Source organism: Bactrocera neohumeralis, chromosome 6, assembly GCF_024586455.1.
Source record: "Bactrocera neohumeralis isolate Rockhampton chromosome 6, APGP_CSIRO_Bneo_wtdbg2-racon-allhic-juicebox.fasta_v2, whole genome shotgun sequence".
In the NCBI taxonomy this organism is placed as follows: Eukaryota; Metazoa; Arthropoda; class Insecta; order Diptera; family Tephritidae; genus Bactrocera; species Bactrocera neohumeralis.
In genome coordinates this window covers 49,324,870-49,396,958 of record NC_065923.1, presented here as the reverse complement: position 1 = coordinate 49,396,958, position 72,089 = coordinate 49,324,870, and the positions used below count along the sequence as shown (strand labels likewise).

Sequence of the window (72,089 nt, the reverse complement as noted above, 5' to 3'; positions counted from 1 at the left end):
ATTATGACCACCATTTTCAACACAGTCAGAATCGGGCATCGCAAGCGGGTTTGGGGATGAGTCTGGAGAAAATGGATCTGCTAGTCTTCACTAGAAAAAGCAAAACTCCTCCACAGATGTTTCCTTCGATAAATGGGACACAATTTTTTCTCCAGGATCGCAGCAAATATTTTGGGCTAGTCTCGAACTGCAAATTGCTGTGGAATGCCTTAAAGGGAAATCATCGGCAGGACCTGGGGGCAGAAGAATTTACAAATATTGAGAACCTTCGGGCATAGCTTGGTGGGTAATGGACGGAAAATTACTATTATTGGTGGGTAATGGCGGCATACCGTGCAACACATTAAAAAATATATGGGATGAAATTGGAGTGTGAATATATTGTTCAGAGCTGCTGAACCAATGCTATGTGCTCTTAAGCAAAGTCTTTGCTATTGGAAAAACCGTAGAGCTATCATCCGACGCAGCTACAGGGTTAATATCGACGTGGAAAGTCAAGCATCAAACAAGGTTATAATCCTTTTTCACATCTCGGCTAAGTGTCATGGGAAGCATGGCTGTTTTGGAGAGTGTCGCCAAAATAAGGCGACTTCAGTTGTACTAGGGGCCAGGTCACAAATGCAATGAGGGCAAGGTGATAGAGGACGAGATACGGCCGAAAACGTGATCGACATTGGTAAACCTATGCATTATCGATACGACGATGTGAACAGGAGCATTTCAAGGAAGATGCGAACGCGATGGAACAATCTACTTTCATATGTATATAGGGCGGTAGGCAGCCGATTAAAGGGACCGTGGGGACATGATGGGAATACTTTGTGGTGAGAATCTGGTGGCGACACACGCCTGCAGAATTGGGCAGATAGATCAAGAAAACTTCAGGGAATGTCAAAAGCAAGACAACAGGGAAAGAATGAGGCATCTCTTGTGCACTTGTCCAGCATTGGCAAGGAAACGAATTAAGGATTTGGTGGACCATGGTACGAGACGATGAAAGAGCTACAGAACCTGTTGAAATTCAGATCAAGCTTAGACATCTTAATAGATAACTACTCCTCATAAACTACGTAATGGGACTCCATCTGGTAACGCTAAGGACTAAATTTGATCTATGCGTGGCTCATCAGTCTACCAGAATAACCTAACTCAACCTATTGCATGTGTCGATTGTTGATGGACTTTTAACACAGGCGTTTGCTCCGAAACTCTTAGAAGTGATATGAAATTTATCTCACCGACTGTATTGTGGTGTTCACTAATTGCCTTTGAAGCTGGAGCCGTTAATCTTATCACTATCATTATCATTAATTGTGCTTCGTTGCTGCTACTGTAAAATTATCACGTTGTATTTTTGGTAAAAGTCATTAAATTAGGACTTAGCAAAAAAAAATATATTAAGACTGTGTTAACTGTTATGAACTATGGAAATATTTAGTAAAGAAAATAACAGAGACGTGGAGCAACAGTTGACATGTGGAACCTACTTGAGAAACGAAACGTTGAGAAATCAAAACGTGCCAGTTTGAATCACAACGGAACTGTGAATAGTGAGCGGAGCGGAGCCGCCGAGTGGACAGTTGAAATTGAGCATACTATATACTAACAGATTCTGATCACGTTGCGCAGTTTATTAAAATAACTTTGGAGCATTGCGCGTCCATCCGCCTGTCTGTCCGCCCAGCGCATTGTGTACGTATATATGTATGTATGTATGTATGTACAGAAATACATAAGTGTGTATGTGCCAAAACACTTATGTCTGTCCGCGCAGCACTTGTCCGTTCACCGGTACGCTTAGCGCGGCTCGGCTCGTCGTCCATTCAACATTTCTGCTGGCGTACGCACCAACAGTAGCTTGGTGGCGGCGGCGACAAAATCATTCGTTAATTCCTCAATGCTTTTGTAATTTTTATGAGGTTTTCTTGTTGTTCGTTAGATATTTCTGTTTTATGGTTTAATTTTTTTTGCATTTTATGTTCACCACAAAAATTAGTTTAATCACTAAAAGTATCCATGGGGGTGATCCATGCAATGGGCAAAAAAATATTTTCAAAAACAACAACAATAAAAAACGAATTAGCCTTCACACCATTTGGACTATGGTACTGTGTGTTTGTATTTGTGGTCATGTCCATGAATATGCGCGCTGACATTGTGTGTTGGCAGGTTGTTGCTATTATTATATGAGCGTTGTTGTTGTTAATATTTTGACTGTCCACAGCTACCTGTTTTGCGCATTCCTCAGGGCGAAACGCGCCAGTTATATCTGCCTCACAGCCATTTGCCTTCTGCGTCACCGTCCGTCATTGCAGCAATCAATTTTTTTTGTCTTCAAACTTGCACGTCTTTGTCCGCATCACACATCCGTGTGCACACGAGTATCCAGGTTTGTCCGCCCCACCGAGCGACTTCAATTAAAACCTTTTAACAATATCACGTACTATGAATCGCATATAAAAAGTTGGCTGCCGTCAGCTAAGATTCCCGATTGGTGAATCCGTTGGCGTACTTGCGGTTCAGTCTACTATTGCGGTTAGCGACTAAATTGTGGACAAATATATACGCACACAGACATATACGTAATTTATATGTATTTATACCAATACATTCATAAGTTTACTGCTAGATAACTATACGCAAGCGCTTTAGCTATAACTACAATACTTTGATATTCGACGTCACACCGGGGTTTTCGGAGATATCAACAAATAATAGTTCGTTCATTTCGTAGCAACTTTGCATTACTGGTTGTTTTGATAGCGATACTCTTTCTACTTGAATTCAACAGCAAATGAACGGATGGAATTTGTGTTTACTTCCACATTTTCTATAATCTATAACATGGACGGATCGAAGCTCAGCTCTGAGGGAAAGTTGGAGTGGGAGTCTTCGGTCGGGAGCTCTCAATCAACCCTTTTATCAGACTGCCAGATCACTGTAGTCTCTATCACGAAAAAGTGGCAGCCATGAGGGAGTGCGGCTTCTATCTGCTAGGCTCCGATAGCGGATCTGCTATACAGGCATTGAGCTCGCTGACAGAGATTGTAGTCATCATCCATGTCTCTGCACCATGAAGCAAAACGGGAACAACCAGTGACTTATAGAGTTTGGTTTTTGTTCAATGAGAGAGGACCTTACTTCTCCAGCAGCAGCAGTACATTCTTATAAAAGATTGCACTTTCTCCAGTTAGTTTTGCAGCTCAAATTATTTTTTCCAAGAGTAGATTGAAGAAGTCGAACGAAATGGAGACGCGTTTACTGAGACCTCGTTTGGTATCGAAGGACTTGTAGATGTGGTTCACGATTCTGACGGAACTTTTGGTATTGCTTCAGTTCACACAGTGGTATTAATTTTTCGTGGATACCAAATTCAGACATCATGGCATAAATGCAGCTCCTTTTCGTGCTGGGTACGGCATATCCCACGGTACTTGGCGCAAATTGTGGGGTCTCCCTTTTTGTGGATTGCGCAGAGCGCACTTACATTCCAATCGTCGAGCATGCCTTCGTCCGACCATATTCTACAAAGAAGCTGATGCATGATCCTTATCAGTTCCTCGCCGCCGTATTTGAATAGCTCTTCCGGCAATTCATCGCCCTCGCTGCTTTGTTGTTCTTCAGACGGGAAATTACTATTCGAACCTATTGCAAGCTACTTCCATGTTAAACTTGTCTGGATACCTGGTCACAGCGAAATCATCGGAAACTGGAGAACCGATGAGCTTGTAACAAAGAAGCAGCCCATCAGTAGGTGTTCTCCCGTTTTCGTGCGATTGTGGGGTTGCGAAAGACTTCTGCCCAATATAGAACTTAAAAGATCCATTGAACTCTATCCCTTAGCAGGGTTCACATCGCCACAATGGTAGGCGTCCTAACTGAACCCTGCGTATTGGTATTCATGTTTTAAGACAAAAGATTTTCGTGGACGCAACTTGTAAATGTTGCTGGGAGGATGATGAGGTGGAAATATCTACGCTACTTTCTCCGCCACTGTCCAGCACGCGAAAAACTAAGGTTGAAGCATATATGTTGTCGTAATTTTTACGAACACGCTGAATTGGCTGGAGCTAATATTATTAGATGGCTCAATAAGTCTGTGGCTGGCTCTAAGCACATTGTAGATATGCGAGGATTTTCGATTCAAATCAAGTAATCCGGATCATCACAATGGACACGTGTAGCTACATACACATTCAAGTAGGATTATACGTGGCCTTACAAAAAATCAGATTATTTATCTAAACTAACCGATTAGTACGTATGTATTTCACAGTTGCTAGTAAGCGAAAAATATTGTTACGAAGAAAGAATTAGGCAAGTATGTGTCTTAAGTCTTTCATTCGCTAAAATATTTCAATATGATTATTGCCACATCGTTGACAGGGCTTACAATAAAAAATTCGTATGAAGAAATCCACTACTTCATACGTTACGATATCGTGTTATCGAGCGTATTGATTCATAGACAGGCACGCCTCCTTTTGTTTTTTAGTAATTTACACCAGCTACGAAGTCTGACACCGAGCGGGTTGCAAATATATTTTCGCGCAGCTAAAAGAATTTCATTTATAAACGTACATATGTACATATCGTACAAAAATATATTGCGAAGTTAAGCGAGCATTTATTAGTACGCCTTTCTGTGAGCAAGAGACTCAGACATGTGTGCACTTGACTTTTGCTTATGACCTTATATGGCGCCCACCCACTGCCGAAGGGTGCCAATAAAGAAGTAACAATTTACTCTTGTAAAAATATCGTTCCTGCTTGTAAGTGGTAACACAGCGAGCCGTAGTGAAAGGCTAGATGAGTTTCTTGGAAGTACTAAAGTATTCAAATGAAAACTCGAACTTCGGATTCTTTCGCTTTAACCGTCTGGGAATGATACACTGAAAGAGGTATCGATAGTGAGGCCACAGAGTATATTAAAATTCGTGTCAAGCAGAGGCTTCAGGATAATTACTCCTCATGGATCAAGTAACTGAACTCCATCTAGTATCGCAAAAGACCAAAATTGGTCTATGCATGGCTCATTGGCCTACACGACTAACCCAACCTAACCTAGATAGTAAGTAATTTTTTCAACTAAGAATTCCTAATAGGAATCTGGAAATAAAACTTATTTAAAGCCTTAATAACGCTCTATACTCTTTCCTATTTTCTGTTATTTATTTACGAACGACACAGCCACCTCGCTTGCTAACTGGGTATACGCACGAGTTGTACCCTTTCATTGTAGGCGTTGCGAGAGGTTTACATTCGATACAGCGAGCATAAGCCATGAGATAATCGTTGAAAATTTCAATTCGCAATTGATATTTATACGAGTTCCAGCTTAATATGTTGTTATTACAATTTCGTCGACTTGAAACTATGGTTTGCGGCATTTTCCGTAACATTTATAGCTAAATATAAATCATTACAGTAAGGAATTTAATTGTAGGCTACAAAACCGAGAGAACTTTGATTAATCGGCAACGAAAAATATATTTAGTTTAGAACTTGAAAAAAAAAATTAAATGAATAGTTGGGCTTAAGTATATGAGTGCCATGGTTTACTTACTTTTGAATTTATAAACGGAAAATTGCAACCAAATAATGTATGTACATATATACCTAAGTATAGAACTTGTGAGTACTATCGGTAAAAGCATTGATTCGGAGCTGATATAATAATTATTGAATATTTTGTGGATAGAAATAATTAAATGCCTTTGCTGCCGCGCTTATAGCTCCATCACTGGTGCTGCATTGGTAGTGCCATGTGGCATATCTCTCAATTGGAATTGACTCCTACACAGGGAGCCCCTTATTTAAATTTTGTTATACGGAGTATATATGTATGTGTTTTATGAAGTCACTAGTAATTAATTACCCACCCGCGGTTGCGCACTTGAGATTGTCGCTGTGATTGTTACCTTTTCGTTTCGGTGACCCGGTGCCTGTTTGGTAAGGAAAGGCTAAGTTCGGGTGTTACCGAAAATTTTATTCCCTTGCAACTTACAAGGATTAAAGTCGGCGACCTTCAGGTACATAGGGCTTGTTAGTTATATAGAGTCCTGGACAAGTTTTCACTCCATTTTATTCATTCACAGTACAAAGCTGCACCGCTGTTAGAAAAATACGCTCTCTTAATTTTATTAAGATAACTCACATACATTTTTTTTCTTAGGTTGGTAAAACCATCCTTAATTACGATGCCAAAAATTAGCGCGATCTGTCAATCAGTGTGTTTATAGCAGCTCTTTTATGTCAGTTGATTTCAGAAGTGTTTGTCGAATTTTACAATGACCGAAAATATTGATCAAAGTATTTGTGTTAAATTTTGTGTTGCGAACGAATTTTCGTGTGCCGATACATTGAAAATGTTGCATAAGGCTTTTGGTGAATCTGCACTATCAAAAAACGAGCAGTTTACGTTGAAAAAATGAAGGAAATTGTTGCCGAAAATAGTGCAAGACTTGTTCCGAATTTCCTTCAAAAAAGGTATCGAGAGTAGTTAGCTGCAGACATGCTGGATCGAGCCAATTCGGATCCCACCTTCATGGTATGCATATTTACTGGTGGCGAGGCATGGGTCAATGAATATGACACACTTACGAACCAGCTATCATCCAAATGGCGGCCCAAAGGCACACCTAAGCCGAAAAACCACGTCAAAGCCGACCGTAAGTGAAGGTAATGCTCATTATTTTATTCCATATTCGTGATGTCGTCCACTATGAATACGTTGCAACTGGTCAAACCGACAACAAAGAGTATTATCTTGACGTTATTCAATTCCTTGATTCTTCATCATGATAACGCACTATCGCACAAAGCCATCATTGTGAATAAATTTTTGGCCAAACACTCAACAAATATCATTGAGCAAGCACCGTATTCATTTGATATGGCTCCCTGTGACTTTTTCTTATTCTCCACACTGAAATATCCACTTCGGAAAACACACTTCGACTCAATTGAAGACATCAAAACCATTCGACGCGAGAGCTGAAGGCCTTCCCGGAAAGTGCCTATAAAATATGTTTTGACACTTGGAAGAAGCGTTGGCACATGCGCATCGCTTCAAATGGATGTTATTTTGAAGGCTATAAAATATATTTGGATGATGATTGAAAAATTTTCGTTTTATTTATAAATTCCCTATACATTTTTAATGGGGTGTATATCTCATAAGAAGGCAACTATAGGCACTAGAGGCCACATAGTCGGTATCTAAGAGCTTAAACAGTTTCGATTCCACTGGGACAAATTTAGGTCATAACGGACGTTCGTGCAGTGTTTAATATAGTTGTATTAATTGCTTCTATACTGGAAAGTGAAAGAAGCAGATGAAAGCTGAAATTGTGTTAAATGGGAAGTGGGCGTGGTTGCAGCTCGATTTCGCTCATTTTCATACTTAGGAATGTCAGAAGAGTGTCATTTACCGAATTTGGTTGAAAGTTCCGAGACAAGTGATTTCACCTAAAGGATGGCGTGGCCCATTGGTCAATTTAAACATCGGTTCATAAACCATTAGATGAACGAAACTATTATAGGCCGAAGCTATATTATCATTCACATTTGAATTTTTTATAGCAAGAAAAGGAGATCTTAATTCTGCTTTTTATCGGTCACTTTGAATGGCAACTATAAGCTATAGTGATCCGATCTGAACTATATGATAGCGTGACAAATAAAATATCTTCTATGCAAGGACTTTAGTTGATCGGCCAGTTATGTAGCAGCTGTATGTCATAGTTGTTCGATATTGACGGTTCCTAGAATGAACAGCTGCTTGAAGAGAAAAGGATGATTCTGCTTGTGTTATTGATAAGTGGAAGACATTACTCTATGAACCAGTCTCCTTAACACCATATTCGCCAAAAAGTGGGTATTGGATGGGATTGGATTCCAATTAAATGAGAAGGTCAAGATGACAAGAGGTTAGTTTGAAGTTTCGCATTATCCAATCGGTATCGAAATATTGCTGAGCTGTTAATATACATATGTGCAGTTAGTATAGAATTTAGAAGTACAAAGAAGTAGTAATGTAGTATAATCCTATTTGTTGCTAGTAGTTTTATAATGCCTGTTTCATAAAACCCCTCCCTCCTCTGTATTGGTAAACTGGGACAACCGATTTTGACAGTCTTCTCTTTAGTCGAATTTTTCTCTGAAACAATTGCTATAGGCAATATAGGTTATAGGAACAGCTGGTAGTTACATGGCCTATGGCGAGCCTCTTTTGATGTGTATGGCCTGTCGTTATCCTATGGAAACACAATTCTCTCCTATTGGCCAAAACTTCTGGACGACTGCTTCCTTCAAACGGTTCAATTATTGAAAGCACTTGTGCATAATAAGAGAGAACGCATAGTAAAACCTCCTTGATGGAAAACCTTGCCTTGGCCACTGTTTGCGCCGAGCCACCGCGATTTCTTCTGGGCTTACATGACAGTCGCACTCGACGATTTCCATTATAAGTATTTTTTGTGAACATCGGAATCGGTGACCATTTCGTTCACCGAGTTTGCGGCTCGCGTGATGGTTGTTTGGCTTCGGTTCTTGAAATGGCAAATCAAACTGGGTATAAATCAAGTAACAGTTGTCAAAAAGACCAACGAAACAAGAGTGCTTCATTGAGAACCTCATGTCTAAAAGGTTAGTTTAGCAAAGGCAAAATGTAACAAATTAACGGGTGATCCAAGTAGAGGTAATTTTCCGATAGCCTTTTTTTGACAGATCACGCGTGATTCACGTTTGTTCAGTAATGTTTGGCATTTCATCATGGAGAAACTTACGCCTGAACAACGTTTACAATTCGGTCATGTTCTGTAAAGAATGTGTTTTGCGCGCTTTGCTCAACTAATGGTCAACATGATTGGCCTAATGAGCGTACTATTCAAAACACCATCACCCATCTTGAGACCCAGCATTCATTATTGAATAATATTCGACCGAATAGACCACATCCAGCTCGCATTGAATAAAATATAGCAGCCGTAGCTGAGAGTGTACACGAAGATCGCGGAGAGTCGATTAGTCGCAGTTCGCAGCAACGCGGACTGACCTATGGAATGCCTTGGTGCATTTTACGTCGAGATCTTAAATTGGAAGCGTACAAAATACAGCTTGTGCAAGAACTGAAGCCGCTCGACTTTCTCAGGCGACATCGCTTCGCAACCCGAAGAGATTCAAGAGATGTTATTTCATCCAGAAAAAACAAGGGTTTGTTGTGTTTTGTGGGCTGGTGGAATCTTCGGTCTATACTTGATGTCGATGAGAACACAACTGTTAAAGAATGTTCTTTCGAGTGATAATAAACATTCCCAATTAAATTTGAAATTTCTGTGTTTTTTCTTCAAAATGAAGGAAATTTCGATATACAGTAGCGGACAGTGAAATCCGGACAACCCGTCGGTTTGTATTTAAAGCACGATTGCAACCGACAAGTGTAACTTTTAGTTTTATTTTTCAATAGTTTAAAAGTTTATTTCGTGCTCGTGCTTGGTTAAAGCTTAAATATGTCAAATTAAAAAAAAAATGTCCGAATTGCAGAAAAGTAATATTTTGATTTTCCGCAAAGAAAATCTGACCATTCGGGAAATTAGTGGTAGAGTTGGCTTCGGCAAGTCTTCCATCGGAGAATTTCTAAAAAATGTCGATAAAACCAGGTCTCTTAAGAGAAAAACAGGCTCTGGAGCAAAGAAGAAGACAAGTTCTAGGGAAGATCGGGTGATACGTTTTATCAGCTTGAGGGATCGTTCGTCGAACGCTTCAAGAGGATGGTTTGAACGCTCGTCGGGCCCCCAAACAACCACTTTTAACCTCAAAAATGCGTCAAAACCGTTTACCATGGGCAAAAGAACATCAAAATTGAACTCAACTAGATTGGCGAAATGTAATCTTTTCAGATGAGTAAAAAATTAACATTTTTTGCAGCGACGGTATGTCCTACGTGGGAAGGAGAACTGGTGAGCGGTTCAAGGACGAATGTGTTCAAAAACTGTTAAGCAGGGAGGCAACCGAATGGTCTAGGGTTGCTTTACCTACTATGGCCATGGGCAACTAGCCCTAATAGAAGGAACCGTCAATAGGAATAAGTATCAGGAGATACTTGAAACCAATTAAATACCTTCAATGAAAAACCACTTTTCGCGAGCGGATGTCCTTATTTTTCAGGATGACTCTGCAGGGCGCCATCGTGCCAAAATAATAAGTATCCATTTTTTGTACAACTAGAGTTCATTGCTATAATTTTAATCACAAATTTTATACTTATCCTTTTTTCTTTCTCTAAGGTAAAGAATTATTTATCAAAAATCGGGGTCTCGACTTTGGAGTGGCCAGATCTCAATCCCATTGAAAACCTTTGGCTTATAATGAAGGTAGCACAGAAGTCACCAAAGAATTTAGCAAAGCTGAATGGAATTCTCGAAAAGGCATGGTATAACGGTATTGGAGCAGTAACAATAAAAAACCTCATAAATTCAATGCCCGAGCATATAAAAGCCGTTATAAAAAGCAAAGGAGGTTTTACAAAATACTAAAAAGAGTGCTTTTGTATAGATTAATATTTCCTTTAACTAAAACTATAAAATCATTTCTCTAATGTAAATAAAAAAAATTGTCACTGCTTATATTGCTAGTTACCAAAATGATATAATTAGGGTTTTCACAAGTCTCATAAAGTTATAAGTTATAACGATTCGAAAACATAGCATTGAGAATTGTAAATGTGTAGTGAACTGATTTTTGTATGTAATCCAACATTAAGAAGAAGAAAAACATGATTTTTTTACGACGGGTTGTGAGTACCCCAAATATCTAAAATGAGTTTAAAAAAAATTTATAAGTGCAATTCACTACACTGACTTTTTTACGCTTAATACTAACGTATCAAATATATATTATTGTTTTAAAATAAAAAATTTAAACATTCCACTAAAATAATAAGGAAAAACTATGATTTTTCAGTTGTCCGGACTTCACTGTCCGCTCCTGTAGATCACGTTTTATAACTACTCCGTTATTCACAACCTAAATTTACTGCTGAAGCTAAGGCGAACCAAAAACTAAAGCACAAGGAAAAAATCTTACACTATAATAAATATACTTGTACTTCTTAAAAAGAATTAATTGATTAACTAAAAATGCGTACGAGTGACATGAAGAATATTTTTAACTCTCCTAAGACTCTCCTCTCCTATATGTTTTGCCAGCCACAATGACTTCAACAATAGAAGTTTCGGAATATATAGATAGAATATGAGCATTGAGAAGAAAACTTTTCATTCCACAGATAACCTGAGCAATTCACAAGATGTCTACCATTGGTGCAGCACATTCGTTTAGACTTCTTCATTATTTTGCTTTATATAAAATGGTGAATGGTGGCTTTCATTACTACGTGACTTTTAATTGTCACATATGGTACTTAAAAATCGGTGAAATTTAATGTCAATGTACCAAGCTTTAATTGAAGGGCTTTATGGTAATAAATTATGCTTCGAAAGAATTTCGTATGCAATATGGACAGTCGCAAAGTCAACAGTAACCAAGGAAAAAATAAAAATGCAAAGGAAAACATATGATATATTAATATTCGTCGTTAATATGAGTTGTTTGTAAGCTAGAAAGGTGCGGCCTTGAGTATCATTCCATTTTTTGTTTGGTTTTTGAGACAAAACACACGCATTTTAAATTTGCTGTTTCGATTGAAACGTGAAACGCATACCACCCATTCATCTCTGCCAAGGCCTTGCCTGGCTTTCCAATCGTGATTAGTACATAAATTGAATTAAACCATGTACTATGTGCTTTTTGGTAATAAACTTGTGTGCAACTTAAATGAAATTTGAGAAAGCCAAAATGAAATGAAATAATTTCGACTATCAAACCCAACCACTCGTTCATTGAAAGTTGTGCGTCGGCCGTTCGTACTGATAGCATCAAAATAGCGCTGAGCTCGTTTTAGTATCATGGCAAGTAGTTGAAAACAGGTGCCTGCATAATTTAGCCGACAACGCGACCACTTGCTGATAAAACGTTACCTTTTGCTGGCTTCAAAAATCTGGGACACATGCGCACGACGCCTTGCGCTAGCTCTTAGCTTTTTTCTGTGTTATTTACTAATTTGTTTACATACATATAATTTATCGTAGCTGTTGGAGGGCGCTTTAATAATTTACATCCAAGCTGTAGTTTTGGAATATCGGCAAGAAAGCACCTAAACATTTAAATGCTTTATATTAAGTTTTATGGTTGTTAGGTTTTACTTCTTTTTATAATCTTTTTTTAATTTCACTAAATCAAGTTTTTCAAATTTACTATGTGGTTTATCAACTTATATTTGGGTACAGTGAACTATTTCATGTATTTATACAATATTTATTTAAAAAAAATGTATAAACCTCACTTTCAGCATTATAATATTTTTACTTTATTTAAAATAAAGTAAACAGTTAAAATTAATTAATCATCCTTAACAACTTAATTTTGCGTGTCTTTTTGTTTTTTATTTATTTTTTTTTATTTGGCGTGTCTTTGTTTTATAAAATATTCAACAATAATTCAAAATCAATTAAATAAAAAAATATTTTTTAAAAATTTTTCAATTTAATGAGACTTTCAAAATTATGTTGCCGTCAACAGTGATTCAGATCACTGTGCAATCAACTGAAATCATAGCTGTCAAATGTTATCATTTTATTACATATATTTTATGGCTCAAATCAATTGAAAAAAAAAACATCGAAATACAAAAATAAAAAAGCAGTGCTCTGTCATTCGAACATGGAGCAGTTAAGACCATTTACTCTTTCAATGTCGAAGATTTTTGGCTCCAACGTTATTGTAATTGCAACAGCTTAGCGCCGCGTCCAGAAATGTTAACAGCGGGCAACTATCATTATCAAGAAATAAGATGGATCAACCAAAGCTCCCAAGCCCTATGTGCCAAAGACGAAAGATGAGCAACGAAATAGAAAAACCATAAAATAGAAAACAAGAAACGGCAGCTCATAAAAAATGTCGCTGATCTGAACTCTATTTTATTATAATTGAATTTTTATACCCGCACAACATGTTGCTATAGAGTTTAATAGTTGTGTGCGTTACTTAGAACTAATCGAGAAAGATGTAACATTTTATACATATAAGTATGTATATAAATGATCAGAGTGAAGAGAAATCAGGTCCATTGACTGTCCTCCCTTTCGTTCGTGTGCTTGTGATTAAAAAAAAAGCGATAACTTAATCGAGTTGAAACTATCTAGAATGTGAAATTGGACTATTTTCACGGTAACAAAAACCCAAAACCCTATAACAAGCTCCAAGCTAAGGTACATAACGGTAATTTGATACAGGCGTTCGTTGTTTTACTATAGTAAGCCCAGGGGTAGGTTCTTTAGTGGTTTTACTTTTAGATGTATTCCGATTTCTTAGGAATTACTTAAAAAAAATTATATAAATTTCGGTACAAAACATTTATTTATTTTACAGTGTGAAAATGGGCGAAATCGGAATACAACTACGCAATTTTAGAGTCCATCTGAGTTTTCACTTTATTGTATACAAATCCAACAAGAATGAAGTTATCGAAGTAAAACTTCGCAAACATAGTACCCTCAAGGAATACGTAAGGCTGACTTTTACCGAAAATAGTTTTCAAACTGTGAGATATGTGTATAACAATGAAACTTACAGAAAAAATTAAAATCGTTATTTTAATGAAAATGCCAAAAACAAATAAAATTGGGTCAAGAATACTCATATAAAGTGTGATCGATTTCGAGAATGTTTACTATCATTCGAAAGAACATTTATTTTTTTGGAATTTTTAAGTGTTGGCCGCGGCTAACTCTCAGATGGTCCATCTGTAAAGTCCAATTTTCAATGAGTTCTTCGAGCAATTGCTCCAAGGCCTGAATAAAAACGGGATTGTCCGCATAAACTTTAGACTTTACATATCCCCACAGGTAAAAGTCTAGTTCAGTGATATCATCTTGGTGGCCAATCGACCGGCCCAGAACGTGAAATTATCTGCTCTCTGAAGTGTTTTCTCAATCAAATTCATTGGTGGATGCGATGATGTGTGAAAAGTGGTATCGTCCTGTTCAAACTTGCCAAGATCACGAGCTTCAATTTTAGGTATCATATATTCGGTTATTATGGCGCAATATTGGTTGCCATTGACGTTTGCGTTCTCACCGGCATCATTTTTGAAGAAATGTGCACCGACGATTCTACCGGCCCACAAACCATACCAAACCGTTGCTTTTTCTGGATGAAATAGCAGCTTTTGAGTCTCTTCAGGTTATTCTTCGTTCCAAATGCGGTTTATATACCCAATGAGCCAGAAATGGACCACATCGCTGGAAGGCGGCTTCAGTTCTTACACAAGCTGTATTTTGTATGCTTTCAATTTAAGATCTCGACGTAAAATGCGCAAATTCGTTCTATACGTCAAGCTGAGTTTCAATCTGACAAAAAAAGGCTAGGGAAAAAAGTACCTCTACTTGGATCACCTGTTATCATTTATTTTTCTTTTCATTTAAGTAAGATTAACCTTATATAAATATTTTGGATACGAAGGAAGAAATTTTGATGAAACAAAAGGGAGTTTATGATACAATATTAGTTAATAAGATGCAAAATATGACTGAAATCCATTCGGTTTCTTCGAATAATGCATGTTGAATGCCCTGAAATTGTATTTATTTTGAAAATTCTTTATTTATTCTTCCAAATCAATTTCATTCCCTTCAAAGTAATCCCCTCCCGATGCAATGTACTTATGCCAACGGATTTTCCAATCTTCGAAACACTGGTTGTAGTCACTTTCCGGGATGGCCTTCAGTTCCGTCTTCGCTGCGACTTGAATCTCCTCTATCGTATAAAAACGGTGTCCCCGGAGCGGTCTTTTGATCTTGGTGAAAAGCCAGAAGTCGCACGGCGCCAGGGTGAATACGGTGGTTGCGGAACGATATGGGTTGAGTTTTTGGCGAAATGATCACGAATTACGAGGGCAGTATGGGATGGTGCATTATCGTGGTGTAAAAACCAAGAATTGTCTTTCCACAATTCCGGCCTTTTTAGGCGGATAGCGTTACGCAAACGACGCATAACGTTCAAATAATATTCCTTGTTGACTGTTTGACCGGTTGGAAGGAATTCATAATGCACAACACCACCATAATCGAAGAAAACAGTCAACCTTGATTTTTGAGCGACTTTGGCGCGATTTTTTTGGTCTCGGCTCTCTTTTGGCTCGATATTCGCTCGATTGATCGGTTGTTTCGGGGTAGTAAGCATAGATCTAAGTCTCTTCGCCAGTTATAATGCGTTTCATGACGCTCTGGTAGTCGGAAAGCATCGTTTCACACATTTCAACGCGACGCCTTTTTTCCAAAAAATTCAATGTTCTCGGTACCAGTCGAGATTTGACGCGCTTGAGGCCCAAAACATCCTTCAAAATGGTATTGGGTGAGCCTTTCATCAGTCAACTTCATCAGCAAGGTCTCTAATTGTTAATCGACGGGTTTTCAACACCAAATCTTTGATTTGTTGAACGTGAGCTTCGTCAGTTGAGGTTGATGGTCGCCCTGGACGCTCTTCGTCTTCGACACGTTCACGGCCGGCTTGGAACTCACTATACCACTTGTAAACATTTTTTTTAGACATAGCCGCAGTATAAAATTGATTCCGTAAACAAAATTAAATGCAAATTCCTTGATCAACAAATTTCGACATCGCAAAAAACGAAAAACTCACTTTTAGCAGCTCACAAAACGACACGTATCTCAAACACTAATGAATATTTTGACATGAAATTTGACAAAAATGTGACTGACAGTACTACCAACCTAAAAAAAAAAAATAATTCTCCAAATCCTTCGACGCGCAGTTTAAATTCAAACGTCACCCTATTTGGGCACAGTAGTATGTAAAGTTTTGTCAATATCTGAAAACATTTCTCGCAAATTGAGAGAGTAAAAAAATGTTCGGTTACATATGAACTTAGTCCTCCCCTACTTGTTTTATAATAGTTTTAACTATTAAATAGGAAATAAAACAAAACTTAAAAGTTGTGTTGCTAGTGACACTTGGATATGACTAAAATGATCAGCAACAGAGTCTGTCTGTCTGCATTTACGAAATCGAAACAACGCTATGTCGCGCCAAGCCCAGGTAGTCGAGCGAGAAGCTTCACTTGTTGAAGTGGAAACACGACCACAGCAGCAGGAGGCTAAAATCAGAAGTGCCGCGGTGAAGGGTTAGTGGGCTGGGCGGAAAAGTATTTTAATTATGTTTGTTAATTTGCCGCTATTGGGTGAATGTTAACAATTTTATAGATATCGGTGCGTGCGGTAGGGTACACATATGCAAAAGCATACATTTAAAAGAGGCATTCGAAATTTAGAAATCAATGGCTTTAATCTTTTGTTTACAATTTGAACTCTTTATCTGTAATTTTGTCTTTCTTACGCTTTCAACTGAGTGGCATGTGAAAGGCGCCTGATTCCAAGGTACCTGTCGCATAGTATCAATTTTTTATTGACTTGGCTCGTTCAAACTACCATATATACATAAATTCACAGACATATATATACATTTACAATGATACTGATAAGTCTTAGCTCAACCGCTTGTTGGCGCCACTATCGTAAAATTTATTTACTCTTATGCAATATACCCGTCTTTGTGGCCGCTAATTTTCCGTAGAAAAGCAGTAATAAGTTCGTTGATTTGATGTCTGTTATCGGAAAAGAAATGGCGTAGTGAAATTCGAAAGTGATTGTTAGCTGTAAATTATTGTTTCTTTAAATCGAATGTTATTGCACGTTTGTTTTTGATAAACCACGCCAAGTGACCCAAAAACGGCTAATACGGTAAATAAGGTGACAAAAGCTTATTGACAGACGACCTCATCTGCCATATCCTGCATGAAATATTGGGCATAAGAAAGCTGTCGTCACGATAGGTACTACTTGTACGTCTTTTCATTCCCGACAATGAGTGCTACATTTCAAAGCAGTATCTGAGTTGTTTCGTTGCCGTCGGGCGTACAGTCCTATCATTCGAAAAAATTATTATCAATACTTTCCAACCGAGTCGACCAAAATTATAGAGAATAAATGTGGAATTACGGAAAATAATAGTACACCGTTGTAGTCCTCTACCTTTGCAAGCTCGATTGGCCGAATTAAGCTAGGAATTGCTCTTCTAGCTACCATATTTTCCACATTTAACCATGTGCGACTTCATATATTCAAGCCTAAAAAAGTTGTTTGCTGTGCAGAACTTTGAGTGAAGAAAATACAACCATCTACTTTGTAAAGAGTTATTCTTTAACCAATACATACAAACATATCTTACATATGTATTTACCCAATTTTGCGCAGACCTGATTTTATCCATTTTTTACCATAAGAACATGTTTCCTTAAGGGGGTATTCTGGTCTAGAAATTTAAAAAAAATCGAAATATTTTTTTTTTTATAAATGAAAATTTTTTTCCCACTTTTCCGTAGAATCCGGCCATTGTGACATTATTCTAGATTAATAATCTTTTTTTTGGTTTCAGATAACTAGGAGGGTGGAAATCATGGGTATGGTCACGTGGAAATTTTTAGAAACCCCCCACTTCGTCAGCTCATAATTTTTGAAAATTTTTGTTTTTTAGTTTTTAATTTTTTTCTGTACTCTTCTAAAATTAACAAATAACTAATAAAAAAATGCATAGTAAAAATATTAATTGCCTTTTTTTACGAAACTTTAAAAATTACCCGAAATTCATGCCCCCAGACCAGAATACCCCCTTAATACAAGTATATCACGCTAATGGATAGATATATCTGATACACAGTCGTTTTGTCGTTTTTGGGCAATTTTAAATGACATAATTCCTTTTGGAAAGGCCTAAACATATTGTATTATGCCGCCGGTAGACTATGAGGCAGTCATGCCTAGTAACTTAAAGTTGTGAAATTAAAGAGATCATAAAAGCGATGACTCCAAAAAAGTAGTCAGAACATGATAAAATTGTTCCAAAAATGCTAATGGTGCTACCAAATGTTGCTGTAGTAGTACCTGCCTTGCTTCCTAACGCAGCTTTCAGTCTCGAATATTTTCCAAATTCATGGAAAATGTCGCAGATCATTATGATTGATAGACCCGACTTCTTATAGACCAATATGCCTTTTACCTTGCCTTTCCAAAATATTCCAAATTGTGTTACTACATATCAAAGATGTCTCTTTTCCTCCATGAAAACAATATAATTCCATTGCACCAATTCGGGCTTCGTTCAAAAGATGCTACTGAAATGGATTCTTATTTACTGTTGAAGTAGCTAATTTCATATCTGATCAATGAGCGATAAGGGCTGGTTTACCCCAGGGGAGTATTCTAGGCTCAACTGTATACATTTATAGACAGCAGACATTCCAACTGGTGATAATGTATTGACTTCGATTTTTGCAGATGACACAACAGATCAGAGTGTCAAGGGTACTAGAGGAGCTTTTCGCTTTGGTCGAAGAATGGCTAGCTAACTGGCGAATAAATGTAAATGACCGAAAGTGTAAGCATGTTGCATATTCACTAAGACCACAAACAAATAATGTAACTTACCTAGGCATTCACTTGGACAGAGGGCTTATGTACGTGGAGAAAATATATGTATGTCCAGCATAATAGAGCATATTCTCCCACTCTCACCATAAACTGTAGTCCAATGGATTCAAATCTGGATTCAAACCTGGAATATTACTTTTAAGACACTACGGTATGAATTTTGCTTTGTGTTCTGGAGCAAGATGTAAAAAGAGAGATTTGGTTAACTGCTTTACCATGCCCCAGGTAGATTTTTGCCCCACTTTTAATTCCTTTTTCATAGAGGATAAGTGGTGTAACACCTTTACTGGACACCCACCAAGCCATTACAACTGGTAGGTATTTTTATATTCGTTTTTAAGTAAAAAACGTCTTCTAAAGTTAGAATGATTATAATTTCTTCAATTCTGAATTGACCATACTTGCTGGTTCTACTATGTATTAACAATATGAGAGATATTTTGTAGTATAAAAATACAATAAATCTTCATCTAGCAAGAAGAAATTTAACAATATCTCAGAGAAAATTAATTTACCGATATATACATCCATTAAGATTAGTATAAACAACATTTTTTTTAATGAAATAACATTACGTTAACAGAGGGGAATATTAGATGGGAGAGCCTTATCATTAGCAAACATTCTGCACAGAAAGTGTCTTACAGAATGTTAGTTGCTAAGATATTATACTTATTGAACGATATATGTACATATATGGCATAAAGCCAACCCGAAGTTCGAAATGAATTGTATAATTCTTATAAATTTTCTTATATAAGCTACATATATGAGGGCGGGGGAATATTTTGACCCGCTTTTATCCAGTTTTGGTATTACGGTAATTACACTGAGGTTCACAAGTACCACTTTTAGTAGTTTACCAAACAACCGTTATATGGGAAGTGTGCGTGGTTTTAGCTGATTTTACTCATTTTCATAGTATGCATTATATATAAAGAAGTGCTAAAAATGTTTCTTCTGAGCAAATTTGGTTGATTTAGCTTCAGCGGTTAGGAAGATATATCAATGTTAATTAAGAATTGCAGCAATTTTCTTACAAAACTCTTGCTGGCACCGATACACTAACACATATTTAAGACTTGATTTTAGTTAATGCCATTTGTAAATGTGGGGAATACGTTTTTTTTAATTGGATGATAATATTCGCAGTGACTATGTTAGTAATAGAAGTTCTTATAGGATAACAGCCAGTTGCTATACAAATAAGTCTGCTTGATACCCTCCCTTTGTGAGGCAAAAGAGAATGTTTTGTGCAAAGAGAAATATTCAATTGTATACTCACATTGGCTCGTATATAATATTAACCCTTCGTTGTTAAATACTTACTCACCACTATATCCTTCCAAAGCTGGTTTGTGTCCCAACTAGAACCAAACGAAATTCACCACAAACAAGGCAAAGACAATAATGCAAAAGAGATTTTTATTTATTTAGGTATTTATTGCATAAAAAATAACAATTTAGTTCTTCTTCCAGAAAAAGAAGGTTTAATAATTTGATGTATATGCATACACATATGTACATATGTATGTATATGTGTGTAAATGCTACATTAAACGCATAAATGAAGTGTTATGAGCTAAATCACATTCCGTTTGTGCGAATATGTGTATACAAATATCCTTCGATAAGAAGAATGATGGAATTGAGAAGCGAAATAAATATGTTAGTATAATTCGTTGCTGATTATCATAAAAAATATATCGCTTGCAAATGTGTTAGTGTTCAAGATCTCCAGTAGGTATTGAGAACTGAAGTTATAACAGTTAACAGTTTTGTGCTTATCTATACAAATATCAGGGTACATAATCATACATAGAAATATACTTTGGCTGCTTTAGCGGCAGCGAGAGAATGGATCCTGTCCCACATCCGCTTGCAGGCTGACTTCCGTTCAAATTTATGAGTTGATTTGTGCGTGACTTTCGAATTTCCGCTGCTCAGTGTCAAGTACTGTTATTATAGCGTTACACTAGGCTACCAAAAATTAAATAAATAAATTTAAAAACGCATACAAACAAACCTAAAATCGAATGCAGAAGAAAAAGGAACAAAGTGGGTTAAATGGCCTTTGATGTCACAATAGCATGGCGACCTTTAAACTACATAGGTGTATAGGAAGAATGGGAAAATGGATAAAATTTAAATGATATAAAAACGAAAATGTGTTTACATCAAAGTCAAAGTTGAACACACATGCATACAAAAAACCATAGGTACATAGCTATGCAATATATATTTTCCTACAACTATGTGCTTACGAGTGGGTATGTATGTAAATAAAAGAGCAGCACTAGGTTGCATGCTATGGCTTTACGGGCTAATGATATGCACCCCTTTCGAGTTTGAATTCGAGCAACCAACTCGCTAGCTAACACTTTTTTCTGAAGTTTTTTGTCGGGATATTTCGGTGTTTTTCACATTTGTAAGCCTTGAAACCGCTGTGAACGAGATGATGTCGATTGCTACGAAGTAGACTACAATGCACTTTCGCTTCGTAGTTGAAATACACACATAAATAGTCTACTTCTTACGTAATTCATGCTATTTGCTGCAGTTACTTGAGCCCATGCGTATGTGCATTATAAAAGCATAAGAGCTGCAGCGCATATCTTTCAATTGTGTTTTTAATTATCGAGTTTTATTTTATTACAAAGCGAATTACACTTTTATCCTGCACATTATTTCACTCAAGTTAAAGTTATTTCTCCGTGAGTTATGTATTTTGTGAGTTTATAGGTTCAAGTTCAGTTCGGAAATCTACCTTTGAACGCAGAAATGCTTACTGGATAAACAGTACTGTCTTGTGGGCCAGTAAAATGTGTGTGTTTATTGAATTTTCTACGATTGCCACTCATTTTGACTGTTTTCGCCATCGGCCATGCGGCTATGTTTTTACTGCAGCAGTCTTAATTCTCGCTTTAAGCTTTTATTTAAACTTCTCGCATTCGTCCTTTGTCGGTTTTGCCATTCAAGCTGTAAACTTTTGTTTGCACATTTTGACATTACTACAAACAATTCTTCCTTTTTGCATTTTAGTTGTATTTTGTGCGAAAATAACAGTTTTCGAACCAATTATGCCAACGACTCGGTTGCCAACTCGCAGGCTTAGCAATTATTAGAACGTTATATCCATTTACGATTGTAGATATGTGCACATATGACATCCGTGGCACACCTGGTCGCGTCATTGCCGCAACCATATTGCACAATCGCTGCTTATTGATTATCGATTCCTTGCGCATGCGTCCAATGTACAGCTAAAGAGTCAATTTGACAGCATCTGCGCAAGCACAACGATGCCCTATATGCAGATACGATAAATTGCCTTTAAAACAATCTCATTTGCATATTTTTTATGTCATCCACGACCAATTTCGGAACCCCTTGCATGCAACGCACCAATGTGCACAACATCCTTTTAACCCATTAAAGTTCTAATATCGATATAAAAAATTAGATGCCGTGTTTTTCGGTAATGTACGCATACAATGTTTTCAATACGGCGCAAAGTTGCCACTTTTCATTTCCTTCAAAGCAAAGCGAGCAACTTCTGACACATATACACATACATATGTATGTGCATACATAGATATGACGTGTAATTTTTTAAAATTTATTTTTTACTGTCACGTCATTTTGCAAACTGCAAAACTAAAGGAGCGTTGCGAAAAGGGGCAACTGATTTGCATATTGCAATTGTAAACAGGCGGCTCAATTGGCAGAAGGGTAAGGCAGGACAGGTAAGCCGTTTGAAAGTAAAAGCATTACGAACGAGAACGAATATTTATTCAAAGAAAGTAAAAGTAACGAACAGTTTTGCAAATTCAAATTAAAAAAAAATGCAAAATCACATAACACATGCTTCCTCGGCTTCTTCGTCGCCTTCATCCTCTGCCGCTTGCTGCTCAACTGAACATCTTAAGGGTGTGTCGTAGCTCTTCTTTAGCGCCTAATTTGCCTTTGGGTGCTGTCACAACGATCGTTGGGCGGCTTAAATGAATAAAAACGGCCAGATATTTAGTGTCTGCTAGCAGTTGCTGCTCTTCAACGAAAAAAAGGGGTGAAGCTACATTTGTCTTGTCTTTTCTGCTTATTTTTTGGCGCACAAATGCTCTCTGCCCTTAACGACAATGGTTTACTTAACGCATTTTGCATTCTTCTTGTAAAACCGAAAATTACATACAAACAAACCATCTTCTGCAGAACTAAAGCAGTCAGTGTGTGGCATGCAAAATCGCAAGGACTCAGTCAACTTCACCGGAGAGAGCACCAAATGCCTAGAAACAGCAATTAAGTTATATGTATGCATGTGTGCTGATACATACATAAGTAGATCGAGAACTGGTTGGCGCTTCTTTGGCAGTGAAAAAAGTTCTATATTGTTGTTGTCAAACGAGTTCAAACTGCTCGCGGTGCGCGGGTATAGCTAATTTCTTATGTTTGCGCTGTTATAATTATTTTTGCTTTACATTTTATTTTATGAAGAATTCGTCGCAATTAAAACAGGTCGACTAATTGGCGTTTCAAGAATTTTAATAATTTCAAAACATTTTTTTTCATTATTTTTGATAACCGATTTTGCTTGAACAACAAATACATATACCTAATCCTAAGAAATTGATAAGTAGTAGCAGTATGTTAATGTTTAAAAATATGTTAAGACCTGCTTTAGAAAGAAAGAAGACAGAAGTTGGAAATTCTGTAAATTTTGACACCGAAAACCTCCGGTGGTTCCGCTCCTGCTTTAAGTGGTAGAATACCACAAATTTCAGGTTATTTTGGAAGTGTCATAAAAAAGTAACTGCTAATTTTGCTCTAAAATTTTTATAAGTTATTTATTAACTTTACAAAAATACAGAAAAAGTCAAACAATTCAAAAAAAATTAAATATTACAAATATTAGCAGCTAATAAAGTGGGCCATCTCAATAAATTGGAACGTGACCCTACACACGATTTCTACTATGCTAATCTGAAACAAAAAAAAAACATTAATAATCTAGAATAATGTTGCAATGTAGGGAAGTATGGAGAATTTGGATGTTTAAAAAAAAAAAAATAATTTCTGCGCCACTTTTTTGACGGCTTTGAATTTTTAAAAAATAGTAAAAATTCAAATTCGTGGTTATGGATATTACTAGACATAGACAAGTGTACAAAGAAGTCTGTCTAAAAATCGCAGGTAAATCTGCCAAGTAGAACTTGAGAATCATCAGTATCGTTTTGAGAAAGAAAGTTTTGAGAAAAACGGGTTTTTTATTTTCTTAATCTACATATTCTACATTAAGAATACACACAGAAAATTTCATATCGTTCAGGTGAATATTTTCGAAGTTACACACACGTTCGAAAAGGCGTTTCAGAGTGCTTGGAAGTGTATTTCAAACTTTAAGCGCGTGTTTTCAAAGACGGTGACCAATATTACTCGAAAACGGCTAAAGCGATGAGTCTAAAATACGGGCTTCTTAAATATATTTTTTAGTAATAAATCGAATATTTTTTCTCTCCGATATTAATTTTTTTATAAACATACGGCCGAAATTTTTATAAAAAATCGATTTTTTTTGAGATTTTTTGTCAAAAAATTCTAGTTTGCTTATTCTCTCTATCAATTACTAGATTTAGCATTACTTTAACGAAATCTGTTTGGTTTTATAATTTCAGAGGATTCAGTTCAGAGACATAACGATCACCGCAAAATGTATTTTTGAGAGGAGCTTCCGGGAAGCATCTGTAGTTCCTTTCCAAATAATTATTTTTACTAATACTAAGTCTTAAAATACAGTTAAATAATACCGTAATATGTGTACAAATTTTTGAATCAATAAATTTAAAAGTTTTCTCAGAAAAAAATTTGGAAAATTCGCTTTTTTCGGTCTTCTAACTGTATATTACCACTTCAGCCCTTCATAAAACTTATTCAAAATCGTGCTTTCCTCAAAACACTGCCCTTTGTCTACATATTTATGTATATGTCTGAAACGAAAGAAAAAAATACAATTAACGGTTAATTGGTTAAATACAAGTAGGTAAACATATAAAATATACATACAAAATATTCATAAAAAATATACATTTATTTATAACCGCAATTGAGCGCACACTCTGCATTGATCTGCTCAATTAAAAACGCGAAATGACCACCGCATTGGTACCGTACGCGCTCGCACATGCAACAACTATAACATGAGCAATAATATGCTAATGGCGCGGGAGCTGGCGTTCAGGTGCCGCTGTTAATGCAAGTGTGCTTTAAGTGGTTGCCAAAAAACATTGCAAAATGCTAATCTCGCTCATTATCAACGCCATCAACACGCCGGCATCTCATCAACGCCACCTCTGCTACTGCTAAACTGACGACTTCTTTTTTGTTCCAGCCGTAGCTGCTGCTGCTTTGGCGACTGGTCGTAGTAGACCTTTCGATTGAATCAAAGCGACAGGAGTTCAACGCCACTGCGGCTGCGGCTTTTCAGCATTTTTCATTCATGAATTTTTTACTATGAGCAGCAGCGCTTTAGCGTTTTGCGGCTTTTCAAGTAGTAGTACGCATAATTATGCAACAAGTCCTTGCCACGCAGCGATTTTTTCTTGTGCGGTCTGCAGCTCGTTTATTTGCATTATTAACATAATTTTTTCTGGCGCTTTGTGGCGCGTGCGCGTCATAGCACAAAACGAATATGCATAGCAGTTCTGTGGAACAGGATTTCGACCTGTCTATCAAATCAGCAGTTAATTCTAAATATATGCAGGCTTTGTAGCGCACACCAAGTGTTGTTAACTATTAAGTCGCACTGTTAAAACTACAAGGGTTAATGCTAGCGCGCTCCTTTGATTGCCGTATCCCGAAAAATTATCATGCCATCATATTATTTAAATGTGAGTAATTATCATATTTGAATTGTTAATGATTGTGAGGTGAGCAAACTGCCACTTTTTTCCTCAGTTTATTTCTAAAATACTCACAGCAGTCAATTGCATTGTGTTTGTAAGCGTGTCAACTGTTTATCTTACTTTGAAAGAATTAAAAACAATAAAAGCTGAAAATCAGTGAAGGTGGTAGTTTGTCATTTGTGGTTTGTTTTCCATGCATATAAAGCATGTTGCAGACAAAAAGTCCATAATACTATATTAACTGACCCTATTCCACATGAGTAGTTTGAAAATGGTGAATGGTAGCAGTGTGGTGACTTTAAACTGACCAAATTGATATTCTAAGAAATCTAACCTTTGGCTATTCACTTTAGCTTTGTATCAACTAAAAGTAATGTTAGCAGCTCATTAAGTGAATTGTTATATCGTTATCCTCTAACACATCTATTTTGAAATTAGTACGCAATTTACCCTTTAATTATACCTTTAATAGCGCATATTAAGCTTGCCATGAAGTTTGTGGCAAACCACAAGGAAACGTCGGAGACTCTGTAATATATTTATATATACATATATTTATATATATATGTATATATGTACATATGTATATATATAAGTGAACAGCATGACGAGTTGTGTGGATTTAGTTAGGTCCGTCCGCCTGTCTGTATATACGCGACAAGTTCTTTAGTGTTTGAGATATCATTCTGAAATTTTAGCATCCCTTTTTTCTTCCAAAAAAGCTGCTCGTCTGCTCGAAACCACTGTTATCGGACTACTATAGCATATAACTGCCATACAAACTGAATGATCGTAATCATATCCTTGTAAGGAAAACTTTTTTATTTGAAGAGGTGTCTTCACGAAATTAAGCATGGATTTTTGTCCAAGGCAACAGCTAATTGTTTAGAATATGTGAATTGACTGAATACCACCAATTTTTTATAAGAAAACTTGAAGTTGCGAAGGTTATTAAAGCTTTGGTGCAGTCTTTGTGATTTCGTAACTGTTTTAAGAAATGTTTAACATTAAACTATGATTTTATTTTTTATACATACATATTTCAACATTTAATTTACAGCATAAAATCAATACGGAGTTTGCTCATTTTACAAAATCTTTATGTTTTTTCTATGTACATATGTATGTGGCTCGTATTTGCATTCTTAAACATACAGACAAATGTGCCAAAGAAAAATATGTATATGTACATACATACATACATACATATTTATGTTTGTCCTGTGTAAGCATTGGTTTATTTTGTATGTCGGTCTGTGCGCAAGAAATACATTTTAAAAACTTGAAAATAAGATGAAAGTGAAAGTTTTGATTTTTTATAACATTTGTGGCTTAGTGGAAATAAAGTATAACTTTTTACTTTTGGGGGAAGAACTCTCCCTCAGTTCCCTCCGTGAATCCGCCCCTGGTTTATATAGTATATAAAATATGTATAAATAAACTTATGTACATATGTATGTATGTATAAAATTTTACCATTTTTGGTACGGAGTGCAAAGAAATGAGAGCACTCCCTCATTAAACAGTCAAAAGAATACAAATGTGGAGTATTTGAAGATAGCGAAATGTGTGCAAAAATAGGTTTTAGAACTTTCGTTTCAACAAGAGAGATGGCAGAGATAACCAATATATAACCATTTTATAATTAAAACTCAAATTTCGTTTCAATATGAGTGGTTACTGTTATGTCGTTTTTCCTTCGCCTGGAAATTTATGAAAAGTGATTTTACTTTATTTTGCATTTTAGGTCACGATATATGGCTCAATCGACCCAGCTCGTCACGGCGATCATTTCTATAATATGTATGTATACACTTTATAGGGCCTCTGACATTTCCTTTTGGGTGTTACGGACTTCATGGTAAACTTAACATACCCTGTTCAGGGTATAATAAATTTAAAGCATGCCAAGACTTGAAGGCGCATTTATAGAATATTGCTCAAGGATCGAAATGGTAGGGCATTTCAGAGATTGCATGCCAGTACTAATCAAAGCTAGGTTTATACGTATGAATATACATATGTATGTATAGACATGCTAAGTGGCACTGCAAAACAAAGTGTGTTTTCAATATATCAGCTACGATCAGCTGGCTGTCTAACCAAACGTCTGATGCGTGGTAGCTCGTCTGTCTGTATTTGCCACCCAACCCCAGTATGCCTCGCTGTCTCGCTTCTGAGCGTTCATTTTATTTGCCATTTGCATGCAAATTTGAACGGTAGGTATTTCACTCATTCCACTTGTCACCACTGACATTGAGTATGTTTTGAAACTGGCGCAATTTTGGCAAAAACTAGATTGCTATGCATGCAAGTGTGTATGTTTAATGGTAGAAACTAAATACAAACCTGTTGTAGATATGTGTACGGAATATGTCCGTCGGCACACAAGGAAGGGTGTATTGGCCTAGTTTTACTGTTAGATGAAACATTTGAACGCGTTATTCTGAATTTTAATTGATTTAGATTTTCATAAAATAAAAAAATATCTATTAATGAAGCTTTAAACGGTAGGTCGCTACATTGACCTACAAGCTATGATATTTTATATATTTGAAGGTATTTTATCATTACAACAATATTGAAATAGAGCCAAAATTACTGTCAATATGAGTTCCGCAAACATTTTTACAGTTAAGGAATCAAAATTCAAACCATATGGGGTTTTAATGAGCTAACAATAAGACGCTCCTGGCTGCTGTTACTAATTTTTTTCACTGGTTTTGACTTATTGTTTGTGGCAGATTAAATCCAAGTGCAACGATTGTCGCAACAAACACAAACGCCCGCCTCATAATCATATAACACGACCGGTTGTTTTAGGCATTTTTGGAGCCGTGTGTGCAAATGTACGATAAAGCATGCTGTGGGGCGCGCGCACCGTTTTGAAATCGCACGTACGGAGTTAACACAAGTACTGACTGTTCCAGCTGGATGTGCTGGCTTGAATTCTTGCAGGACGGGAAGTGCAAGTTGCATTCAAAAGCATGAATGGAATTTCTGGAACTACTACGCGATTTCCTGTGCAAAGCGCCATGAAATGGAATCAAACACTTTAGCATACGTTGGAAATAAAGGGGAGTCAATAAGTCTAAACATTATCAACAAGCTGATATGAAAAAGGAATGCTAACCGTTGTTCACTTTCATTTACTAAAAAGACTGAGTAGTGGCACGGAACAATTGGAAATATGATATGTAACTTCTTGTAGGCGTTCCATTGGAATTTCGTGCAGTAAACACATCGCTACGACATCATTGTTGGGTTGGCACTGTCCCATAAGTATCTGCTATCGCAGTCTAACGTGCCAACGAAAATGGTGAATGAGCACGAATGGCAAATACTCTTTTACGCAACTCGCTTATATTTGCGGGTGATTTCGCGGTTTCTCTTTGTTGAATGCCCTAGCGGCACAAATACTCTCTAACATACGCAATCACTAAGTACGAAAAAGATTGAGCGTTGGAAGCAGTATGTATGTTTCTTATCAACTACTTTTCTTTCCTTCAATACAGAAAAATCATTGGCTTTCATTCGCACTTAACAGTTAGTCTCCGTGCGGTTTCATTGTAATATCATATCTTCGCACTCGCACTAGGGGTGGCAACATATGTTTAGTGTTTTTGTACCCAACAACTTAAGTCTGTCTGTCTGCCATTCTATGTTAGTTTCAGCACAGGCCCTTATAACCGATGGCATGTGAGACGTACACCTCTATATTCAGGTTCTTTACTCTTTTCAGAAAAACCAACGGCCATTTTATTGCGTACCCACTCGCACCTTCGCATTGGTACAAGCCTGCACCTTTGTCACGGCCGGTGGCAGTAACACAAACCGATGTTATTCTGCCTTCACTTCGTGTGCGCACTCACTCGCTCTTTGCGACTACATTTTGTGCGCTTCGTTTGACTGCTTACTTCGCTGGTGGTTTGCTGACTGTTGTCGCCTTCATCGTTGTCTTTGGCTTTGGCTGAGCTAACGCTGCCTGAAGCCGTCGACGTTGTCGTTGTCGTTCTGATATTCGGTACTCACTGTTCGTGTTACCTCTTCTATTCGTTGTGCACTGTGTACAGTGTTATATGCTGCGTATACAGAGTGCTTGTGTATGGTTGTTTGGCGCTGACGTTCGCTGCCGCACGCTACTCTCCGATACCTTCTGTCGCCGATGAATGACGTTAGTTCACTTCGATAGCTCTATGAGTTTACACGTAGAAAATTTCAGTCTTCGCGTGTCTGAAGCGTACAAAATAGAATAAGCAAAGTAAGAAGAAATTATTGTGCGGATCGTTTAACTAACAAGTTTCTGAAATTTTCAAATGAGAATGCGTGTTCTGATTCTGATTCATGTATAAATGGAAATCCAAAAGCAACCTTAGAGATACTACATTATCTTCGTGCTCATCATACATTACGGTTATTTTGATAAAGTGCGGTTGACCAATCTCGCTCGCAAAGCGACAGAAACCTGCCAGTGAAAAGTGTATCTGGAAGAAAAAAAGTCATCTCTCATATTTGGCAAAAATATAAAGAATTCTAACAAATAAAACGAAAAGAAAGCAATTATTTTGACAAGAAGCTAAAATAAAAAATAAAAGGTGCGGGTGTGTATTAAATGACAAAAAAGTAATTGTGGAAAAAATACAAGATTGTTGGATTAATGAATACAACTCAAAACTTGTCGTAACTTACATACAGTTGAGTGCCCATGTATGAGCTCTAACTAAGCCTCGATAGTCGCTTACTAGTCAATTAAGCTTTTGCAAACCAAAAACCGCCTCCGCTTAATTCGCTCAAGCTATAGTAGCCGGCGGCAAATCGAATTTTTAGTGTTACACAACTTGTTGATTAAAGCTTCAATAAATTCGGCGTAGAAGCAGTGGCCAGTGCGTTTATAGTGGCATACGCACCCAGTGATTTCAAACAAATTTCTACTCTTTGTTGCGTTGAGCAGCCATTGCGAGCTGCTCTTAATACATCGTCGTCATCGAATTCTCCCCTGTGTACGTTGAACGAAAAGACTTCAAGACGGTTGCCTCACGGTTCGAGTGGAATGAGCATAGGGACACTGGTCTTCCTTTTGACAGATCGGTTTTTAAGGTCGTTAAACTGAGCCCCAACTTGGAGCCCTACCCCGCCAGCGTGGAGGGCCTGAACAGCCCTAGAGCGGTGGGGATGGCCGCCACCTCATATATGACACCGTCCAGCGGTGATCTAGATATGGCGCTAGGTGGTGGGGGTTATCATACTTCATCACCCCGATCGGCCGCCGATGCGGGCGAAATGAAATACATGCAACATCATCATCATCACGCCGCCGCTGCTGCCGCCCACCATCAGCTACCCTCATCGCCTAGCCCGAATGCAGTTGTGGGTGGAGCGGGTGGTGCGGGAGCAGGTGGTACTGGAGGTCTGGGTGTCTCAGCGAGTGGGCTTAGTTCGATCACACCCTCTGGTAGTTTAGGCTCAAATCACTGGACCCCTTTGCATCCCTCAGATCCATGGGCGTCGATGACACATCATACACACCATCATCCCGCGGACGCGGTGAAGCAAGAGATGTCCCATTTATCACAGCAGTCACGCGTTCAACAAGGCATGGCATCCCCACATACATGGCACGCACCGGTTCATACAACACACTATGTTCCGACGGGTGGTTCGCCTTTGCAATATCACCATGCGATGAACGGAATGTTGCATCATCCTGCTCATCCAGCGCATCACCAAGGAGTGCCACCATTGCATCATGCACTGCGTGGTGAGTCTCCACAACTTCATATACATCCCCATCATCTGCAAGGCGATCGGGACGTGTCGGGTGGTGAAGAAGATACGCCCACCTCAGATGATTTGGAAGCATTTGCAAAACAGTTCAAACAACGTCGTATAAAGCTCGGTTTTACACAAGCGGATGTGGGACTGGCGCTTGGCACCTTATATGGCAATGTCTTTTCACAGACAACAATATGCCGCTTTGAGGCTCTACAATTAAGTTTTAAGAACATGTGCAAATTGAAGCCACTGCTACAAAAATGGCTAGAGGAAGCTGACTCCACCACTGGATCACCAACAAGCATTGACAAAATTGCGGCTCAGGGTCGTAAGCGTAAGAAACGAACCAGCATTGAAGTGAGCGTTAAAGGTGCACTAGAACAACATTTTCACAAACAACCAAAGCCATCGGCTCAAGAGATCACATCGCTGGCAGATTCCTTGCAGTTGGAAAAAGAGGTTGTGCGGGTGTGGTTTTGTAATCGGAGGCAGAAGGAGAAGCGTATGACACCACCAAATACAATGGGTGGCGATATGATGGACGGTATGCCACCAGGCCATATGCACCCACATGGCGGCTACCATCCACATCACGATATGCATGGAAGTCCAATGGGTACACACAGTCACAGTCACAGCCCGCCCATGCTTAGCCCACAAAATATGCAGTCCGCGACCGGTCATCAATTGGCGGCTCACTAGCAATCAGAAATCCAGGAGTCGAACTCAGCTGCAGCTGCGTCCACTCCTGCATCGCTGCATCAGCAGCAACAACAACAGCAACAACACCAGCCACATAACCAACATGCGCCCAACACGCCGTCCTCTTCGGGCGGCTCCTCGGCGACAATGACAACCAACGTGCTGTCGCCGCAATCGCCGATCGGCGCTGGATTAACTGCTAATAATAACAACAATAACAATACGCATAACAACAACAATGAAAGTGATCACTTGAGTCAGGTGAAACAGCAGCAGCAACAACAAGCGTCATCGATAGCGGCAGCTGCAGCCGCCGCTATGTACATCGATCCGATGCGCTACCAACATCACCACGCACACCAACACCCGCACCTCAATCCCGCGCACCACCCCCACCTCTTCCACACCAGCGACCAGCAGCACCCAGCGCTGCAACATCCAACCGCTCATCACCACAATCTGCAACAGCCACAGACATCGCCCGGCGCCGGCAGCAGCAGCGGCGCCCTGCAAGCACCATCCTCATCACCATCCTCGGCGTCCTCGGTGTTGGGTGTGAGCAGCGCGACCGGCATGCATCACCTTAATTTAAATCCACACTCACTGCACCAGCATCACCATCACCACCAACAGCAACATCATCACCAACAGCAGCAACAACAACTGCATGCCCGACGCCTATTCGAATGGAGTCTGCAATTCGGTGCCGCCGCACCAGGCGTGAGGCATTTCAACTCATTTGGCGGCGGCGGTGAATAGCATACGTCCGCCGCAGCGGCAGCGTCAGCCGCCTGGTTTGGATATGAATCGTCTTAAGCGCGCAAGCATAAGACGTCGGAAGAATCCAAGCTAGAGGCGGTGCGCTTTTAAGCTGCGGCGTGTACCGAACCGGGCTAATTGAAAGGGTATACTAGCGGCGGTGCAGAATTCAACTATTTTATTTGGTGTATAACTATACGTGTATATACGGTATATACAGTATACATACATATATACATGTATATGTGCAGGGAACGAAGGACCAACGACCGAGTCACAGTACCACTTGAAGTGCGGTTTAATATTGAACCGCTTTAGTTATAGTGGGATATAGTTAGGTAGACTTATTAAGTAAGTGGACGGTTGTATGCCATTTGCCAGAGCTATACCAGTGCATTAATCTGTGTTAACTTGAAATTAGTTAAGTAAACTAAGTAAATGAATAATGAGCAACATTATAAAATAAATAAAATAATTAAAAAATAAGCAAATACAAAGAAAAAGTACGGTTTAGTAGTAAAAATTTTTCACTGAATTACAACAAATACAAAGTAAAAGAAATATAATTAACAGTCTACTTAAGCTCCCCTATAAAATAATTAGCAGCAAAGTCTTTAAATCAAATGTAAAATAGAATTAAAAAAATTAAAAACTTTGAAAGTTTCTAAAACTTGCAAATAATAATGCAATTAAAATCAAACGAGAAACTAAGTGATGTTTTTAAGAAAAACAAATTAAATAGAGTTTTGCGTATTTAATAAAAAAACAAAAACTGTGTAATCGCAAAGGTAGTAATCAACTAAATTAAATATAATTAACGAATTCAATAGTTTATAGTTTTATACATGTACAACTTCACTGTAAATTTCTTAAAAAACAGAAAATCAGCAAAACAGTGCAAACGTGAGCAACCGAGCAGCCGTAAGTTATGAAAACACACAAACAAATATGCATTATTTAAAATACGTATTAGCATTGCGTGGCATTAAAAGAACTCGAAAAGCAACTGAGCTGCATTTAATTTCACCACTTGTTTCAAAAAGCCGCCAAAACTTGAAAACCTCCTGCAAGTAAACAGTGTTTGATACAATCATTAAATTAGTAAATATGAAAATCACAATAAATAAATACAAAATGTAAAATACAGAGCGCCCAACTTGTTGAGCGGCAAGTGTCGCAAGGCGCGAGCACCATAGTAGAGACAGCTCTGCGCGGTGGGCACCGGGTCTCACCGATGTTGGTCTCAGCGCCCATTTTCTGTGCAGTTGCATTTTGCGAAGGTAAACCTTTTACGTATTCTTCAATGCTTTGTTTGTCGTTAAAGAGTTTGATAAAGAGTTTTTATAATTACGCTCACACTTAACGGCACTTTTCGTATAGACAACGGTTGTATGTAAAAACATTGTAGACCAAAAGTTAGAGTAAAAAACGAGGAACGCATTCGCTTATCACAAATGAAAAATCAAAATTCTAGTTTACTATAATGTACATATGTAGCTATGTATGTGTGTAGTACGAATTTGCAGTTATTTAATATGAATTTACATGTTTACATAGTTTCCTTTCGAGCCCAACATTTGTTGTTATATAAAATTATATGTATAAATGAAACCTTTCGTAAGTTTTTCGCCAAATGCTACTCTAAAAGAAAAAAAAAACAACAAAACATTTATTTGTGATAAATGAAATGTATAATTCCTTTGTGCTTGCTTTTTTACAGTTATATGCTGGTGTTAAGTATAAAACACGAAATAAAACTTAGTCATATTATTTTATAGATTCCAACACATTTGATCTGTTCAAAAATATTTATTTTAAGTGGGAAGTCAATATTGTTATTGTATATTAGACTATTATTAAGTTAGCTGTCGCATAAGTGCAAGTAAGTCGTGTGTAAATAATATACATATATAGAGCAAAATAAAATTTCTTTGAATAATTTGAAACAAAAACTGGTATTTCTTTATTTTCGGCGTGCAAGTGGAGTCGCAGTCAGGGTTAATTACTTATTTTCTAAATTTACTTCAAACAAATTGCATTTTTTTAAATTAGTTTTGAAATTAAATTTTCGTCATCAAAGTGTATATAGGTGAACATATTTTTGGAATATATAATTTTTTTTTTTTCAAAGACAAGAAAATCACTTACTTAGGCCGAGATCTTGCGCTATATAGGCAACAAATGTTAACCCAGCTTAAGAATGGACTAATGAATAAGATTACCAAAATAAAACATAGCATGCTTGGAAATAGAAAGAATTTGTAATGAGTCTTCACTCGTCCTTAAGTCGTTATATACAGTTAGAAGGCTGTAAAAAGTGAATTTTCCAAAAAAATTTTCTGAGAAAACTTTTAAATTTAGTGATCCAAAAATTTGTACACATATTAATCATATTTTAACTGCATTTTAAGGCTTAAAATTAGTAAAACTATTTATTTGGAAAGGAACTAGAGCTGATCCCTGGGAGCTCCTCTCAAAAAAGACGTTTTGCGATAACCACTATAACTCTGAACTGGATCCTCCGAAATTGAAAAACCAAACAGATTTCGTTAAAGTAATGTTAAGTCTAATGAAGCAAATCGAAGGAATAAGCAAAATAAAATTTTTTGACAAAATGGCGGTTTCTCAAAAAAAAAATCTATTTTTGGCCAAAATTTCGGACTTAAATTGTTTATAAAATAAAAGCATTTCTTGGTGAGAAAAAATCTTCGATTAATTACTAAAAAATTATATTTAAGAAGCTCGTGTGAAAATTTGAGATTAACCGGTTTAGCCGTTTTCGAGTGATGTGGGGCACCGACTTTGAAAACATCATATTGAGTTTGGCCTTGTACTTCCAAGCGCTCTGAAATGCTTTTTTAAATTTGCGTGTAACTTCGAAAATATTCACCGGAACGATATGAAAATTTCTGTGCGTAGTCTTAAATAGAAGAAAATGAAATAAAAAAAATCGACTTTTTGAATATTCTAACTGTATATAACTCCTTAAAAATTGCAAATCGCGTTTCTTGTAATAAATTATTTTTGCAATGAAATTTTTGTCATCACTTCATTCGCCTACACTCGAACATATTTTGGAATATGTATATGTACATATATATATTTTTTTTTCAAAGATAAGAAAAGTACTTACTTAGGCCGAGATCTTGCGCTATATTGGCAACTAACGTTAACCCAGCGTAAGAATGGACTAATGAATCTATGTAGATGATCAAAATAAAACATAGCATACCAAGAAATATAAAGAATTACTAATGACTCTCTCTCTCTCTTCACTCATCCTTAACCAATTGTTTCCAGATTGCAGCTTTTCCGATTTTTGCTAACATTTTGCATTAGTATGAGTTCTTCGTTCGATGAATGCGTGTGTATATTAGTTGTACACGTGTATATCAACATAATGAAAAATAATTAGACATTGAACTCTCTAAAACCTCGAAATTTTAAATTTTCCGCTAGTTTCTGAACACACCACGTATTACTGTAACTTTCTGCATATGACTGTATTAAATCAAATATTTGCATTTTATCATTCCTCATAAATTATGAAGTGCATCAGCTGTTCGTGATTTTATAGCTTAACTGTGAAATTTTTGAGAAAAATTGAATTAATTGAGAACATTACATATTTTACTAGCAATTGGTAAACATAGAACAAATAACAATTCTGTTTCTAAAATAAATCCAACGCACTGTCTGACTTTCAATTTTGACTGATAAAATTTGTCATTTCTCGTGCTTTACAACCCTGCTTGTTTTATATTTATGAGCAGAACAAGGTATATTAAGTTTCCCACGAAGCTTGTAGCGCCTAGCAAAAAATGTCGGGTACCCTTAAAATATATATAAACAGGGTTTTCCAATAATGGTAATATTATTTCTGTAAAAAAACACACACTAATCGTTAAGTAAATTCAAATGTTTTTCATTTAATATGAAGTATAATCGATTCTATTAAGTTCTGCATATAACATCATTCAAACAGCCGCCATGATTTCTTTTGCAGCGAATTTGATAAATCCAATTTTCGGGTACTTTTTCCACTAAATTAAGTCGTATGACATGAATAGCTCGTTTAATATTGACTTATAAAGCTTGAGAGACTCTAGTTTATTGCTAAAGACCAATGACTTTAAATAACCCCACAAGAAATAGTGTAACGGTGTTAAATTACAACTTCTTGGAGGCCATTCAATTTCACAATTTTTAAAAATAATCGAATTGTCAAACTGTTCTCGCAATAACCAACTTCTTCTAAATGTGGCCATTAAAAGTTGGTTATCATCGATCTATGCCTCTCTCCATGGACAGTGACTGTTCCCAGTTTCATTTCGAAAGAAATACGAACCTATGTTTCTAACAGACCAAAAACTACACCAAACCGTCAATTTGGGTGAATGTAATAGTTGTACATGAAAAATATGTGTATTTTCTTCCCACCAAAAAAAGTTTTGTTTATTTACCACACTACTCATATGAAAGTGAGCCTCATCGGAGAAGTTTATCGTTTTTAAATTCTTTCAAAACAAAATCAGCAAATTCACGACGTAACCGGTGGTCCAATGGTTTTAGTTCTTGAATAAGAGCAATTTTATACGGCTGCAAGCCCAAATGCTTTCTCAAAATCCACAAGATTGTGGTTTGAGACAGTCCCAATTCTTGAGAATATCTTGGGATCGACCAATTGCGGTCTTCTGCAACACTTGCCTGATTGGCAGCAATATTTTCACTACTTCCAGTGGTTCTTTGCCTTATTGGCACTTGAACATTATGTAAAGAAAATATATGCTCGAAATTTTCTCAATTCGACGAATAGCGAGCACAGGTGGACGATTATTACGACCATAGAATGGCAAAAGCGCACGAAAAGCAGCAATTTAAGAACGATTACGTGATAATAAAATTGCTTAATATGTAAACGACACTTAAAAATAAGATAATCTCTTTTGGAAAACTCGGTATATATACAAGTATGTTCATAATCAGAGTGACGAGCTTAGTTGATTTAGTCATGCCATACAAACTGAACGATCAAAGTCAAGTCCTTGTGTGGAAAACTTTTTTATTTGACGTGATAAATGCACGAAATTTGATATGCTTCAGTTCATTTTCCATACAAGTAGTTCAGATCGGTCCACTATAGCATATAGCTGCCATGCAATTTGATTTATCAAAATTAAGCTACAGGTCTTTTAAACTTTTATGTTGTAAGAAATGCACATGTGAAGGTATTAGCTTTTGTGCTATAAAAAGTGCACCTGCGAAGGGTATTATGCCTTCGGTGGAACGTGGACAAATTCGTATGTCCTTGGGTTAACCGGTGTTTGAATTAGTATTTATACAATAGAAGCGCCTGAACAGAAATTGATCTTTGACTCTATATGTGGTTCGTTATGCAAGTACTTATATATCGTCATCAAAAATCACATCACTTTTGATAAGTTTTCAGGAGAAGAAAAAGCCGGTATAAAAGAGAAAGTCTTATTATTGAAAAAAAAATTAGCATTTGGTTATAAATCGGTTATATGTAAATAATGGCTGAAACTGACAATTTTATACATATACAAATGAATGTATGTAATATATTATGATGGATCCTGATCAATAGAAAACTCAATTTCGATTACTTTGAAGATACGTTGTTTTGCATTTTAAGTGACGATTTAATCTTATTTCTTATATTTTTAATATTACTCCGATTCTTTATGGCATTCCTCTGCTAGAAACGTTAGAAGTCATGAAGTTCTGCCGATTTTGTCTTTCATTTAACTTATTATTATTTCTCTCAACTTTTGGTCTACAAACTAAAAAAAAAAACAAACAAAAAATGTGAAAAGTAAAACCGGCAAACGGTAGTAATAAATCAATAAACATTAAAATAAATTATTTCCTACATTTATTGCAATATGCGCGCATACGTCAGTTATATCGACAGCAATGCCATTATGAGTCCATTTATAGGTTATGAGGATCGTTGCACTCTTTTGTAAATACTTAAATAATTAGCTCTAAGTATGATAATTTTTTATCAAACAAATTTTTAAAAGAAATACCAATTTATATAATAATTATAAAAGTCGGAATACAAAATTAAAAAATAAACTTTTTCCCGATAATGCAGCGCTAGAAAGTAAGTATTAGCTTTAAAGATATTTATATATGTATGTGCAAAATATAATTAATCCACAGTTAGTCAAAACAGGAAACCTACAGAGGTACATAAAATACATAGGCATATATAAGAACACATACACATATATAGGTATAACTGTATAAAAAGATAATAGCAGCAAGGACACAATAGTTATACGTATAAAAAATGTCAGACGAGAGAATCTTAAAATATTTAGCGGGAACACGTGTAATTGTAAAAGCTGTATTGTAAAATATTGTAAGTACGAAATAAATGAAATTTTTAAATTGAGAAAAACGCTGTTGTTGTGCTGTGGGCATTGTTGTTTCTGAAAAGTAAATGTGTGACATAATTTTTTCAAGTGTTTACTGACCAGAGTAGTCTAGTAATTACGCGAAATTATTGCTGCTGATTTAGTGTTAGGATTTTAAGGCATTATATAGAAGGCCGAAAAAATCGAGTTTTCCTGATTTTTTCTGAGCAAACTTTTAAATTTATTGATCCAAAAATTTTTAAATATATTACGGTATCTTTTAACTGTATTTTTAAACTTAGTATTAGTATAAATATTTATTTGGATAGGAACTACAGTTGATCTCCGGGAGCTCCTCTCAAAAAAGACGTTTTGCGGTGACCATAGTGGTGTCTCTGAACTGGAACCACTGACCTGAAAAGCCAATTAGATTTCGTTAAAGTAACGTTAAACCTAGTAATTAATCGAAGGAATAAGCAAAATAATTTGTTTTGACTAAATGGCGGTTAAAAAAAAAAATAGATTTTTGACCTAAATTTCGGATCTAAATTATTTATAAAAAATAAATTTATTGTTAAAAAAATGTATATTAATTACTAGAAAAATATACTTGAGACAATTAATTTTGAGAAAAACGCGTTTAAAGTTTGGTCTTGTACTTCCAAGTACTCTGAAACGCCTTTTCAAATTTTGCGTATAACTTCCAAAATATTCACCGGAACGATATGAAATATTCCGTGTATATTCCTAAATACTATATACATATGTATATTAAGAAAATAAAATTTAAAAAATCGAGTTTTTGAAAATTTGAAACCCCTTAAATGATAATTAATTACTTTCAGTTGCAAAACCCTTTGTGAGCCGCCGGAAAGAATTAAATTTGTGCTCCTATATTTTTTGGACAAACGCTGTTAGTGCTACTTATTCTATAGAATCTGATGAACTGTCAATAGTGCATGGCTATTTGACTACACACTGGTATTTTTGCATATAATGTGCTAATTCGAGAAGTCTTTTCATACTAATTAGATTGCATCTAAATTTTCTCATCTCTAACTGGGTCATGTAATACACGCCCTTATTGCATCAGCCAAATTTGATTATGTTTAATTGTAAATTAAGCAGTCTTAGCACTCGCTGTCTTGTGTTGTTGTTTTAAATGTCATTCACCACCCATATCACAATCCCGAATTGTTGTTTATTTTAAATATGCGATCACTTTTCATTTTGTTTACGCATACATTTAATATTAATTTGTTCATAAGGACTTACAGATCTGGCCGCCTTCGTTTACTTCGGCAATTAAGCACAATTTACGATGCTGCTGATCTGCAAATGATCAGCTCGTCAAATACCGACGGTGGAAGCCGCGCGCTGCACGATCGCGTATGCAAACAATAAAATTATGCACATGCGATGTATATAAAAAGGTCAGTGGCCGTTTGAAATTATTAAAAATGCAACTGAATGTGTGGAGTTGATATGTGTATATTAAAAACATGTGTATGAATATATGAAAATGCAGATCTATAATTGCTATATAAATGCTAGCAGTTCTGCTTGAAGTGGATTATTTCGCCATATTTTTGGACACTGAACAGGGTATATTAAGTTTGCCAAGAAGCTTGTAATACCCAGTAAAGTAAACTTACATATGTATATCATATGATACTGATCAGCGTGATGAACTGAGTCGGTTTAGCCATGTCCGTCTGACTGTTCATCTATATGTCTGTCTGTATATACGGGTTCATCTATCTGTCTGTCTGTATATACGCGAACTAGTCCTTTTTTTCGAGATATCAAACTGAAATTTTGCAAACGTCCAAGAAGCTGCTGATTTGTCGGAAGTAAATTTTTTTGCGAAGACACATATTTTTTATATGTATACTTTTGTAAGAATATCGAACTGCTCAAGGGCTTCTTTCAGCAAAAAACAGTCTTTTTTATTTCCATTATTTTTAATACAAAAAATAAATATTTTATTAAAACTTTTATTATTATAAAGACACACATTTTAAAAAGGTTTTGCAGTATTTTCAAAAGAAACTGCTCAAAACTCGGCCATTACGACGTAATTTCCGGCAGACCCTCGGACATTTTTTCATAAGAAAAAATACGTGTTTTAATTTAAACTAGGTATTGGACGAAGGAAAATCAAAAAAATTAAAATTATATTTTTGGCAAACGTTTTTTGAATAGTTGTAAAAAAAAACAAAACTTCATTCAACACTTTGTAAATTACATCTCGAAGCCAGGTGTAAAATTTCACTAAGATCGGTAGTAGATCGCGATAAATCTTGACAACCGACTTTGAAAACACAGTTTCAAGAAAAACGTCTTAAAAATTTTAAGTGCCTATATGGCTGAAGCCGAGCGCACTGTATTTTTAAAACTATTACTCAGATCAGCATTTGGGACAATATTCTAGAGATGTTAAAACTAGGTACAATTAAATGAGAAATTAAAAAAATCGCAGGCTATGTTTTTCACATTTTGCATTATATTAAATTCTTTATGTATTTTCCTTATTCAATGTACTACATTGGGTAAAAAATAGTAAGTCATTTTAATTAAAATTTCGCGCGAAAATTCATTCGTCGAAATTTTTTTCTAAGTTTATAAGAGTGTCAATGACATCTGTGTCAAGTGTCACATCAAAATAGTGAATATGAAGATTATTATACCAATGACTTTCTGAAGTACATAAAGTGCGTTCTGCGGTTTTCACGATAAGTGAAATTATTCAAAAAAGAAGTTCCTTTAAATTTTGTGTGCGGAGTCAAATATCTGATGTCGAAATCTTCAGAATGTTGGAAAAGGCCTTCGCTGATAATTGCTTCTCTCGAGCAAGAGTTTTTGATTGGTACAAATCATCAGACGGTCGAGAATGCGTTGACGACAACCACGGCCAAAACGGCCATCAATATCAAATGATGATGTACACGTCATTAAAATAAAGGAATTGGTGCTTGAGAATCCATGATTAACAATCAGAAATTTTATTGGCTTAGTTTGAATATCAGAAGGAACAGTGCAAACCACTTTGAAATATCATTTGGTCCTAAAGAAAGTGAAAGCATAATTGGTTCCAAAATCACATAATTTTTTCGAAAAACAGCGTTGAAAACTGGAAAACTGGCGATAAGTCTTGGATCTATGCTTACAACCTGGAAAAGACGATCAATCGGCCGAATATCAAAGGTGACCCGAAGCCGAAAAATCGCGTCGAAGCAGGTCAAAAATCAAGGTTATGTTGACAGTTTTCTTCGATTATACAAAGTACGTTCCAAAGAAAACAGGACTTTTTGAATCTAGGGCCCTCTAGTGGCGCCATCTACATGTCGACTGGTGCGTTAGAATCTGCTATCTTTATCGATTGTCCAGTGAGAATTTCATGACATTTCATAGATTGGAAGTGAAGTTATTGCGTTTAAAGTGTCAGTATGTTTGTGTTATCGGTGCGAAAATGAGCTTCGAACAAAGAGCCAACATTAAATTTTGTTTTAAAATTGGTAAAACTTTTACCGAAACGTTTCAATTGATCAAACAAGTTTATGGCGATGATTGTCTATCCCGTAGCAGAGTGCACGAGTGGTTTTAACGTTTTCAAAGTGGTCGAAATGACGATCAACATGTGGGCCAATCAAAATCCGTGATCACACCGGAAATTCCATCGAAACTGTGCGTGAATTCATCAAAAATCAGGCGAAATCATCATGGAAATCATGAAATGGAATTGGACATCTCCAAAACATCGATTTATCGCATTTTGACCGAACATTTGGGCTTACGAAAGGTGTGTGCACGGTTTGTTCTGCACAAATTGACTGACGACCAAGAATTGCTCAGAATCCAACATTCGAAGGACGATTACTTGACCAAAAATCACATTTTAACCATTAACCACTCCCCGTATTCACCTGATATGGCACCGTACGACTTCTTCCTTTTCGGAAAAATGCATTTGCCCATGAAAGGAAAACGTTATGCAGACGTAGAGGCCATTTAAAAGGCTTGCACCGGCATACTGACGGCCATACCGGCAAACAAGCTAAAACACTCGTTCGACATGCATTTGGACCGTACAAAAAGCTGTATTGAAGCAGAAGGAGACTATTTTGAATAAAATAAAATGATTTTGCTGAAAAAAACATTTGTTCTGTTTTTTTTTAAGTCCTGTTTACTTTGGAACACACCTTGTAGAGGTGTGGTGCACGGAGAATTCTTTCGGTCAGGCCAAACTTACTACTTTTTGCTTATAGCAGTATATACTATACTTAGCAGATTAACAATATTACATACATATATAAAAATTAAATCATCAAAACTTTAATGTTTGGAAACTCAGAATTTGTTGATGAATAAAAAGTATCAATAGCTTTTTTACGCGACAGTATAAATATACAAAAGGTCATTTAAAATTGACTATTGGCACTTAATATTTATGCAAACATGATTTATTTAACAAATATGTTTGTTGTCTATGGTTATGCAATGAAATTAGAAACATTCGTTTTTTGTAAACTTTTGTTCTTTACTATGGCTCTTGTACCAGAATTACTTAATTGCAATATTAGATATACATATTTTATATAATCAACATATTTTTGTAAGTATATGTATCAACATAGTTTTCTGGCCTGAAAACGTGAATATATAATTTTAACAATAACATACATGCATATTAGTCTGTCTATAGGAGTATGTATGTATATCCAAATGTTGTTATCTCTGCACTCATTATTTCCCGCCCCTTGGTGACTTGTCTCCATGGTGAACGTGCGTGTGTGTGTAATGCAGATATGAATTTTCAGGCATTCTCTTCATGTTTGTGTAGCTGTTGCGCGCTTTCTGGAGCAACTCTGCGCCGCCGCATGCATACAACCGTGTCAATAATTACCCGTGGGACTGGCACGACCAACAACGAAACGAACAAACGGGGAATCATTCAAATGTTGCGAAAAGAAAACGTCGAAAAGTTAACTAACTACAACAATAGTAAAATGGATTCAGACAACAGACAACTTCGGTGCCAGCTACTCACCAAGAGAGAAAAAACAATAGTTTTAATGGTAAAAGTAACCAAAATAATGGCAACAATAGCCGCCAAATAACGCGGCTCACACACCAAATGCCAAATCAAAATGGCTGACGAATAGCTTTACAAGAGGCAATGACAGTGACGTCGGCATTTGAGGTGTTGACTATATTTTGTGGGGCGTGTGGCTTTTTTAATTCTTTTTCAGCATATACTTGGGCACATAGCATGCGTTTTGAAAAGAACATTGAATGTTTTCTGACCTTAATGCATTGCTGACTGCTGGCAATAATGCTTTCAACTGAAAAATGCACTCGCTAGTCACCTCGCCCTCACCCCGCTGCCCAATGGTCTTGGGTGTCTTATGTCTTATGCTATTGTTGTCACGTCCACTGGGAGATTATTTACCAAAGTCACTAGTTTGCCAATAGGCAAGTAAATACGTATGTATGCTAATATAATTATAGTATAATGCTAACGGGGCGCAGCTAGAAGAGCAAATAACGGATAAACTAGCTCTTGTAGAAACATATCAAAGTGGTGTTGTCGGAGTTGAGCTTCATCATATCTTTTTTGTTATTGGGAATTTTTTTACTAAATTATTGTCCTTATGGAGTGCTCTTGGAGTAGATAAATTGTTAAAGTAACGTTGGTAATTTTGATTTTGTGACAATATTCGCGGCAGACTAATGACCAAATTGCGTAATGCTTTTAAGTCTTCTGACTAGTTGGTTTTCAAAATATTTTCATTGTCGATTTCTGATACAATCTTCTATGCACAGCTCTTGGCGCGATGATAATAAATATTTTATAGCTCGGCTTATGAGACTTCTTTGAGATTTAACGATTTAGTAGTTTCTAACTTTCGTAGAGCCCATTTGTTTTGCTCGTGTGCGAAAAGATACTTTGAATATACATATGTTACAAGTGGATTTATGAGATAGTTAAAAATTAAAAAAAAAGTGAATATATAAACAAAAAAATTTAAACGGCTGTTGCTTCCTGAATTAGAGATATTATTTTAATTATATACTCAGAAAGTGTATTTTAAACATAATGTAAGACGTTTTCTACGATAGTTGAAATAATTTTTAATTCAACTTAACTTTATTTAATTTATTTAACGACCAAAATTTGACTTAGTATTTTTAATGAGAGGAAATTGATTGATAACATTTCGTGAAGCCTGCAAAAACTCTTGATAAAAGATGTGTTCTCAGAAATCACTGATCCTTCTTAAGATAAATATTTCATTGAGCGTCAAATCGTACTACCGAGACGGCCAATTGGCTGCGCCATTTCTTGAGATAAAACTTTCACCAAACATGGTTTTTAATAAATCGGTTGTGACATTTGCTGTGTGGTTTGTGGCGCCGTCCTGTTGGAACCACATATTGTCCAAGTTCATATCATCCAGATCGCGACAAAAATATTCAATTATCATTGAGCGGTAGCGATTCCCATTCATAGTAACGTTGCTGCCTGACCAATAACGCATATTTTGCTTGTTGACGAAGCGATTCAGCCAGAAATGAGCCGCATCGCTGAAGATGATTTTTCGACGAAAATCCGATTCATTTTTAAGTTGTTGCTCAGCCCAATTCGCGAACATGCAACGATTCTGATGATCGAGCGGCTTCAGTTCTTGCGTCAATTTGTTCTTGTAAGGATGTGGGCCAAGATCTTTTCGCAAAATTCGCCACAATGACGTCACAGAGATGCCCAACGCTTGAGAACAACGTTTGAAAGACTAATTAAGGTCTTCCTCAATTGATGCGCTAGCGGAACCAATATTCTCGACACTACGGTCACTTCTTTGTCTCACTGGTCAACAAATTGTTCTTATGGTCAACATAATCGGCCTACTGAGCGTACTATTTGCAACACCATCACCCATGTCGAGACTCAGCATTCATTATTGGATAATAAAGAATATATAGCAGCCGTAGCTCTGAGTGTTCACGAAGACCGTGGAGAGTCGATTCGGCGCACATTCGTAGCTACTCGCACTGGCTTAAAAACGATTTAAATTGAAAGCTTACAAAATATAGCTTGTGCAAAGGCTGAAGCCGCTCGACCTTCTCAAGCGACATCGCTTCGCTCTATGGGCTCTTGAAAAGTTCCAAGAAGAACCGACGTTTCCTAACCAAATTTTGTTAAGCGATGCGGCCCAATTCTGCCTCAAGAGGTATATACTTGTACCTGAACCTGAAGAGATTTGAGAGCTGCCATTTCATCCAGAAGAACGCTTTGGTGTGGTTTGTGGTCCGGTGGAATCATCGGTCCATATTTCTTCCAAAAGTATTCCGGAGACATTGTAACCGTCAATGGCGACTCTTATCGCGCCATGATAACGGACTATTTGATACCCGAAATTGAAACTCGTGGTCTCGGGGACATTTGGTTCCAACAAGTCGCCGCTACTTCCCACACACCGCATTAATCAATGGAATTATTGAGATAACACTTGGTGAGCAGAAAATTTCACGTTTGTGATATCACACGGTAAGGCTTTTTCCTGTGGGGATATGTAAAGTCTAAAGTCTATGCGGACAATCGATCCAGACCTTGGAGCAAAAAATGACGCGTGTTATTCACCAGTTACCAGTCGAAATGCTCGAACGAAAATTAGACTTAATCATGAATCATCTGAGACGTATCATTTGAAAGAGATAATCTTCTAAAAATAAAGAATGGTCTTTCGAATGATAATAAACATTGCTCATTAAATTAATTAAATTAAAAGTTTATATGTTTTTCTTTAAAAAAGTAAGGAAGCCCGAAATGAATCACCCAGTATAACATAAAAGATTACTATGACAAGCTGAATCGATTTTGCTATGTTGGTTAGACCTCCAGTTTCTTAGATACCGATCTGAAATTTTGTCGCAATCGGATCATTATGGCATATAGCTGAACGATCCGCATCAAATGGATATACGTTACTTTTTTATTTGACAAGATATCTCCACGAAATTTGGAGTGGATATTTGTCGAAGGCTGCTGTAAACATTGTTCAGATCGGACCACCATAACATTTAGCTGTCATATAAACTGGTCTATTAAATCACGTTCTTGCCGGGAATAATTTGTATTTGTGAGGGGTATTACCGAACTTGCCGTTTTCCGCGTTAAGTTATAGCTTTATGACAGAGATTTAGTTGTGTGTAATTATTTGTTATATGTATAAACCAGACTAAATTGAAAGGGGTCGTGGCAATCAACCTGGTTCTATTATAAGATGTTTGAAACGCCATAAATTATCTAGATATATATATGTATATTTATACGTATTGCAGTCACCCACAAAAGTAAAAGTAGTCGTAATTATAGGTGGGCGTACAGTGAATGTGGGCTGGTAACAGTGCTGCCAATATTTGTTTGTTAAAAATTTTTAAATTTGCAGGAAGATCAGCTGACAGGGAATAATCAGCTGATACGATACGTGGCATCAGTTAACACTCTATATTTGGAGCGTACCTACAACTTTATCCATATCTTTAAATTGCTACCAAAAACAACTTAACTTCAAAAAAAAAAAAAAAATAGTTAATCAAACATTTCACTGCGATAGTAAGTATTGATTGTCTACTGGGACATTCATAGCAAAGTTGTATAAATTTGCATAGGTGGATTCGCACTTATTCGTATTTGTTGGCGTATTATCTAGGAGTGCCATTTTGTTGCCGCCCTCCGTAGAATGCGAGAATTTCAGTTATATCGCGAAATGCGCAAATGACGTGGAGCGTAGGCCGTCGTTCGGTTGTAATATTTTCGAAGACAAAATTGTTTTTGATTGTTTATTATGAGTTGCTATCAAATTTTCAACGATCTCGAGATAATGGGATACGAGCAGATTATATAATTGTAAGTAAATGTGTAGGTCTGATTGTTCTAATTGATGGGTGTAGTTTACTAACGCTGCATACCGATGTTATAGTAGAAAGGACGCTTAGATGTAGCTAAATATGCTGGGTCGATTTAAAATTAGTCACCTTTGCGATATTTGCTTACTGTTTATTGATAATGCCTACCAGCCATTAATCGTTTGCTGTTATTGACAGTGCGACTTTTTACATATAGCTGACACTTGGTCAACGCAGTGAGTCGCGCTGTGGAACGAGCTTTGGTTATATAAATTTCTAGCTACAAAGCTGCTTATATGTGTATAATCGAAAAAACTTAGATAAATAGTGTAAATGTTAGTAAACACAGTCGAATATAGAGACTAGCATGACGGGGAAGAACTATGACAAGCCGGGGGAGTGTATGACAACTGATCGTGGATGTGTGCAATTGTTTACTTATAATGTTCATTTGAAAGGCTTTTCATTGTTGTAAACACTTAACGCCAGCCATGTGTATAAGCACAACTAAAACAACACAAAAGACGGCTGAGCGGCTACCGTCCGCCACGGCCAAGTGCAAATGCGCGGTAAAAAAGACAGGTTACTGGGCGAAATGCCTATTGGTATAATGAAGCGAGCGGGCGGGATGGTGCAGAATGAGCAGTCGTTGGCACAAATCGAAAATCGAAAACCGAATCTGTATGAGCCAACAGCAAAAACAACGACAAAATCAATATTGCAGTTGATAGCGAGCGAGTAAATAAAAAAGATGTTGAGGCCAAAGTAAACAAAATGCCATTAATCTTGCAATGCCAACCGGCAATAATCTGGAACGAAATGCCGTCGGCGCTGATCGCCATTGCACGAGTGCTGTAGTACGGATGCGGGGTAGTGCAAAGCGGACAACTGCCACTGATTGTTTGAACATTGTGGTTATGCATTTGGGCTCTTCTGAATTTCTCTTGTGTGGATTTCGTAACACACAATTAAAAATTCGCTTATTCTCCGAGGCAGAGGCGGGGTATCTGCGCATGCGCACGTGCTCATTGCACTTTGATGCGCACGTTGTTGGCTTGAGCGGCGCATGCAGCGATAAAAATTCGTTTTTTCATTCGAAGCTGCTTTAGCACTCCTCCACAAAAGTGTATAATTTTAAAGTTCTAATTTTGCAATATTATGCGTTATATTTTTGAATTTAGTCGACCTGTTTTGTTAGATGGTGGGTATGTTCTTATAAAGAGGCACAAAAAATATTAAGGAATCTCTTTTATATCGAAATATAAAAAAATCGCAGCGAATGCAATTGTATGCTCAAAAGAGTTTTATATATAAAATTACACTTTTTTTACTCCTTATTTCGTGAAGTATTACAGGATACTTCAAACCCTTTAAAACCTGGGAATTTTGACATACTATGTATTTTCGTGTTTTACTGCATTGCAAAGTGCCATAGTTGCTTGACCTTTTCCACAAGTTCCCACTTATTTTTGGTATGTGAAGGGTGAACCATTTCGAGGTTTTTTATTTTTTTAAAGAAAAACACATAAACTACAAATTTAATGGGGAGTCTTTATCTACACTGGATAGAAAATTCTTTGGCATTTTATTTTTTGAAGATTATCTCTTTCGAAGGATGCCCGCGGCTAATTCTCAGATGGTCCATCCATTGAGTTCACTTTTCGATTGCTCGTTCGAGCATTTCGATCGATAACTGGCGAATGACAGGCGCGATGTTTGCTTCAAGGCCTGAATCGAGGCGGGCTTGTCCACATAGACTTAAGGCTTTGCATATCTCCACAGGAAAACTGTCGAGTCCGAGTTGCTGCGAACGGCGCCGAATCGTCTCTCTACGGTCTTCGTGTACACTCTCAGCTGCGGCTGGTATATTTTCTTAACTTCGTGCTGGACGTGGTCTATCACGTTGAGTATTCCCTTAACGAATGCTGGGTCTCAAAGGATGCTGCTTAATTGTTAAACGTAATGAACAACAAACACTTAGGTTAGGGTAGGGTAGGTTGCATGGTTCAATCAGAATAGATGGAGCTCACATGGATAGTCGTCCTTTTTGTTTCGCATGAACTCTTAGTGGGTTACCAGAACCGACAAAGCGTTTTGAGTTTACCACAAATTTATTAACGTGGTTAACATCAATTCTAGCCACTTCGATAGGTACACCAAATGTGTGTGTAGTGAGAAATTTCGACTGACATGAGATACTATCTCGCCTTGCTCCATACACCTTTGGTAAAGAACGTTCTACAAAATATACAAGGTCTGTCGCAAAAGAAACAGGACTGTTAAAAAAAAAAAACAACAAAAAATTAATATTTTTCAAAAGTTATATTTTTTTATTCAAAGTAGTTTCCTTGTGCTTCGATACAGCGTTCAGCCCGGTCAATTAGCATTTCAAATGAGTGTTTAAGGTCATTTTTCGGAATGCTCTTGAGAATATCGGTCGTCGCCTTTTGGATAGCTGAAATGTCCTGAAACCAGTGTCCTTTCATGGGCAAATGATGTTTTTCAAATAGGTAAAAATCACAGGGTGCCAGATCAGGTGAATCAAAATCAGGAAAATCAGTGACAAGCGTCGACCGATGACACGGCGCATTATCGTGCAACAGGCGACAGGACCCTGCCTCACGGTATTGTGGTCGAGCACGACGAATGCGTGACAAAAGACGCTTCATAACACCAAGGTAAAACACAGCATTAATCGTTTGGCCAGGTGGGACGAACTCTCGGTGTACCATACCCCCGGAATCGTAAAAACAAATCAGCATTGTCTTTATTTTTGACTTCTGAAGACGACCGACTTCTGATCGTCACAGAGGTCCTCACGACGGATAGGCACTGATCACCATAAACTTGCTTCGTCATTTGAAATTTTTCAGTAAACGTTTTCCCAAGTTTAAAACAAAATTTAATATTTGCTCTTTGTTCAAAATGCATTTTACGACCGATGACCAAAAGCTGCTGTCACTTTTTGATCGATAACATCGATTGTATTTATCCAATTGTCTTAAAATTTTTACGAAATATCAACAAGGGCTCAAACTTTTTATTTCATATACCCACCAATAGGTGGCGCTACCAGAAACAGTTATATTTAAAAAGTTCTGTTTCTTTTGCACGGACCTTGTATATGTAGCTTTACAGCATATGAACCAGAGGACCTGTTACGGTTAACTTTGGGTCAGAAGGGTTTCGCAATCGCATAAGTTCTCATTGTTGACTAGCGTCTGCCGAGCTCACTGACAACGATACCGTAAAACTTTATTACATTAACTACGGTTTAATAGAGAGGCTCTTGGTGCTCTACAACAGTATAAGGCGACCAATGCCTTCCAAAAATTTCATGCCCCTTGACGGTGGGGAGAGTAACATCAGCGATTTTTTTATCTCTTAGTTAATAAAACTAGTTCAGTTTTATTTCCATTTAGGACTAATTTGTTTATAGTGCCCATTTGGTTACCATATTTAGATACCCTTTGGTGAGAATATAAGCTCGAAAATACCTTCAGGTGGTGGCATGTTTTGATAGAATTAACCTTAGTTCTAATGCTATATTTATGTACGTGATATTAACTCGCCCGAAGAAGCTAAATTTCATGTATTGAGTTAATGGGGACAACATCAACTAGGGGATTGAAATTCTTTATATTGAGGATTTGAGGTTCAAATGAGAGAGCGTATTTTACTGACAAGGGCGAAAACTCGTCCTAGCCCCACATAACGAACAACAGGATTTCGAACATCTGTCTATATATGCGGTAGGCACCCGGAATTTCGAAAATCTTTGTATTACGTACTTATATGGGAACTAAGAGAAATATTGGCCCGATTCAACCCATTTACAGACATGCTGCTGTCAGGAAAACATTATCCCTAAATTTCAATTGCATATCTCACACATTGTCCGATATTTGCGGTAAAAAGTCAACTATATCCAAATATTCGGCACCTGGGGTCTTGAACTGGTTTATTTGGATTTGAACAATTTTTTGTCATAAGGTGGCATACTTCAAAGGCAATATTCGTGCAAAGTTTTATCCCGATACATTAATTGGTGCTTTATTTGTTTACTAGAAAATGAAAGAATCAAATGGAGCTTAAAATTGTGGTACATGGGAAGTAGGCGTGGTTGTAGTCCGATTGCGCCAATTTTCGCAGTGTAATATGGAAATGGCAGAAAAATGTCACACACAACATCTGGTTGAAATCGGTCCCAAGATTTCACTTAAGGGGGTATTCTAGTCTAGAAATGCTATTTAACGGCATTTTTTAAAGTCCAATAAAAAAAAACTAAGAACATTTTTACAATCCAATTTTTTATCAGATATTTATTGATATTTTAAGAATACAAAAAAAATAAAAAAAAAATTTTTGTGATAATTTGATTAATTGCGGCGTGATGGCGTGGCGGGGGTTGAAAATAAGGGTGCGCCCTTCCTGACACGATTCCAACACTTTGGGTGATCTAAAAAAAAAAAAAAATTTTAATCAGTACAAATGCCGCTATCGTCTGAACTAGAATAAATAGAAAAAAATTTTCAGTAAATGGCGACTGTTTGAATTTTTTGCCCGTTTTTTTAAAAAGATGAAAATTTTTTAAAAATAGTAAAAATCAAAATTTTTTAATAATCCTAGTTCCAACGATAGAGAGATATATAAAGAAAGTCCACACCAAAACAGAAAAGTGTTGAAAATAGTAGTTTCAATTAAAGATTTGCTCTAACTGCAGCCGGTTTGGCACGCTACGTCACTAAAATAGCTATAAGTCGGTAAATAATAGGAATTTTAAAAATTCCTTTGGGGAATATATTTTTAAAGGTCCAGTCTTTAAGAATATGCAAAAAAAAAATCGATTTTTTTCAAAATTCTAGACTAGAATACCCCCTTAAAAGTGGACAGTACCATGTTTTTACCTATTATTATTCTAAGCATAATATGTGCTTTAGTAAGAGCATTTTGTAGTGTTTCGCTTAAACACATTTTGTATCCGTGGCATTTATAGATATAATTCAAACCTCACAAGTTTCATCAATTTATTATTTATACATTTTTAACGCAGTATATTATACTGCACGAGTCGAAAAGCCTTTGGTCTGGTTTTGATCTCGACTTCCAATCAATTCAATGTTGACTGATTCTTTTATCGTATTCGAGATATTCGATGACGATTATCCCATGAAATGAAAAATACTATTGGGATCACCAAACAGACAACAGATGATTGTGAACGGTGGCATTAGAACTTTATCTTTCAGGAATCTCTCGACTTGTTATTCGACTATTTGCATCGATGAGCTACGCACACATATCGGCTTCAAAAGGCCTCCCAGAACGTGGTGGATCTTCAAGATTGAAATTTTCGGAAAAAAATTTTGCAAACCAATTTTGGCATTTGCTTTCGGTCAACACTTCTTCTCCGTACACATCGCATAATTTTTTTAAAGTAAAACAGTGAAATATGCCGAAATGCTGTTTTCTATTTAGGGGGCGATAGGGCACCAAACGAAAGCTATTCCAAAAAAATTAAGATTTTTCTGCAAACCAGTCTTACTATAACAGCTATTCAAATATGTAAAGGATAAAGTGGTTAAGTGTGAAGTAAGCTGCGAAAAAATTAATAAGATTAGTTATTGTCATTAAACGGAATTATTTAGTGTTATGACCTAATAACTAAGTCGCCGAGATCAGGCATCAAATAATCGGTTGGCATGGCGCAAGAATGGCATAATTTTTGAAGAAATATGGACCGATGATTCTACCGGCCCACAAACCACATCAAATCGTTGCTTCTTCTGGATGAAATGGCAGATATTGAATTTCGAAATCGTAGGATCGTCTTTGAACTTTTCAAGAGTTCATAAAGTCAAGCGATGTCGCTTGGAAAGGTCGAGCGACTTGAGTTTTTGCACAATCTGTATTTTGTTTTCGATGTAAAATGCGACAATGCCTTCCATACAGGGTTTGTCCGGAAAGTAATATGACTGATTTTCTTCCATCGCGACTGTACTTCGGAGCGTGAATTCGGTAGAGGGCGTTCCTAGCTGCTCAGTTGTCTCCAAAAAGCATCCATCTCGGCTCTCACGGCTATTCCGTAAAATGCCTTCCGTCAGTGCTTGGAAATCGAGCTGGCAGCACTGCATCGGCACAGAAGGAGCCTATTTTGCAAGTTTTTAAAGAATTGTAACGATTGGTTCATACATTTTTTAAATCGACTCAGTCCGATTATTTTCCGTACAAACTCTATCTGCTCGCACTAAAATCAAACAAGTAAGGAAGGGCATAGTTTGTGGGAGACCGAACATTTTATACGCTCACAATTTTCCAATACCGAGGGCGGAGGCACAGCTGAAGTTGACAAAACTTTATCTTAAACAATTCAATTCGGAAATAAAATATTTAAACTTTGGCTTGGACAAAACTTTATACAAGGTGGCGCAAAAAAAACCTTTCGATGTTTTTTGGCTGTAATTTTTTTTTTTTTAATGAAAACTTTGATTCTGCTTGTGGATTATTTTTATATGGTCTTTTAAATTTTTTACATTAAGTCGAGAATATGATATCTTGTAAATGGCCGCCGCCACAGTTGATTGTCATTTGAGCCCTTTTTATGGCATTTTCCATCACTTTGGCCAGAACTTCCGGCGATAGGTCCTCACATTCGTGACGGATATTGTCTTTAAGAACTGCAAGAGTCTGAGGCTTGTTGACATAAACCCGCGACTTCAAAAAGCCCCACAAAAAGAAGTCTGGAGCGATCAAATCAGGCGATCTTGCTGACCAGTGCAAATCGCCAAAACGGGAGATTAGGCGCCCGGGAAATGCATCCTTCAGCATATCGGTTGTGGCACGTGCAGTGTGTGTCATTGCACCGTCCTGTTGGAACCACTTGTTTTCCAATCCCAATTCATCAAGTTGCGGCAAGAAGAACTCGTTGATCATTGCTCTGTAGCGCTCACCACTCACAGTAACCGTTTGGCCCGCGACGTCTTCGAAGAAAAAAGGGCCGATGACTCCTTCAGCGAAAACAGCACACCATACAGTGACATTGAGCGAGTGTCATGGCTCTTCGGGGGTTACATGCGACGTCTTCGAAGAAAAAAGGTCCGATGACTCCTTCAACGAAAATAGCACACCATACAGTGACTTTGAGCGGGTGTAATGGCTCTTTGTGGGTTACATGCGGATTTTCAGTGCTCCAGAAGCGTAAATTTTGCTTATATACGTATCCGTTAAGATGGAAATCGGCCTCATCATTCATCATTGTTTTTGACGAAAAATCATCTTTCTCTTGGTGGGGATTAAGGATGGCTTGAGCTTATGTTAGACGCAGCTAACAGCTGATGCACCGTTTGGACTTTGTACGGAAACATCTTCAAATCTTTTACCAAAATTCGCTGTAAACACCGTCGACTGATACCCATTTGCGTAGCACGTCGTCTGTTCGATGTCGACGGCGCTTCCTTGACATCCTCGGCAATAGTAGCAATATTCTCTGCACAACGGCCACTCCGGGGTCTGCCACGCCTGGCAGCATCTCGTTTTGTGCAAGTCTCTTCGAGGCGAGCGGCTAAACGTCGCAGTGTTTCACCTGTAAGCGTCGGACGGCCAGGAAATCTGCGACGAAATTCACGTTGTGCCAAAGTCACCGACCGATTATTGGTCAAATAAATAGTCACCAATAACCCGCGTTCTGGAGCAGTGTAGCGTACCATTGTTTATTTACGTGTATTTCGCATGTGTTTACTACACAAATGTCAAAACAGAAATTTATAGCATCTTCTGATAGGAGGATTACTTTTGCGCCACCTTGTATTAAACGAGAGAGAATATGAACTTCGGCTGCATCAAAGCTATAATACCCCTCAGGTGAATTTTTTATAGCATATTTATAATATTTATTCTGATTTTGATCGCACGATTTATGTGACAGCTATAAGTTATACTGGTCAGATTTCAATAATTTCTTCGGAGATCAAATTTCGTGAAAATAGCTCGTTAAATTAAAAAGTTTTCCATAAAAGAACTTGAGTTTGATCGTTCAGTTTGTATAGAAGATATAGGCTATAATTGCCTGATATCGGCGGTTTCAATAAGTGTTCACTTCAGAGTGACATTCCCGCAAAACTAATACGTCTGTGTAAACTGTTGTTGAGCAATACCAAAAGCTCCGTCAGGATCGGGAAGGACCTCTCCGAGTCGTTCGATATCAAACGAGGTTTCAGACAAGGTGACTACCTATCGTGCGACTTCTTCAATCTACTGCTGGAGAAAATAATGGGCTTTTCAATAGGGACGGTATAAAAGTAAACTGATAGGGACAGCAAACGACGCCATATTTTTTCACGCTCTTTTGACATTTCTCTTCATTAATGTTGGCTACTTCATCGCGGAAAGATAAAATTTACTACCGAAATTCGGAGTCAGTGTCCTTATCTTTAAGAGTGCTACGTCTAATTTATGGTCATTATAATCACCTTGTTAGATCGAAAATTGAGCGTATAGTGAAAAATTTTGAATCCCGAGGCACAGTATAAAATGTTCCCGTGCCTGTGCTACAAAGAAGTGACCGTAGTGTTGAGAATATTGCTGCCGCTAGCGCATCAATTGAGGACGAGCCAAATCAGTCTCTTACACGCCGTTCCCGAGCACTGGGCATCTCTGTGACGTCGTTATGGCGAATGTTGCGAAAAATTCTTGGCTAACATCCTAAAAAGATCAAATTGACGCAAGAACTGAAGCCACTTGACCACCAGAATCATCATATGTTCGTGAAATGGGCTGAGTAACAACTTAAAAATGATCCGGATTTTCATCGAAAAATTATCTTCAGTGATGAGGCTTATTTCTGGCTGAATGGCTTCGTCAATAAGGGAAACTGCTTTATTGGTCAGGCAGCAATCCACTCGTACTCCATGAATTACCATTGTATCCTAAAAAAATTACGGTTTGGTGCGAATGTCACAATCGATTTATTGTAAACAAAGTTTGGTGACCGTGTTATCTCACGAAATGGCGGAGTCAATTGGCCGCCGCGGTCGTGCAATTTGACGCTTCGATTATTTCCTGTGGGACTACGTCAAGTCTATGGTCTATGCCAACAAGCTAGTGATTATTGATGAACTTCGTACGAATATCGAGTTTCGTACGTAACGGCATCGAATGTACTTTCGCAAGAATAAGGAATCCATTGATAACCCAAACTGTTTATGCTTTATACTCATATCATAGTTTGTAGCGCTCATACTCAAAACCCCGTTAATTCGAGCTGCATAGCTCAATCGAGAAGGTGTATTCTTGTATAAGAGTGTACAGCTGCTGGCGTATGACGATGATATTGGTATCATTGGCCTCAACATTCGCGCCGTTAGTTTTGCTTTCTCCAGACTGTATAAAGAAGCGAAGCGAATTGCTCTGGTAGTGAACGAGGGCAAGTCGAAATATCTTCTGTCATTAAACAAACAGTCGTCGCACTCGCGACTCGGCTCCCACGTTAGTGTTGACAGTCATAACTTCGAAGTCGTAGATAATTTCGTCTATCTTGGAACCAGTATTAACATCAACAACAACATCAGTCTCGATATCCAACGCAGTATAACTCATTCCAACAGGTGCTACTTCGAACTGAGTAGGCAATTGAGAAGTAAAACTCTCTCATGACGAACAAAGACCAAATTCTACAAGTCGTTCATCATTCCCATCCTTCTATATGAAGCAGAGGCATGAACAATGACAACATCTGATGAGTTGAAGTTATGAGTTTTCTGCGGAAGATTTATGATCCTTTGAGCATTGGCAACGGCAAATATCACATTCGATGGAACGATGAGCTATACAGGATGTACGACGACAGTGACAAAGTTCAGCGAATTAAGTACCCGCCAGGGGAAGCAGAGGAAGACGAAGACCTCCACTCCTTTGAAAAGACCAGGTGGAGAAGGACCTGGCTATTCTTAAAATTTCTAATTGGCGGCAAACAGCGAAAAGGAAGAACGACTGGCGGCCTGTTGTAAACTCGGATATAACCGCGTAAGCGGTGTCTACCCCAATAAAGAAGAAGAAGATATCGCGTAATCAGAGTAACTAATTGGGACAACGGCTCAGATGAATCCTCCTGAAGCATTTATTCAGCCATAATTCGCCGGTGAATTACACTACCGAATTTGAGTACCAAATTACAGTTTTATATCTTACTTAAACTACCCTTTCCGTCAGGGTGTCAGGGAACTCTTGAACCAAGTTTCATCAATATTTCTCAATATTTACTCAAGTTATCGTTTGGAGGGCAATGGACAGATGTACGGATAGACAGTCATTCGGAACTCGTCATCCTGTTCATTTATGCATTTATATAACTCTATTTTTAAGGGTTGCGAGAAACCATTAGGTGAACAAAACTATATACTCCGCAGCAATATGTTACGAAAGTATAAAAAGTCGAAATATGTTTATAACACAACAGCGTTGACAGCATCCATCAGCCAGCACAGCAGCAGAACAGCACCGCACCCACCGACGACTATAAAATGCGCAATAATCAAACAAACAAGTGGCAACTGCTCATGAAAAGCAGCGACTACATAAACGTTCTTTACGGTTCAATAAGTGTGCCAGACAGGCGGGCGGTCGGCCCTTGGCTCGATCGGAGGCTGTTTTGACCAAATTTTGCATTCGTAATGCATGAGCGAGGAACACCGCTAGGCAAAGCAACAGCGATCTGGCGAGTAGTAAACGCCAGCAAACGAAACTGTATTTGTATGTGCACGCTGCTGTTTTCACAGTGGTCAAGCGGCCTTCAAACGCCAGCGGTGGCAGTGGCAATGGCAATGATAATGACAGGAGAAGTTCAACGTCGCGCCATCGCAAATGCTACAAATCATGCATTTAACGCCTTCTCAACGGATAGCAGAAAAGCAAAAAAAACAAGTGGAAGAAGGGAAGGTGTGATTGCGGCTAGCTACGCAGATGCAGATGCCAGACCACTGTATGGTAAAAAACAAGTTGGCTCCGTTTGAGAGTCTTTAACATCTTATTGAATGGCTGAAGTTTAATTACGCTACCACACTTCAACATGAAACAGCGCTTACCCACTGGCAATTGACGGCAGTCGCTCTGCATGTGGCATGCAATTGCGGTTCTGCACGCAGAAACGTAGATCTTTATTGAGATGTTAGCAATGCCAAAACCGCATTTGGCTAGCAGGTTGCTTGTTTGGTCCCTGACACTTAACCTAAATAGTCGACTCAAATATATTAACTTGGCCCAACGATTGACTTGGTTCTTCTCCACCTGGTCCCTCCAACGGAGTGGAGGTCTTCATCTTCCTCTGCTCCCCCGGCGGGTACTGCGTCAAATACTTTTAGAGCTTCATCGGTTACTGTCATCGTTTAAGCTTCTGCACCATATAGCAGGACGGGGATAATGAGTGACTTATTGAGTTTGGTTTTTGTTCGTCGAGAGAGGACTTCATTTCTCAATTTCCTCCTTTATTTCTCAAAATCTCCGAAGTAGCACCTGTTGGCAAGAGTTATCCTGTGTTGGATTTCCAAGCTGACATTGTTGGTGGTGTTTATACTGGTTCCTACGTAGACGAAATTATCTACAACTTCAAAGTTTTGACTGTCAACAGTGACGTGAGAGCCAAATCGCGAGTGCGCGGGCTGTTTGTTTGATGACAGGAGATATTTCGTCTTGCCCACGTTAGCTGCCATACCCATTTGCTTTGCTTCCTTGTCCAGTCTGGAGAAAGCAGAACTAACAGCGCGGGTGTTGGGGCCGATTATATGGCTTTCATCGGCCTTTTAAGGGTCGTACTCAAAGATTAATGACTCGTCACCTGTGTTTATGTTATTAAAAAAATTGAGTGACCCTCACACATGTTAAAATTTTCTTGGCATACTTCTACTCGCCGCAATTTCTGGTCGTCAGTGAATACTTTTGGGACCATTTCCGCGCACACCTTGCGTGCTCCGTCACAATGTCATGAACCACAGATTCGTAAACTTCTGGACATTTAAACGAATACTTGGTCTGAGTTTAAAACTTTGCGTGCACGAGTCACATTGTCGAAGTCGTAGGTCTCCCAGCACGGTCTTCATCAGCGATATCTTCTCGGCCCTCTAAAAAGGCCTGGTGCCACCGAAACACACCACGTTAGATAGGAACGTCCTCTACAGAATCCAGTCGGTGCGCGCACCCTCCGAAGTACATTCGTGGCGGAAGAAAGCACGGACAAACCCTGTAAAATTTGTCTTTTTATTTTGTTGGATGAGTGAAAGACTTGTGCTCATCATTTCATCTTATATTGGTGTTTCAACTTAATTTATCTATCTACCAAAGATAAAGTGAAAATTGAGAGTTTAGCTGAAAGCAATACTTTAAGAGAGAAAACCCCTTAAGGAGTCATGTGACTTAAATAAGCATAAGGTCCATCTAACATATCAAGTTGTTCTGTCTTAAGATAATTAAAGAAAGTTGTTAATTATTTCATATACTTGTTTTAAGTAAGAAGTTAACGATCACCGGACAATACTTAACACAAACAGATACAGAACAAAGTAAAGAAGTTCTAACTAAAATTCAGAACAAAAAATGTAAGTAGAGATTGTATCAACAATATCAGGTGTGAGATTTAAAACAATCTAACAACGTACTTTGATTAAAATCGAATCATAGGCACTGACCTTTTTTTTCTCTGGTAAGAGAATGAGTCAAGAACGAACAAAAATAAATAAGTAGGCAAATAAATAAAAGCGTTAATAAAAAAGTAAAACTTCGAATCGTACTAGCCATAAATTAAGCCAAGCTAATGGAATTTACTACGCAAACTGACAGAAACGCAATTAAATAACCGCTCAGCCTACAACAAACACTGGGCGAGCTTGTCAACAGGGGAGCGGAGGAGAAGGCAAAGCAGCAGTTAGCGGAAATTACGCACTTACTCCGTCATTGCGACCGAATTGGTAGCGAAATCGCCATTAGCCACTGAGACGTTGTCATAATCACAAAGAACGGGGCACGTTCACGAGTTGAGACTGTGACTCAGGCCTGCTGTTGAGGTAATGTATCATTCTACAGAAGCCCGGTAAATGCATTTCTTAAGGGTTTGTCACAAAGTTAAATCGCAGCCTCGCTTGTCGGTAAACTGTTCCCTAATGCTGCCGCTTAGTTGTTTTACTGCAGATTTGAGTCGTAGTTTCAGTGCTCGTGTGGGTGCTTTTCTACAGTTGCAATCAAACTTGTGAGTGATCTGTATAAATTAGGGCATTTAACTGTGAATTGTAAATTGTGACCGCATTGGGATCACACTAAGCTGTGTTGGAAGAAAGCGCCTACGCAAGTGTTGCCGTCGAAGCAGAGCAAAAAGTGAGGTGTGTGCACATATACATACATACATGCATGTGCGATTGGATATGTGTGTACGCATGCGCCTGTATAAAAATTACAACCGTGATTTAGGCTTTATAACAAAAGCTAAAGCGGCGCCACTTGTGTTAAAAAACGGGAAAGGAAGAGACAAGTTCGAGTAGAACCAAATATTGAAACGAAAGCTTTTGAAATCAGTGTTTATAATTAACAAGAAAAAAGGTTAACTTCCCTACCGAGTACCCTACCTTATCCTGGTGCATTTTTTACGATTTATCAAAGAAAAATCATAGTTATGTAATGTGTCGAGTTTGGTTGAAATTGGTCGACCAGTTCCGTAGATATGTGATTTCCTCTATATGTGGCAAGTGCCAGTCGTCCCATCGTCTAATTTTGACATCTGCTGCTATGAAGCCCCTTGTACTATCGTGGATGTTAAATTGGATATCTCTGACGTATTTAGTTAATGAATTATAGCTTTTTTTATACTCTCGCAACAATGTTGCTAAGGAGAGTATTATAGTTTTGTTCACATAACGGTTGTTTGTAAGTCCTAAAACTAAAAGAGTCAGATATAGGGTTATATATACCAAAGTGATCAGGGTGACGAGTAGAGTCAAAATCCGGATGTCTGTCTGTCCGTCTGTCCGTCCGTCCGTGCAAGCTGTAACTTGAGTCCCCCTACTAAGTTTTTTGTACATGTCTCGGAAACTACTATAGCTATGTCAACCACACTCTACACAGTCGTTTTCTTCAGGCATTTCCATATACAGTTCAAAAATGGAAGAAATCGGATAATAACGGTTATGTTGAAAATCACTAAAAGTGCGTTAACCGACTAACAAAAAACGTCAGAAACACTAAATTTTACGGAAGAAATTGCAGAATGAAGCTGCACCCAGGCTTTTTTTAAAAATTGAAAATGGGCGTGGCCTCGCCCACTTATGGACCAAAAACCATATCTCAGGAACTACTCTACCGATTTCAATGAAATTCGGTATATAATATTTTCTTAACACCCTGATGACATGTACGAAATATGGGTGAAATCGGTTCACAACCACGCCTTCTTCCAATATAACGCTATTTTGAATTCCATCTGATGCCTCTTCTGAATAATACGAGTATATACATTAGGAACCAATGATGATAGCGGAATAAAACTTTACAAAAATACGGTATTTGAAAAATATGTAAATGACGTATAATGAAATCTCGATTATCACTTTATTGTGCGAGAGTATAAAATGTTCGGTGACACCCGAACTTAGCCCTTCCTTACTTGTTTTTAGTAGTTTTTCACAAAATTACTCGTATTACAGGGAAAGTGGCCGGAGTTGTCATCCGAATTCAACAGTTTTCATACGAAGTCTGAAGACGGGTGAATAATATTTGTCTTATGAAAATTTGAGTCGCATCGCTCATATGGTTTTGGAGATATATTAAGTCAATTAGGGGACCCGCTTCTGGGTTCAACTCGTCTCTCATACTGATCTTCTTCTTCTTAATTGGCGTAGACACCGCTTACGCGATTATAGCCGAGTTAACAACAGCGCGCCAGTCGTTTCTTCTTTTCGCTACGTGGCGCCAATTGGATATTCCAAGCGTAGCCAGGTCCTTCTCCACTTGGTCCTTCCAACAGAGTGGAGGTCTTCCTCTTCCTTTGCTTCCCCCGGCGGGTACTGCGTCGAATACTTTCAGAGCTGGAGTGTTTTCATCCATCCGGACATCATGACCTAGCCAGCGTACCCGCTGTCTTTTAATTCGCTGAACTATGTCAATGTCATCGTATATCTCGTACAGCTCATCGTTCCATCGAATGCGATATTCGCCGTGGCCAACGCGCAAAGGACCATAAATCTTTCGCAGAACTTTTCTCTCAAAAACTCGCAACGTCGACTCATCAGTTGTTGACATCGTCCAAGCCTCTGCACCGTATAGCAGGACGGGAATTATGAGTGACTTATAGAGTTTGGTTTTTGTTTGTCGAGAGAGGACTTTGCTTCTCAATTGCCTACTCAGTCTGAAGTAGCACCTGTTGGCAAGAGTTATCCTGCGTTGGATTTCTAGGCTGACATTGTTGGTGGTGTTTACGCTGGTTCCAAGATAGACGAAATTATCTACAACTTCAAAGTTATGACTGTCAACAGTGACGTGAGTGCCAAGTCGCGAGTGCGACGACTGTTTGTTTGATGACAGGAGATATTTCGTCTTGCCCTCGTTCACTGCCAGACCCATTTCTTTTGCTTCCTTGTCCAGTCTGGAGAAAGCAGAACTAACGGCGCGGGTGTTGAGGCCGATGATATCAATATCATCCTGCTGGCTCAGTATGGCGATTATGTTGACCATAAGTTGAGCGAAGTACGCGTCACACATTTTTTACCAAACGTGAATTTTCTAAATATAGTTAAACGATTCGTAAACCTTGTTCCATCGTAAGTCTCTCAATGATAAAATGCCAAACAATACTGAACAAAGATAACATGACAGCTTGACACGACTCACACATGATCTGCCAAAAAAAGGCTATTGAAAAAAGTACTTGTACTTCGATCACCCATTGGCGACTTTGTCTGATACCGTACAATTTACCGTATGAAAATTCTACCCTTAGAGCAGCTGTGTGATACACCTATTCTAGGGCATTAGGTCCGTTATTTTTGCCAAATAAATGCACCTAATTCTAATTCGTGGTGCTAAGTGTGGTCGATATCAATAGCTTCTGTTTTTCCTGTTTTTTTCTCCGATTTTGACATTTAACCTGCTAAGTTGAAGAAGTAAGTATTTTGAATCATCTACTATAAATGAATGACTTAGTATTTATGTATGTGATTGATTACTTTTTTTCTGTTTTTTTTGTATATAATAGTAACTGTGTAAATAAAAATATTTTGAGTTATACGAGTATATAATAGAAACCTAAAATATGAACATATCCTGTTAAGCTTAGCTTGCGATTGTCAGTCGTTAGGTCGTGGAGTGAAGACCCGTTAACAACTACATCATCAACTGAAATATACAAATAACGTTACCCTTGCGCAGCATGTTGCCAATATGAGATTTTACCGGTTTTTACCAATATTAACGGATACACGTGCCGTTTCGCCAATATGTGTAGGTACTATGAATAAGACCAGCAAAAAATCGAGAAATTAGAACTAACAGTATCAAAGCTTCAGAAATTACGAAAACGCAATTACGACAAAGAAATCTATAAAAAATTTCACTAAAAATGTCAAATGCCAAGATAATTAAATAAATTATAAAAAAGATAGACCAGTATCGAAACATTTCGAAAAGAAAACGCCGATTCGGCGGCTATTTCAGTAAACAACAATGAAAATGCGATCAAAAACAAAGCAACAATGTGTTGAGCTTCAGCTTCAAATTTATTGACCAGAAACGATTTTTACTGGCTAAAACTCGATGCGGCAACATAATTTAGTGTTAGATGACAAAAAAAACAACTTACAAAAAATAACAACAACCAATTTTAATGACAATAATAACAACAACAGTTTAAGCGGACTAACCATCGACTCGCCATCATCGAGCTTGCGCAATTATTGGCATATAAATTATTTTCAACGACGAAGGTTAAAACGACAACTTATATGAAGGGAACTTGAATTCGGCCAGCACCGAAATTCATGTACCCGATACTGCTGCATGCCATAGGCTGAAGCATTCTAGTTCCAAATCAATAGGTGCCCTAACAGGTAAAACTAATATTCGCGATGAGACAGACCTGCTTACATAGTTACAACCGAAATAACCGAAGAAAAAAGCGTTAACCTCGGTTGCAGCGAAGTTATAAAATCTATCACAAGTACATTTCTTGTAACAGAATATGGTCCGTACAGAAATTTATCTTGATTTTGACCGGCCGTTTGTTTATCTCAAAAAGAAAACAAATAGTCGTCGCACTCGCGCCTTAACAGTTAAAGCTTTGAAACCGTAGATAATTTCGTCTATCTTGGAACCAGTCAACCTCGAAATTCAACGCAAAAAATTCTTGTCAACAGATGCGACTGAGTGGACAAGTGAGAAGTAAAGTCCTCTATCGACGAACGAAAGTCCAACTCTACAAGTCACTTATCATCCCCATTCTGCTATATGGTGGATATGCATGGACGATGAAAACTTATCATCTCCATTCTGCTCTATGGTGGAAAGGCATGGACGATGACAACATCTGATGAGTCGACATTATGAATTTTCGAGAGAAAGGTTCTGTGTAAGATTTCTGGTCCTTTGTGCATTGGCAACGGCGAATACTGCAGTCTATGGAACGATAAGCTGTATGAGATATACGACGATATTGACATAGCTCAGGGAATTAAAAGACCGCGGCGACACTGGTTAGGTTATGTTGTCCAAATGGACGAAAACACTCCAGCTCTGAAAGTATTTGACGCAGTACCCGCCGGGGGAACCAGATGAAGAGGACATCCACTATGTTGGAAAGACCAGGTGAAAAAGGACATGGTTTCGCTTTCGATCTCGAATTGACGCCAAGCAGCGAAAAGGAAGAACAACTGGCGCTCTGTTGTGTCTACACCAATAAAGAAGATATTCCGAAAATTCTTCCGCCACGACTGTACTTTGGAGCATACGCGCACCGACTGGATTCTGTAGAGGGCGTTCCTAGCTAACGAACGAGCGGCTGGTCAGTTGTCTCCGAGCACCTGGAGAGTCAGGACAAATATTTTCACGCGACGTGTTTCTGTGAGTGGCGCAAGCCGAAAATGCAACGTTTGTTGGAACAGAGGTACGCCGATGATGAATGAGCAAATCCACAGTAAAAACGATGTTCATTGTCTTTTGGACATCAAAGGCATCGTCCAAACCGTCAACGGCAAGTTTTACGTGGAAGTCCTCAAGAGACTCAAACGAAGGGTAAATCAGGTCCGACAAGACATCGTAGCCGATTGGAAGTTGCACCAGGACAACGCCCCGTCTCACACTGCCTTTCTTGTGAACAACTATGTACCTAACCAAGGCTGGCATTCCAACGCTTCCGCAGCCGACCTACAGCCAAGATGTAGGCCCCCGGACTTTTTTGTTTCCTTGCCGAGGCCGTTGAAAGGCAAGCATTTTGAGACGATAGAGGGGATACAAGCAGCATGCACCTCGGCTCGGTGACGCCTTCAATGCTTGGAAATCGCGCTGACAGCGCTGCATTGACGCAGAAGGAGCCTATTTTGAAAGTTTTTAAAGAATTGTAACGAATGGTTCAATAATTTGTTTTAAATCGACTCAGTCCTATTACTTTCCTGACAAACCCTGTAGTTCAAGCTTAAAACTGCAATTTTTACCAGAACGGTGATATATCTCCAAATATGTGTAAACGTAGGTCTGAGTCTGTGTATTAGGCACCGTTAAGAAAATAAGAATAAGAAAAGCATAAACCAAATAACCAACGAAAAGACAATATGACAAACTATTAAGCGATTTGGTTTAAAAGAGTTTATATGTTATGTTTTTGGCATCATGGGTGTGTTTGTCAATACACGTGGAAAAAATAATAGGCAAAGCCAAATCAATGAAAAGCACAATCAAAATGGCTGTAAAAATGCGAACAGCCAAGTAATAAACGAAGGCGCGTGGTGTGAAGATAGTGAAGCATGTAGATTGGATGGCCAACTCGGACTGCAGGGTTAACTAGAAATAGCTTTACAAAGCCTGATGAAGACACTTACCACTGAGCTCACGATAATCGTTGAAAATAGCTAAATACGTCACAAAAATTATCGAAATCTGGTTTTTGTTTATTTAAAGGTAATACAAAATGAAATAACTTTCAAGTGTTTCGGGCACCAAACATGAGATCATTAGAAATTATTAGTGTGACATTTGATTCGATTGGGAGAAAGTTGTCTGCGATGGTAATAAATTGAAACTTCGATAGTCCGTTGAATCAAAGAAAGAAGCGCTGAGTGAAAGAGAGATAATATGTGAAGAAAGTGGTGATTTAAAATTAGTGTCTGGCAGTAAAGTATTTTTTTGGTTGTTTTAGAAGTTTAGCATCTTCAAAGTTATAATTTTGGTTTGGAAATAATATTTTAAATAAGAATATAATATTTTTCTTCATTAAATTAATTGCAAAACTTAATATATTTTATTGTTTACTTAATATTGTGTATATAAAAAAAAAATTAAGAAGTCAAATGGGAGAAGTTGTGTCTATATTTTCAACGGATACCTTCGCATGCAGGGTTACGTTCACTTTTGGTAAACATTTCACACAAACTCCGCGACTGTTATCGTTTGGTGAATATGCTGGAAAGGTCTACACTCGCGAGAAAATTGTTGAGTGACTGTTCAACGGGCTGTTCTCATCAGTATTGGTGGAGCACTACGAACCAGTCCAGCTATGGCATTGAACATCATACTGCATATAGCACCAGTGGACAACGAAAGCTGTGCTCAGACTCATAGTATCTGGGTACTTAGATGAATACAAGTCTGGGTACTCTGGAATCCTCGCAATCTTTGATTTCATTCCAAAATACTTGGGTTACAAAGTCTCACAGTAGTATCAACTTTTTATGATTGGATGAGTGACCACAGCGGTATTGCAGAAAACTGAAAGGCTGATGAGGTTGCTAGGACAGGTAATTCTGTCTCAAAGTGCGAAAAGGGAACGGGTAGGAGCTCAGTTAGCTTCTTGTGGTTCACTAGTTGACTGTTAGACGTCAGACAGGCTCAGCGAGAGTTGGTCAACTACCAGCAGCTATGCAGTTGCAAGGTTCTTCTGGCCCACGGTAAATCGTAAGAGGTCTCGGGAACTCTTCGCCTTCAGCGCGGTTCACCTTTATTGCTCTGGACAGTGTCCAATTGGGATTCATTCGGTAAAATGAAAGATCTTAGGGGATGCCAACCACCTTTTGTCGATAGATAGCAGATATCCCACTTTTCGTTTCAAAGAGAACTGTATATAACAGTCTAAGTCCGATCCCTTGAAATGTTGAGGGATCAGCATCTAACCTTACCCAATTTAACCCCAACTGTTGTTCATCGTGGATCCATGGCTTTTATACCCTGAACAGGCTATATTAAGTTTGCTTAGAAGTTTACAACATCAAGAAGGAAACGTAGGATGCCTTATAAAATGTCTGTCTGTCCGTCTGTCTATATACATCAACTCGTTCCTTAGTTTTGAGATATTGAGCTGTCCGGTAAAATATTTCAAGAAGTTGTTCAGTTTGGCCTACTACAGGATATAACATCTTTACAAAGATTTATTACCTTTTCATTACAATTAAGAGCTCAAACGTGGAGAGAGTTTCTTCAGGGTGTCTAAGGACTTATTTTTTTAGAGTACTAAGTGAAAACATTTTATTTTTTTTACCCACCCTAACACACACATATACATACATACCCATATGCTACTCCTTTTCGTATTAACTGAAGCTGTGAAAATGTCAAATAGAAATAACAGTGGGACTAGATCAGGAAGTATATCACTCAATTCTGTCTACTCTTCTAAATTAAGAACTTCCAGCCTATTTTGATAAGCTAGTATATATTTTGTATGTTAGATTTAGTAAAAACTACACGATTATTTGCATTTATAAGGCTAACAAAGTTCAAAAGCTCTTTCATTCGCTGAGTAAGACGTTTGGCTGGAGTGCTTCACCAGTAATACATCACACCTATACACAGCTACAGCAACAACCAATTCGCGCGGCATGTGTTACAGCAAATGTTGCTACAAGCCACATAAATTTGCCAACACAAATATTCCTCGGCAAGCAGAATAAGAAGTTTGTAAGAAAATTGCGTTTAAGTGGGAATTGAATGCTGCTGATGGCGTTGGGATTGAATCAGAGCAAGAGCAGCTGCTTGGTAATGAATGGATAGTGTGGTTTGCAGAGCGCAGCCAGCGATCTCCAGGTTGTTAGCTGGAGATGCTCGGATGCTCGTAGTTGGCGCGGATGCGGCGAAAATAAATGACAGCAACACAGTGTATAAATCTCCCACACTGAATTGGCAGGGCGTTCGTTTCGTACATACCGATGTAAAAAGGTGTAGGACGAATTGTAGGAGGGAAAGTTCCTCTCCTCTTCATGGTGCAGCGCTGTACGCATTTCAACTATTAACTTAAATAATTGCGAACATTTTAGGAAATCATGTTTGACGTTTTGTTGTATATTTTTACCAAATCGTATGAAAGAAGAACATTCAACCAATAGCATCAGCATCAACAGTTTCATTCATGCTCAATTGAGAAATGTGCGTACGCCACTTACAGTCTTCTTTACTTGTACGTATGTATATTATTTGTATGCAGCAAACTCATATGGCTAGGTAGCGAAAATAAAATCAACAACGGCAAGTGCCGAGTGCCCGAGGAAGTGGATATTTTGTGTCCAAATAAATTCTCGCGTGTCATTTGTTTTATGTGTACTGTTACTTGTTTGTGTGTATGTATTATATATCCTGTGTGCGTTGTATTTGTTCTACTCACTAATATTGTGACTTGCAAGCCGTTCCCTAGCTGTATGTAATTTCCAAAATTGATTATTGCTCGTACATTATTGAAATTTATTACACTTAACTAAATTACTTCATACAAATTTATTAACTGAATTGCAAATATTGAAGTGTGTTGTGTACCTCGTTTTCGAGCTAACCAATGGTGGCTCTTCGCATGTGGTTGTTATGTGATTAACTGTTTGTTTTTGTAATCATCTTGAATTTTTTATTATTTTATTATCTAGTTTTATGGTAATTAAGCTCGAACAAATATACCACCATTTGAAGGTGGTCCCTGCCAATGCTAATTGGTAGGGTTATCTGTAAAAAAGAGATTCCATCATTTAATAAAGGGTGTTTTTCTAGATATGTGGTTTTCAAGAAGAAATAAAATGAAACGCATATTATTTAATGTTATGGCAAATAATTAAGTTTTATTATTAAAAATGACAAATGAACAACGTGGCTGGCTCGAATAAATTCGAGCCGATAGGCCAATTTCGACTTTGTCCAGGAAGTCAATCGGCTCGGGCTTATTAGAGTAGACAAGCGAGTTCACATAACCACACAAAAAATCATCCAAACGTTAGATCGCACGATCATTGGAGCCGATGCCAGATAATGCGCTTACCAAAAGCTTCCTTCAATAAACTGTTGGTTACCTGGCTGTATTGCATGTAGCGCCGTCTTATTGAAACCAGGAGTAGTCCAGATCAACATCCTCCAATTCAGGCTCGAGAAACTCATTAAACATAGTTCTATAGCTTTCCCCAGTGACTATAACATTATGACCGGTTTCATTTAAACAATCGGAAATATAGACCTATGAATCCCTCTGCCATATTTTTGACTGTGACGCGATAATTTTTTTTTTTATAAACGGACCTATTCAACCAAAAGTAAGCTTCATCGCAGAAAAAAAATTTATTGTGGAAATCGGGATCGGTGGCTATCGCGTTTTGGGTCCATTCATTGAATGTGCGTCATGTTGGATGATCGTTCGGCTTCAATTCTTGCACGTGTTGGATTTTGTAATCCCGAAAACCAAGTACCATCCGCAAAATCTTCTATAAAGTGGATGGGCAAAGCTCTAATTGTTGTGCGCGATGCTGAATGGATTCATTCGTGACTTCTTCGATACTTGGCTCAACAGCAGCAATAGGGTCTTCGATACGCACTGTACGGCTTCTCAGAGGATGAGTATTATCGTTTCATCGTTCCTCGAATTGCCGAATATTTGACTCAACGCGATAACGGTCGCCATTGACGGTTACCTTCACATCTGGTTAATTTTTGAAGAAATTAGGACCGATGATTCCACCGGCCCACAAACCACACCAAACCGGTGTTTTTTCCAGATGAAATGGCAGCTTTTGAATATCTCCAGGTTGCTCTTCGTCCCAAATGCGGCAATTTTGCTTGTTTACGTACCCATTGAGCCAGAAATGGGCCTCAACGCTGAACGAAATTTGGCTCGAAAATGTCGGATCTTCTTGAAACTTTTTATAAATAGAGCGAAGCGATGTCGCCTGGATAGATCGAGTGGTTACAGTTCTTGTAAGATCTCGAGGTGAAATGCACCAAGTTATTCCATACGGCAGTCCGAGTTGCTGCGAACTGCGCCGTTCGACTCCTCATTGTCGTGTACACTCTCAGCTACGGTTGCTATATTTTATTCACTGCGTTTCTCAAGATGGGTGATGGTGTTAGGAGTACGATCAGTAAGCCGATTATGTTGAAATGCCAAGCAAAATTGAACAAAAACAAGAAAAAACGTTAACTTCGATTGCACCGAAGCTAAATACCCCTCACAGGTGCATTCCTGTTAGTAACTATGTGTTCAGTTTGTATGGAAGCTATATGCTATAGTTAACCGATCTGATCAATTTCTTCGGAGATTACATTGTTGCTTCAGAAAATAATATATACCAAATTTCGTGAATATATCTTGTCAAATGTGAAAGTTTCCATACAAGCATTTGATTCCGATCGTTCAGTTTGTATGGCAGCTATATGTTATAGTGGTCCGATATCGGCCGTTCCGACAAATGAGCAGCTTCTTGAAGAGAAAATGACGTTTGCAAAAATTTCAAAACGATATCTTAAAAACTGAGGGACTAGTTCGTGTATATTCAGACGAAAAGACGGACAGACGGACATGGCTAAATCGACTCAGCTCGACAAACTGATCATTTATATAT

The 72,089-nt window shown here is 37.8% G+C and overlaps 1 protein-coding gene and 1 long non-coding RNA gene across 3 annotated transcripts; one reads left to right on the top strand and one right to left on the bottom strand.

The window, feature by feature from the left end:
• Positions 1-22,401: 22,401 nt before the first annotated feature.
• On the bottom strand, positions 22,402-29,572 carry LOC126762098 (uncharacterized). Of its 2 annotated transcripts, none has more exons than XR_007667420.1 (2): positions 29,293-29,572; positions 22,402-24,607 (listed from the first exon to the last, which is right to left on the bottom strand). It is a non-coding gene; the product is annotated as an uncharacterized LOC126762098 (long non-coding RNA). The 2 variants fall into 2 exon arrangements; XR_007667421.1 differs by lacking the exon at positions 29,293-29,572 and adding an exon at positions 27,872-29,275.
• Positions 29,573-29,589: 17 nt separating this feature from the next.
• LOC126762091 (POU domain protein CF1A) lies at positions 29,590-34,707 on the top strand. The gene is given in 1 exon segment (XM_050478589.1): positions 29,590-34,707. A coding segment is annotated over 1 exon segment (2,061 nt). The 5' UTR covers positions 29,590-30,694; the 3' UTR covers positions 32,756-34,707.
• The last annotated feature ends 37,382 nt before the right edge of the window (positions 34,708-72,089 follow it).